Source organism: Phyllobates terribilis, unplaced genomic scaffold (genome assembly GCF_046119375.1).
Source record: "Phyllobates terribilis strain yellow unplaced genomic scaffold, ASM4611937v1 Scaffold_291__1_contigs__length_2406647, whole genome shotgun sequence".
Classification (NCBI taxonomy): Eukaryota; Metazoa; Chordata; class Amphibia; order Anura; family Dendrobatidae; genus Phyllobates; species Phyllobates terribilis.
The window spans coordinates 1,853,993-1,921,339 of NW_027363051.1; the positions used below are offsets into that span (position 1 = coordinate 1,853,993).

General features: G+C 48.0%; 2 protein-coding genes across 2 annotated transcripts; both read right to left on the bottom strand.

The window, feature by feature from the left end:
- Positions 1–22,481: 22,481 nt before the first annotated feature.
- Positions 22,482–26,800, bottom strand: LOC141220403 (uncharacterized). Its single transcript, XM_073666329.1, has 2 exons — positions 26,719–26,800; positions 22,482–23,869 (listed from the first exon to the last, which is right to left on the bottom strand). Exons 1-2 carry the CDS (start codon positions 26,798–26,800, stop codon positions 22,497–22,499), a joined length of 1,455 nt encoding a protein of 484 aa, XP_073522430.1. The 3' UTR covers positions 22,482–22,496.
- Positions 26,801–38,225: 11,425 nt separating this feature from the next.
- On the bottom strand, positions 38,226–51,256 carry LOC141220404 (oocyte zinc finger protein XlCOF29-like). Its single transcript, XM_073666330.1, has 2 exons — positions 51,084–51,256; positions 38,226–38,456 (listed from the first exon to the last, which is right to left on the bottom strand). The coding sequence occupies exons 1-2, from the start codon at positions 51,165–51,167 to the stop codon at positions 38,226–38,228; spliced, it is 315 nt and encodes a 104-aa protein (XP_073522431.1). The 5' UTR covers positions 51,168–51,256.
- Positions 51,257–67,347: the final 16,091 nt, after the last annotated feature.

A 67,347-nucleotide genomic window follows, 5' to 3' on the forward strand; every position in this document is an offset into this window, starting at 1 on the left:
CCCCCTAGTGTTAGGGTTAGGATAGGAGCCCCTGATCCCTGGTCACCTGACAGCTGTGTCGTGACATGGATTCTTTAACTAAGGCTCTTATCACATCGATAAAATGACACCAACCACGACCGATGGATCCTGTAACTAAGGCTCCGATCACATCTACAAGACATCACCAACCACGACCGATGGATCCTGTAACTAAGGCTCTGATCACATCTACAAGACGTCACCGACCACGAGCGATGGATCCTGTAACTAAGGCTCCGATCACATCTACAAGACGTCACCGACCACGAGCGATGGATCCTGTAACTAAGGCTCCGATCACATCTACAAGACGTCACCGGCCACGACCGATGGATCCTGTAACTAAGGCTCCGATCACATCTACAAGACATCACCAACCACGACCGATGGATCATGTAACTAAGGCTCCGATCACATCTACAAGACGTCACCGACCACGAGCGATGGATCCTGTAACAAAGGCTCCGATCACATCTACAAGACGTCACCGGCCACGACCGATGGATCCTGTAACTAAGGCTCTGATCACATCTACAAGACGTCACCGGCCACGACCGATGGATCCTGTAACTAAGGCTCCAATCACATCTACAAGACGTCACCGACCACGACCGATGGATCCTGTAACTAAGGCTCCGATCACATCTACAAGACGTCACCGACCACGACCGATGGATCCTGTAACTAAGGCTCCGATCACATCTACAAGACGTCACCGATCACGACCGATGGGCCTGTAACTAAGGCTCCGATCACATCTACAAGACGTCACCGGCCACGACCGATGGATCCTGTAACTAAGGCTCTGATCACATCTACAAGACGTCACAGGCCGCGACCGATGGATCCTGTAACTAAGGCTCCGATCACATCTACAAGACGTCACCGACCACGACCGATGGATCCTGTAACTAAGGCTCCGATCACATCTACAAGACGTCACCGACCACGACCGATGGATCCTGTAACTAAGGCTCCGATCACATCTACAAGACGTCACCGATCACGACCGATGGGCCTGTAACTAAGGCTCCGATCACATCTACAAGATGGCACCAATCACGACCGATGGATCCTGTAACGAAGACTCTGATCACATCTACTAGACATCATAAAATCACTAGTTTATAAAGGATTACACCTCGGAAGTGACATCATATGTAAAACAAAAAAACGCCTACCCAATAAAATTCATTATGCATAAATCTCGTATAACATAATTTAAAAAATACATAAAACAAAACTATATATTTTTTATATTATTCACAGCTACATAGACATTATTGCATTAAATACAACTAATCAAAGCTATATTGATGAATCATATACTACTATACAGAAAGTTTTTTTCCTTAGAATATAATAGTGCATCAAATCTATTCTATTAGTTCTTTTAAAAATTAATCCTCCTCTATTAGATAAAATTTCATATAATGCCATAAGTCCCCACAGTCCCTCTTCATATCTACTCAACTCTCTTCCTCCAAAACCAGCTTCTCCGCCATCACAGAAGATCAACTTTCCTCTCCAAGTAACATCTCACCACCTGTGAACTTGACCCAATCCCGTTCCACCTCATCCCAAACCTGCAGTCTTCATCCCAACCCTAACCCACCTCTTCAACCTGTCACTAGCAACTGGTGTCTTCCCCTCATGCTCCAAACATGCCTCGATCACACCCATCCTCAAAAATCCATCCCTTGACCCACCCTCTCTGTCTAGCTATCGCCCCATATCACTTCTCCCCTATGCCTCAAAACTACTGGAACAACACGTCCATCTTGAGGTGTCCTCCCACCTCTCCTCCTGCTCCCTCTTTCACCGCCTCCAATCTGGCTTCCGACAGCACCATTCTACTGAAACTGCCCTGACTAAAGTCACCAACGACCTACTGACCACTAAATCCAAGCGACACTACTCTGCCCTTCTCTTTCTGGACCTGTCATCTGCCTTTGACACAGTAGACCATTCCCTCCTACCAGGGGTGGATTAAGAGTAGTCAGGGCCCCGGGCAGTTTAGAAGGCGTGGGCCCCCCCTGGGCACCTGATGTATCACGTGACATGTCACATGATCCCTTTTGATAGATCATGTGATAGGTCATGTGAGTAACACACAGATGCTTTGATCACATCTGTAGACGGAAAATTACGGAATTTTTTTCCATTATGTACAGCACTATACATAACATAGCGCTATACATAATAGAGCAGCGGTGGTAGATTATTTTTCCCAAGGGGCCACAAGAGAGACCATGACTGTTGTGGAAGCCGAACCAATAGGCTGAAATTAATTCTGCTCCATATTAATAATATTAATAAAATAATAAAAAATAATATTAATTGTATGACATAATATTGAGCAGTTTTAAGTATGCTGACATCCCCCTATATACTGTATGAGCCCCCATATAGCTTCCTAGATACAGTATGAGCCCCTACACAGCCGTATACATACATTTTGAGCCAACACACAGCCCCCTACACACAGTATGAGCCCCCGTACTGCCACCTACATACAGTATGAGCCCCCACATAGCCTCCTAGATACAGTAAGAGCCCGCACATAGCTCCCTATATACAATAGGAGCCCGCACATAGCTCCCTATATACAGTATGAGCCCCCACATAGCCCTCTATATACAGTAAGAGCCCGCACATAGCTCCCTATGTACAATAGGAGCCTGCACATAGCTCCCTTTATACAGTATGAGCCCCCACATAGCTCCCTATATACAGTAAGAGCCCGCACATAGTTCCCTATATACAATAGGAGCCCGCACATAGCTCCCTATATACAATAAGTGCCCGCACATAGCTCCCTTTATACAGTATGAGCTCCCACATAGCTCCCTATATACAGTAAGAGCCCGTACATAGCTCCCTATATACAGTAAGAGCCCACACATAGCTCCCTATATACAGTAAGTGCCCGCACATAGCTCCCTTTATACAGTATGAGCCCCCACATAGCTCCCTATATACAGTAAGAGCCCATACATAGCTCCCTATATACAGTAAGGGCCCGCACATAGCTCCCTATATACAATAAGAGCCTGCACATAGCTCCCTATATACAATAAGTACCCGCACATAGCTCCCTATATACAGTAAGAGCCCGTACATAGCTCCCTATATACAGTAAGAGCCCGCACATAGCTCCCTATATACAGTAAGTGCCCGCACATAGCTCCCTTTATACAGTATGAGCCCCCACATAGCTCCCTATATACAGTGAGAGCCCATACATAGCTCCCTTTATACAGTATGAGCCCCCACATAGCTCCCTATATACAGTAAGAGCCCATACATAGCTCCCTATATACAATAAGTGCCCGCACATAGCTCCCTATATACAATAAGTGCCCGCACATAGCTCCCTATATACAGTAAGAGCCCATACATAGCTCCCTATATACAATAAGTGCCCGCACATAGCTCCCTATATACAATAAGTGCCCGCACATAGCTCCCTATATACAATAAGTGCCCGCACATAGCTCCCTTTATACAGTATGAGCCCCCACATAGCTCCCTATATACAGTATGAGCCCGCACATAGCTCCCTATATACAGTAAGAGCCCGCACATAGCTCCCTATATACAGTAAGATCCCGCACATAGCTCCCTATATACAGTAAGAGCCCATACATAGCTCCCTATATACAGTAAGAGCCCGCACATAGCTCCCTATATACAGTAAGTGCCCGCACATAGCTCCCTTTATACAGTATGAGCCCCCACATAGCTCCCTATATACAGTAAGAGCCCGTACATAGCTCCCTATATACAGTAAGAGCCCATACATAGCTCCCTATATACAGTAAGAGCCCGCACATAGCTCCCTATATACAATAAGTGCCCGCACATAGCTCCCTTTATACAGTATGAGCCCCCACATAGCTCCCTATATACAGTATGAGCCCGTACATAGCTCCCTATATACAGTAAGAGCCCATACATAGCTCCCTATATACAGTAAGAGCCCGCACATAGCTCCCTATATACAATAAGTGCCCACACATAGCTCCCTATATACAATAAGTGCCCGCACATAGCTCCCTATATACAATAAGTGCCCGCACATAGCTCCCTATATACAATAAGTGCCCGCACATAGCTCCCTACATACAATAAGTGCCCGCACATAGCTCCCTATATACAGTAAGAGCCCGTACATAACTCCCTATATACAGTATGAGCCCCCACATAGCTCCCTACATACAATAAGTGCCCGCACATAGCTCCCTTTATACAGTATGAGCCCCCACATAGCTCCCTATATACAGTAAGAGCCCATACATAGCTCCCTATATACAGTAAGAGCCCGCACATAGCTCCCTATATACAATAAGTGCCCACACATAGCTCCCTATATACAATAAGTGCCCGCACATAGCTCCCTATATACAATAAGTGCCCGCACATAGCTCCCTATATACAATAAGTGCCCGCACATAGCTCCCTATATACAATAAGTGCCCGCACATAGCTCCCTTTATACAGTATGAGCCCCCACATAGCTCCCTATATACAGTATGAGCCCGTACATAGCTCCCTACTCTGATCGACTGTCAGTTCCACAGCCAGCTCAGAGAATGGTCGAATGCAAAATGCAGCTGCCTGGGAGACACCTCTGACCATCGCATGAGGTGGCCCGAAGGCGCCCCCCTGACGAATGTACCCAGGTCACGTGCCCCCCCCGATTCCCCTAGGTATGGCCCTGTACAGTCTATATGACAATACATGACTGGTATCTATAGTACAATCAGGGAAGTTTCCTTCTGTCAGAAGCCTCTATAGACTGCGCCAGTGCAATACCTGCACAGTCCGGCCGCAGACAGAAAGACGCATCCACATCCCAGACAGGGAAGAGGAGTGCGGAGCCAGAGATCGCGGTGTGCATAAGCACTGAGCGCATACCGCGATCTCCAGCACCATAAACACATACTTGTTCGGTCCGGTCATCTCTGGAGAGGCCGGGGGAAGAGTGTGGCGCCAAAATCGGTGCCTGCACATAGCGCGATTTTTGGCGGCATTTTAGTGAAGACAAATATGCACAGTGTCTTCAACAAAATGGACAGCGTGGCATGCGCATGCGCGTAGTCTGGCGGCATTTTGTTGAATACACTCTGCACAATTGTATTCATTAAAATTAAAACGGATATCGCGCTATGAGTGGGCGCCGATTCCGGTGCAATTGTTATTGAAATAGCGCAGGCGATGCGCTGCAGTGGAGAGGTGGAAAAGCAAGTAGGAGCCTTTTTTTTTTTTCATTTATTTATGGATGGGGGAGTACATATCAGGATGGGTGACTAGGATGGGGGAGCATATACCAGGATGAAGGGGGGGCATGGACCCGAATGGGGGAGCATATACCAGGATGAGGAAGCATACACTAGAATGGAGGAGTATATACCAGGATGGGGGAGCAGGCTTGGGGAGCATATACCAGGATGGGGAACCAGGATAAGGGGGGGGCCATGGACCAGGATGGGGTAGTATATACCAGGATAAAGGAGTATATACCAGGATGGGGAGGGGGGCATAGACCAGGATGGGGTAGTATACACTGTGTTCCAAATTATTATGCAAATAATATTTTCTCAGATTTTCCCAAATTACCTATATGAATTGTAGTCATTGTAATTTTCCAGTCAAATAACTATTAGAGTACAATTGAAAGGTTTTTGTACAAACTGCCTATGAGAACAGTATATTTTTAAAAAATAAAAAACTCAAACTGCACTCAAAATGCATGTTCCAAATTATTATGCACAGCAGAGTTTTCAACCTTTTCATTTTAATAAAAAACAAAAAAATGGTCATTTTTGAAATTATAAGCATTAGCAGGTTATTAGAAACTGAAATCAAACAGTTTTCAACTCAAAACTTTATTCTAGGTGATGTTACATTTGCACATAGGACCGCTTGTTCGAAAGGAGCTTCTGAACTCTCTCGTCCATTGAATTTGTCAGGTTTTGGATGGTTTCTGCTTTAATTGTTTTGCATGAGGACAGAATACCCTCCCAGAGATGTTGCTTAGATGTGAACTGCCTCCCGCCATCATAGACACTCCTTTTGATGATGCTCCAGAGGTTCTCAATGGGGTTGAGGTCAGGGGAGCATGGGTGCCACACCATAAGTTTGTCCCCTTTTATGCCCATAGCAGCCAGAGATGCAGATGTGTTATGCGCAGCATGAGACGGGGCATTGTCTCCCTGATGCGGCCGGTTTCTAAGGCACAGTGCGGTCCCCCGCTGCTGAAAACATTATGAGGGCAAATTGGCCATGGGCCCCCTGGAGGCCCGGGCCCCGGGTGGTAGCCCAGATTGCCCTTATTATAATCCACCTATGCCTCCTACTACAGACTCTCTCATCTCTTGGCATCACAAACTTGGCCCTATCTTGTATCTCCTTATACCTAACAGACTGGACATTCAGCGTCTCCCACTCCCACACCACCTCCTCACCTCGCCCCCTATCTGTCAGTGTTCCCCAAGGCTCAGTTCTAAGACCCCTGCTTTTTTCCATCTACACCTTCAGCCTGGGACAGCTCATAAAGTCTCACGGCTTTCAGTATCACCTCTATGCCGATGACACACAGATCTACCTTTCTGGACCTGATATCACCTACTTACTAACCAGAATCCCCAAATGTGTGTCTGCTATTTCATCTTTCTTCTCTAGATTTCTAAAACTTAATATGGATAAAACTGAATTCATCATCTTTCCACCATCTCACTCAACCCCCCATCTATCAAAGTCAATGGCTGCCCACTCTCCCCAGTCCCGCAAGCTCGCTGCCTCGGGGTAACCCTTGACTCTGATCTCTCCTTCAAATCTCATATCCAAGCCCTTTCCACTTCCTGCTGACTCCAACTCAAAAATATTTCCCAGATCCGCACATTCCTGAACCACGAATCTGCAAAAACACAAGTGCATGCCCTCATCATCTCCCGCCTCGACTACTGCAACCTCCTGCTCTGTAGCCTCCCTTCTGCCACTCTAATCTATCCTAAACTCTGCTGCCCGACTAATCCACCTGTCCCCTCGCTATTCCCCGGCCTCTCCTCTCTGTCAATCCCTTCACTGGCTCCCCATTGCCCAGAGACTCCAGTTCAAAACCCTAACCATGGCATAAAAAGCCATCCACAACCTGTCTCCTCCATGCATCTGTGACCTAGTCTCCCGGTACATACCTGCACGCAACCTCTGATCCTCACATGATCTCCTTCTCTACTCCCCTCTTATGTCCTCTTCCCACAATCGCATCGTGGAAATCTTCAAAAGGAGCCTGAAGACCTACCTGTTCCGAAAAGACTACAATCTGCAGTAACCCTTGCTCCACCACACTGCTGCACGATCAGCTCTACCCTCACCTACTGTATCCTCACCCATCCCTTGTAGATTGTGAGCCCTCGCGTGCAGGGTCCTCTCTCCTCCTGTACCAGTCGCTGACTTGTTTTTGTTCCAATTATTGTACTTGTTGTTTGCTATGTATACCCCTTTTAAACATGTAAAGCGCCATGGAATTAATGGTGCTATAATAATAAATAATAATAATAATGCGACTTATCTAATTTAATATAAACTAGTGATTGTATGATGAGTGCATTGTTGAAAAAAGCCTGGGACAGGCTGAAACATCCTTTGGAATTGGCAATGAAATAAAAGAGCAATTATTCACTGAACACGTGAGTGCTGGGAATTACTTCCTTTCTGCATATTCTACTCCACGTGCACCACCACCACCGATCCACCATCCCTGTATTCATATTGGGATACGAGCACACATTTTTCACCATCGCTGCAACAAGTCGGATTTTCAATTAGGAAGAAGCTGCTAGAATTATGGCGCAATCCACAATATCAACAGATTTCCTGAAAATCCCAACAAGTGAGTTCAAAAGATGGGACTTTGAGAGGGGAAACTAAGAGGTTGATTTCATACGAGTTGCATGCTGAAACACTTGTAGAATATTATCGAGAAAAGAAAATACAGCAGGACTTAAGGGTTTAACCTACGCTCGACGCTGTTTTCAGAAGATAATATATTCTGCGATGATTTTGAGCAAGTGCTTAATAAATGCTCTATGGATTTGATGTTACTAACTATTGACAGATTGCATAAAGCCATCGCTGACCTTAAAGTTCAGAGTGCTAATATTGAAGAGCAATTAACCTCCTGTTTGAAATCTGATGAACTTTCCATTATGAAGGAATCTTTGTAATTCTGTTCTGGATATTCATTGAAAGGATTTACAAGAGAGAAAAAGAAGGAAATTTACTCGTGACACTGAAGACTATCTTTCTAATAAAGTTTATAGATGGCGAGAGCAAACTTTCAATAGGATTAGAAATCCCAGACAATGTTTTAGGAATGATTTTTATTCATCTGATTCTAGCAGCGAGTTCTCAGGATCCTGGAGGAATCCACGTCCTTTTTCCGCGAGAACAAAGAAGCAGAACATCACAAGAAGAGGAGGAGAGCAGGTCGCCATCACCGACACAGCAACACCTGCGATGCAAACAAGATCTCAGGTCCCTTGTTATAAACATTTCATCAAAAACTTTTTTGCAATTCAGATGCAAGTATTGCAGAAAGGACTTTCATTTGTTGTTATGTTCAAACTTAATACATTTCAACTTGATTTGGACATTAAGTTTCTCCATAATGTCAGATTAAAACGTATTTTTCAAATGTGATTACACCTGCACGCACTTTACCTGTATTACAGGTGAAATGCTTTACTGCATCTGAACTGGGATTAAGACAAAGAAGCTTTTTCTCTCCACCCAAAATTCACGTATGCAGATAGACAAAGTGGTCCTTATCCAAGAATGAATTTGGGTTTTAGAGAGAGACAAGCATTGACTTCTTTAACGCATGACGATTCGATCGAAATTAAACCGGCAGCCAAGGGTGGTTCAGTGGTGGTAATGGATCGTTACCAATATAATAAAAAGAAATCTTGCGACAATTGTCAGATCAGACGACCTATGTACCACTGAGCCATGATCCCTTGCCCAAAATTCAGAGAAAAATTTCCAACATGATAAATATAAAAACCTGGGTATTATTGATGATAAATTAGCGGAGTTTTTGGTGAAGACGGATCCCGTTACACCTGTATTTTATACACTGCCAAAGGTGCATACAACCTTAATTGATCCTCCGGGCAAGGCCAATTGTGGCATCAACTAACTCGGTATTATCCCTGTTATCAATCATGTTGGTAGGATCCTCCTCACACTTTTAATAAAAAAAAAACAAACAAAAGCATTTCTTCTGGATACTAAAGATTTTTTTTTAAAAAATTGAAATGATTGATGATACTGGAGATGATACTATATTAGTTACCATTGATGGAGCTAATTTATACACTTCTAGAGAACATCACAAGGGACTTGAGGCGATCCATTGGATTTTGAATTGAAATGAATTTACACACTTCCAAATTGATTGCATTATCGGGTTTTTTTTTATTCTAGTCCTCAATGAGAACTATTTCCTCTTTCAGGACACTTTCTATTGTCAACGGAGGGGTTTGGCGATGGGTGCTAATGTGGCCCCCCCATATGCAAATGCATATATGGCATTCTTTGAAGAACGATTTATATACAAACATACTTTATTTCAAACACACGTGAAAACGTGGTATAGATATATTGACGATGTCATTTGCATATGGGAGGGGCCACACTAGAGGCAATGCAAGATTTTGAAAAATATCTGAATAATATTTGGGATGAATTAAAATTTACCACGACACACGATTTGGGAAGAATAAATTTTTTTAGATACATCAATTATTAAAAATGGTAATAGTCTGGATACAGATTTATATAGAAAAAAAATACAGACAAAAATAGTGTTTTATACTTTGAAAGTGCGCACTCTTATTCTCTTAAGAGGGCTATCCCTAAATCACAGTTACAAAGGATACGCAGAATTGTGTCCGAACCATCTCTTTGTGAACAGAGACTTACTGAAATGCGACATGATTTTATGGCGAGAGGTTATCCACGCCACCTGTTAGAGAAAGTTAAAGAGGATTCTCTGTCTAATAAAAGATCTAGAAGTGCATTATCACACAGGATACCTTTTGTCAGGGATTATCATCCAATCAATTTAAAAGTTGATCATATTGTTAAAAAACATCGGCATATCTGACATCATGCGTATCCTCAGATATCACAGTTTGAGAATCTCCCATTGATTTGTAACAAAAAGTTGACTAATATTAAAGATAAATTAGTGCGTGCGGACCTAGGCAGTGAAAAGAGAGAATCTAAACAAACCTTTATTTCTAGTAGGAAAAAACGGTACATATCCATGTTTGGGATGTTTCCAATGTAATAATGTTGCTAAAGGAGAATTTTTTTTTTTTATGACTCTCAAACCGGAAAACCACGAAAAAGAAAAGTTTTTTTTTACTTACCTCTCCAATAACGTGATTTATATGATAAAATGTCCCTGTGGTTTAGCTTATAGTGGAGAAACCACACAATCAGTTGGTACAAAGATTAATAAGCACAAATCCACAATAAGGTGCGGAGATATTACCTTTATTGGTATTGCCATTACCTCTTCCAGCACATTTTCAGGAAAAAAAAACACACATACTATCGCACAATTAAAATACCAAGAGCTGGAACAGGTGATAATTCCTAGAATTCCTAGGAGGGGTGGTAATATAAAGACAATGCTCCTCCGAAGTGAGGCGTATTGGATACATAATGTAAAAACGTAATCCCCGAATGTATTAATAAAGGTTATGAAATGAGTCGCAATATATGAAATTTTATCTTTTATTTTTACCTTAAATTTGTTTGTGATTAAAAAATATACCGTATTTTTTCGGACTATAAGACGCACTTTTTTCCTCCAAAATTTTGGAGGAAAGTGGGGGTGTTGACGCGCCCCCTGGGACATATTCCTTTTTGAGGGGAATACCCGGCACCGGATCAGATGGGGGGTTGTAGTCTCCGAGCGGCTGTGACCCGGTCCCGTGCCCAGGGCGTCAAGCTCAGTGTGATGTGGCAGTTCTACAGATGTTACTAAAGTTCTTTTGTGTCGACTACGCCACCCATTGTGATGCGGTCACTGTGGCCGCCGCTGCAGCAGGGTCCGCTGAGGCTGATGGTGTAGGTGCAGCTTTTGATGGTATAACCCCCAACGGGTGGGGTATAGCCTCAGGGGGTCAGGTGCAGAGGATGGGGGTTGTGGTGGTGCAGCATAGATGTTAAAGGAAGACAGAGTCGGGTTGTGCAGTTTAGGGTATTTACTCACTGCTGATGTTCCGGTCACTCCAGCTGCTAGTGACCACCCGAGCCGTGCTGCGTCCACCAGGTCCTGGATCCAGCCAACCCCCAAACAAGTCCGGAGCGTGGCCCTGAGCTCTCCCTCTGTCCTTTCTTCAGCCGTCCCCACCAGTGATTCACCTAGGTCCAGCTCCCTCGGGCCTTCTGTTGGGACACCCTTGGCCCTGGGTTCCCTGACCCTTCATGTGGTGTGCCTTCGGGGTGAATGTGGTGGGTGACCGTGACAGACACTGCCCACGGTCTCCGGTCTCTGGCTGGGGATTGTTTTCTGCCCCCACCAGCTTGGGTTCCGGTACCCTGTTGCTGACTCCTCACCCGGTGCTCTAATTTGGGTTCTTGGGTCCCTTCAGTCTTCCCCCTCTGGGTCTTTCTCTTTCTTTCTCCTCTCTCTCTCTCTAGGGCTCTGCTCTGCTCCTCTTCCTGACTCTGACAGACTGACCGTCCTCTCACAGACTGACCCTGATCTCTGATGGTGCCCACCTTATATACACCCTCTATGTGTGAGCTCAGGTGACCAGCACCCAATGAGCTCCTAACACTACCCAGACTGCTCCCCCTATCTGCCCCTACACTACATGGGATGTACCACCCCCCTCCCACTCCAGCCAGGAACAGGCTCGGTTGTACCTGCACATTTCTAAGTGGGAGTACCGTCGGCCTGCTCCTCTGAAATGGGATGTATGTAGTGCATGCAGTCTATCTGAGCCCAGTTCCACACTCCATCCTTACCCGGGAGTGGAATATCACACCTCTGGGTTGAGGTGCAATACCCCTGTAGCAGCCGAATCCTCAGGGTGCTACATTCCCCCCTGGTAAATCACAGCACGTCCTCGGGCTGTAAGACATAAAACACCAAAAACATACATTTTTTTTTTTCATAAACATAATAAAACATATAAAACATTATATATATATAAAACTTTTCATATAAACATTCTCGTCGTCTCTTGTTTCAGGTTCCTCCTCCGGACACTGTGCAACGTGTGTCCGGGAAAAGTGCGACAGTCTCTTAGAAAAACTGGTTTTCTATAAAACCGGTAGGGGGCGCTTTAGGACGCGCAACTATATACAGGGGAAGTTGGCCTCTCTCAGTCCTCGGCCAAGTAGAGGGAAGGGAATGGCTGCTCACAGTCCTCAGCCTGTAGGATGAAGGGGTTAACGGGTAAACAGTTCACTGGTCCCAACGGGGACTATTTTAGCAGCAACGGTTCACTGTGCCCCGACGGGCAACTATATACAGTCTCTACTCCCGTCCTCAACGACGGCTCCCTCCTGCTTTTTCTTGATATGGTGTTGCTTCAGACCCGTCCGGGTCCTCTGGCTCCTCCTCCCCGTACCGCAACTCCTCCTCCGTCAAGCGGTGTACGTGGAGGGCGTAAGGTCCTTTGGCACACTTGTGCCGGGTGAAAGTGACTTCGTCTCCGACGTAGAGGTCACGGCCTTTGTGACCTTCCGGCAGGTGGGACTCGACGTCTCTGCGGGTCACAAAAACGTCACCGCGGTTGTTACGGTCCCGAATAAAGCCCCACCCATGCTGCGGGTTGAACTTTATCACTGTCCCGATGGTGCGGGGACAATGCGCTGCACGGGGGTTCCTCCTAGTCCGGCTCTTCTGCTCCGCGCTCCGGATTTGGGCCTGTTGTTCTCTGACCCGCCTCTCCTCCCGTTCTCTCTTAAACTCTGCTAGCTGCTGACGACAACACTCAGTACGCTCAGCGGCGACTGCCCGAGTTTCTCCGGTGAACCCCATCAAATCTTCTGCCGTGGGGTCCCACACGAATTGGGCTTCTTCTAAAGGAGGCGAGACCCGAGTCACGGGCTTCGGAGCCGGGATCAGGGGCTCACACAAGGGCCCTAGTCTTTGTTGCCGCTCCAGCTCATGGTATCCTTCGGGCCAGATGAAGGGTCGCCCGTCCGGCCATGTGAGCTGGCTGAAGAGGTCCTCCCCCAGGTGTGGCACCCTTGGTATTGCGGGCGCGGTGGTGGTGGCGCCCGGGTTGCCCAGGCCTTGCGGCCAGGCCTGGGGCACCTGGAAGGTGAAGGGCACCGTTAGGACGGCGGCGCCCTGGGCTACCTGGCCTTGCGACCAGGCCGGAGGCTCCGCGGAGGTAGGGGGCGCTGTTGGTGGTGCGGCGCCCGGGGGTACTAGGCCTTGCGACCAGGCTGGTGGTAATTCCTGCTTTGTCACGCTCCGGGTCGAGGCGCGTGACGTCACAGGGGTCGCTGCGGCGGCTTCCGGTCGGGGCCTAGTCCATAGCGGTGACATGGCGGCTACGGGCACAGCAGGGGGACTTTCGGGCTCTGCGACGGGGAGCTGGGGCAGGTAAGCGGTGTCACGGCTTGGGGTATAGGCGTCCCCTTTACCTGCCTCCATGCGTTCGGCTCCCTCCTCGGCGCCGTCTCCGGCCTTGGGTCCTCCCGCGCCATCCTCAGAGGCGGTCTGCTTCCTCTTCCAGGGTAGCGTGCTCCGTTGACTGGTCTCTGCTTGCTGGGCCATCTCCCGGCTCCACTCCGCCAGTATCTCACGCTGTACCCGGGCCATCCTCCTTGCGAGGCCCTCCAGGGCAGTTTGTGCACACTCCCGGTCTCGGGGGAGCTGCGCTAAGATCTCCGCTAGACCTAGCGGGGTTGTGGACTCTAGCAGGCTCCTGACCATCGGGTCGGTGCTGCTCTGCTCTGCTTCCGGCAGGCTCCTGGCCAGCGGGCCGGTGCTGCTCTGCCCTCCTTCCTCGGTCTCTAGCAGACTCCTGGCCAGCGGGCCGGTGCTGTTCTGCTTTCTCTCCATCTCCGGGTGAGCTCCTCCGCTACTCCTCGTTAGACCTCTTGTCTCCGGGTGCGCTCGCTCCAGACTGCTCCAAGCGACACCCATCTTTTCTCTTCTCTTTCGTCTCCTCCCACTTCGAGGGCGGTCCCGGGGCAACTCGGTGACTGTCAGCTCCAGGGGTAGTTCTTTCACGCTGACAGACACCTCCAGCATCACAGTCTCTGTTGGTGGGGGCGGTTTCCACTTTTGGCGCCATTTTCTGTCCCGGCCCACGATGGGAGGTGGCCTCTTGCTCTCCTTTGGCACGCCCATAATGGCGTCCGCTGCTCTTCCAAGGCGGGAAATCTGCGGTTTTGGCGGGAAGCGTCGCCCAGTGGCGGGAAACTCTGCAGATGGCGGGAACAAGTTGGAAATGGCGGACAATCGGCGGGAAACGACTGGTGATGGAGTCCGATGGCGTGGACCCTCCAGAACCGGCGGGAGACTTCTTTCTGAGGTAAACTTGCACTTTTCTTCAGGCACGCAGTACCCGGGTGTTGCGGGCACGTAATCCTGCCGACTACGCCAAAGTTGACGCGCCCCCTGGGACATATTCCTTTTTGAGGGGAATACCCGGCACCGGATCAGATGGGGGGTTGTAGTCTCCGAGCGGCTGTGACCCGGTCCCGTGCCCAGGGCGTCAAGCTCAGTGTGATGTGGCAGTTCTACAGATGTTACTAAAGTTCTTTTGTGTCGACTACGCCACCCGTTGTGATGCGGTCACTGTGGCCGCCGCTGCAGCAGGGTCCGCCGAGGCTGATGGTGTAGGTGCAGCTTTTGATGGTATAACCCCCAACGGGTGGGGTATAGCCTCAGGGGGTCAGGTGCAGAGGATGGGGGTTGTGGTGGTGCAGCATAGATGTTAAAGGAAGACAGAGTCGGGTTGTGCAGTTTAGGGTATTTACTCACTGCTGATGTTCCGGTCACTCCAGCTGCTAGTGACCACCCGAGCCGTGCTGCGTCCACCAGGTCCTGGATCCAGCCAACCCCCAAACAAGTCCGGAGCGTGGCCCTGAGCTCTCCCTCTGTCCTTTCTTCAGCCGTCCCCACCAGTGATTCACCTAGGTCCAGCTCCCTCGGGCCTTCTGTTGGGACACCCTTGGCCCTGGGTTCCCTGACCCTTCATGTGGTGTGCCTTCGGGGTGAATGTGGTGGGTGACCGTGACAGACACTGCCCACGGTCTCCGGTCTCTGGCTGGGGATTGTTTTCTGCCCCCACCAGCTTGGGTTCCGGTACCCTCTTGCTGACTCCTCACCCGGTGCTCTAATTTGGGTTCTTGGGTCCCTTCAGTCTTCCCCCTCTGGGTCTTTCTCTTTCTTTCTCCTCTCTCTCTCTCTAGGGCTCTGCTCTGCTCCTCTTCCTGACTCTGACAGACTGACCGTCCTCTCACAGACTGACCCTGATCTCTGATGGTGCCCACCTTATATACACCCTCTATGTGTGAGCTCAGGTGACCAGCACCCAATGAGCTCCTAACACTACCCAGACTGCTCCCCCTATCTGCCCCTACACTACATGGGATGTACCACCCCCCTCCCACTCCAGCCAGGAACAGGCTCGGTTGTACCTGCACATTTCTAAGTGGGAGTACCGTCGGCCTGCTCCTCTGAAATGGGATGTATGTAGTGCATGCAGTCTATCTGAGCCCAGTTCCACACTCCATCCTTACCCGGGAGTGGAATATCACACCTCTGGGTTGAGGTGCAATACCCCTGTAGCAGCCGAATCCTCAGGGTGCTACAGTGTCTTATAGTCCGAACTGTGCCCCGTACTATATATCTATGGCTGTGGGTGGTGAGGGGTGTGGGGGGAGCGGCGGCGGGGCACAAGAGGCAGGAGCCGCCTGCTGCAGCCTACACTGTGCCCGCTGCTAAAGAAAATGAATATTCACTGCTCCGCACGCCCATGGGCGTGGAGAACAATGAATATTAATTTTCCTCAAAAGCGCACACTGTAGCCGCAGTGCGGCTCCTGCTGCCTCTGTCCGGTTTGTGTTCCCGCTATTAAAGACCATGAATATTCACCAAAATCCACTCCCATGGGTTGTAGTGAATATTCATGGTCTTTAATAGTGGGCACAAAGACCGCCGTCCGCAGCAGGAGCTGTACTGCAGGTACCGTGTGAGTTAATGGTCACTGCTCCACACACACACAGTTCTGGCGCAGGGAGCAGTAACTATTCTAGAACAGCATCTCACACTGTGAGGGCACATGGCAGGGACGCCATGCACGCCTTTCATAGTGAGTGTCGACAGCAGAGTGGGACGTAGCGCTGGAGGAGAGAGGAGGTGATTATAATTGTTTATTTTTGTGTGTGCAGCGTGATGGGGATCAGGGGGTGGCCTTGTATACTAGGATGAGGGGTGCCATGCATACCAGGATGAGGGGTGCCATGCATACTGTTACGGATCCGGATGGTGGAACCTCTGTGCTGCGGAACAAGGAGGGACCCAGAGGGGCGTAACTAAGTATCAACTCGGACCGACCAAGGTCGTACGGCGGCTAACGACTCCGTGACCAGGGAGGGACCGAGCAGAGGGACCAGGTGCTACTCTGGGGACGACCTTGTAAGAGAGCAGGTGACTCCAACGCGTCAGATGGCTGAGACCGACCGATACTGCAGATGGGCACAGCAGGCAGGCTGATGAGAGATCCGGGTAGATGAAGTGGCAGAGACAGCAGGCGACAGGCGGGAGCCTCCAGGTAGGCTGTCAGGTGGTCACGGCAAGTGAGAGGCAGGAGCCTCTAGGTAGGCTGTCAGGTGGTCACGGCAAGTGACAGGCGGAAGCCTCTAGGTAGGCTGTCAGGTGGTCATGGCAAGTGACGGGCAGGAGCCTCCAGGTAGGCAGACAGGTGGTCACGGCAAGTGACGGGCAGGAGCCTCCAGGTAGGCTGACAGGTAACAGGCAGGTGCTTCCAGGTAAGCAGGTGGGCAAAGCCCATAGACAGACTGGCGGACTGGACGGAAGACAGACTGTCGGGCTGGAGAGTAGTCAGGCTGGCGGACTGGACTGATAGTCGGGCTGGCGGGCAGGACTAGTAGTCAGGCTAGCAGCGGGACCTGAGGGCTGAAGCAGAGGTAAGTACACTGTGCATCAATTATTGCTCGGGCACCTCCATTTTGGAGGAGGTGCTTTATATATGGGAGGACCTCCGGCAATTGGCCGGGGACTCCTTAGGGCGGCGCTCGCGGCCCCTTTAAGAGGGGGGGAGCACGCGCGCCCTAAGCACAGTGCCCGGGAAGCTGCGCACGCCGGCAGAAGCAGGAAGAGGAGCGCTGGAGGACGCCGGGCAGGGAGCGCGGCGGTGAGAGGGACGGCGTCTCTGCCTGGCAGGGAGCAGAGACGCCGATGCTACACATACCAGGATGAGGGGTGTCATGCATACCAGGAAGAGGGATGAGGGGTGCCATGCATACCAAGATGAGGGGGACCATGCATAACAGGATGAGGGGTGCCATGCCTACCAGGATGAGGGATGCCTAGCATATCAGGATGGGGATCAAGGGGTGCCATGCATACCAGGATAGGAGATTGGGGTGCCATGCATACAAAGATGGGGGATTGGGGTGCCATGCAGACCAGGATGGGGATGAGGGGTGCCACGCATATCAGGATGGGGTTGAGGGGTGCCATGCATATCCGGATGGTGATGAGGGCCACGTATAACAGGAAGGAGGGGGCCATACAGACCAAGATGGGGAATATTAACAAAATTGGGGGACATTACCCCTATAACAGTGTCAGCAGCCGACCCCCTCCCCCTTAACAGGCCATCATGACCACATTTTTTGCTTACATTTTTTTTTCTATTTTCTTCCTCTAAAACCTAGGTGCATCTTATAGTCCGAAAAATACGGTATTTCTTTGTTTTAGACAACATTGTTGCGCTGATTAAATATTGATGAATCCCTACTTGATGTAATTTCAATGATGATACTCGACACAGTCCAAGTGGAAGTTATTTTCATAAGATAATTTACGTATGATATAATAATAATAATAATAATATAATGAGATAATCATGTTTCAACTTCATATTAGTAAATTGAATAGAAATAAATCTAATAGAGGATTAATTTAAAAATAACTAATAGAATAGATTTGATACACTATAATGTTCTAAGGAATAAACTTTCTGTATAGCATATGATTCATCAATATAGCTTTGATTAATTATATTTAATGTAATAACGTCTACGTAGCCGTGAATAATATAATAATTCAAAAAATACATAAAATAAAAAATAAATTATGTTATACGGGATTCATGCATAAAGAATTATATCGGGTAGGTGGTTTTTTGTTTTACATCTGATGTCACTTCTGAGGTGTAATCCTTTATAAACTAGTGATTGTATGATGACTGCATTGCTGAAAAAAGCCTGGGACGGGCTGAAATGTCCACTGGAATTGGCAATGAAATAAAAGATGTGACAAAGTCACTGGTAAAGTGCTGGAGGGGAGATATGTTTTCCTGAGGCCATTAGCTTTAGTGAAATAAAGCCGTTAAGTTTCCTTCAGCATGTTATTTGCTGAGAAGGGTTAAGTCGCCACTTGTAAAATGTATGTCTTTATAAGAACAACCATAGAGCGGGGGGAGGTTGTTCTCCATATCTCCACCTGAAGGTGCGGTCTGGGGTCTAAATACAAGGTCTGCTGAGGCATTACTTGTTCAGTTAGTCTGGGGAGGCAAACTCCAGACATGTTTGTGTTGAGCTGACCTGAACCTTGTGCAGTTGCTAGACTCTGAGCAGGTGGACCCCTGCTAACACAAGGACTGTGTTTTGCGTGACCATTTTATTTTTTTGTTTTCCCGTTTTGCCCAAAGGGCTGTTTTATTTTCATTGACTCAATGTTGGTTTATGCCACATTCTAATAAACCAACAAGAGATTTAAAGAAAGCGTACCTGTGTCTACCTCCGTGTGCAGCTGAGTGAGCGATCTAGTGAGCAATTATTCACTGAATACGTGAGTGCCGGGAATTACTTCCTTTCTGCATATTCTACTCCACGTGCACCACGCTAACGGAGTGCCGATCCACCATCCCTGTATGCAGGGTTCTAGTGATCTGCCTACCGTCAGGAAATAGTCTAAGTATGGAATTATTATGGTGTTCTGTTCACAAAGATTCGCTGTCATCTCCACTATGATCTTTGTAAATACTCTCGGAGCCATGGACAGACCAAAAGGCCGGGGCCCTGAACTGAAAATGTCTGATTCTCTAGTTTATGGATAAGGCCACTCTCAGGAATTTTTCAGCTTCTGCATGGATTGAAACATGGTAGTATGCATCTTTTCTCATTAAGACATACCACAGAAGAGTCCGCATAATCACGCAGCTAATACACCACCACAACGGGGAGACTAATGGACGATTAACGAGAGGGCATCGCAAAAACAACTGAGAAAAATGACCAAGGAAAAAATAGCGACATAAAGCCCATAAACATTACTTAGATGTAAAAAATATATAAATCTCTATTGAATATATCTTAGCTAAAAGTCAATTAGATTACATAAGGAGTAGTAAACACCAATGACCATGTACAGAAAAGAGAACAGACATATCACACAGCCAGCCCTTATGGCCCGACAATATTATCGATGATTAAATAAATATGCTCCAATCCATAACACTGCTCTAATATTCCCATCCATCTACGGTAGTTTATAAGTCATGATTCCGTATGAAGATAAAATATATAGCTACCTTGGATACAGGAAGCCAGGAGCGTACCAACGGCCGGGTAGTGTACATCCACCCCAACGCGCGTTTCGGCGAACCTTCGTCAGGGAGTATGTGTCAGTGTCAATGTGATCCCTTTTAAATGTGCCCACGCCAATCACCACGTGTGTAAAAAACCGGATGTCCATAGTCTGATCGATAGGTTTGAGGACCTTTGATGATGCATACCGCGTCATGATAGGCGGGGCGGCCCGCAGCGTCGGCATCACGTGGCACCCGCGTCACAGTCAGCTATAGTTCTGAAAGTGCCATCCAGATTCTTTATCAAGAAAGGGGGGGAATATAATCCCTTTCCTTATTCTTCTATGGGTACCACCAAGAGGACCAAAAACTCTGCCTCCAGGACTAACTATTGCTTGGAAGACCTTCAGAGATCGTGTCACCATGAAGGTTCGCAGGGGTGGAAGGATAGTCTGGAATTCCAATTTTAGGTCTGCTTCCACTATCCCTAGAATCCAGACATGGGATGAATTTTATTCGTACGCATGGAGGAAGAGGGAAAGCATTCCTCCTTCCGGGGGAATGACATCACTGGGAAGACTTCCTTCCCCCTGAAGGCGACCCCCCAAACATGAAACCTTTTTTTTAGTCTTCTGACTTCCTATTTTCCCTGATTCCCTAGGAGGTATTTTCCGGCTGTATCTTCTATTCCAAAAGGAACTCATGTATTCTGGGATAGACAAACTTGGGAATCCTTTCTTTTTATCTCCAGCTTTGTCCAAGATGTCATCCAGAACTTGACCAAAAAGAAAGCCCCCATCACATGGGATTGAACACAGTTTGGTCTTTGACTGGACATCCCCAGGCCAACTTTTTACCCATAGCGCCCTACGAGTGGCAATAAAGAGGCCCGCTAACCTGGCTGCCAGCCTCACTGAGTCTGTTGAGGCATCTGCAATAAAAGCTGCTGCTCCCTGCATCAGCCAGGATCTTTTCCCTTGGGACATTATCCTTCGGTTGACCTTCTAGTTGTTGCAACCAGATAATCATAGATCTGGCTGTACAGGTCGTAGAGACCGCTGGCTTCAGGGCACCCACCGAGGACTCCCAGGTGTGTCTTAAGTAACCATCTGCTTTTCTATCCAGATGGTCTTTCAGAATACCCACATCCTCAAAAGGCAAGGTAGATTTTCTGGATGAATTGGCCACTGCTACGTCTATCTTTGGGATCTTATTCCACGAGTCTTGTTTTGGCATCTTCTCTTAGAAGATGATGGTAGTGAACCCTTTCTCTTCATTTTTTCCTCTTAATGAGAGCCTGAATCTTTTCATTAATTAGAAATATGCGCCTCTTTTTTTTGCTCTAATCCACAAAACATGAACTCTTGTATGGATTTGGGGGTCTTAGGATCTGAGATGCCCATGGTAGCTCTCACAGCCTTAATCAACCTATCTGCGACTTTTATAGGAAAGCATGGCCTACCCCCTGTATCGCCATTAAAGAATGAAAAGGAACAAGAATCCAATCCACATTCACCTTCCGACTTTATAGATTCATCTAAATCAGGTGATAGTTTTTTGGACCCCTTCCTTCCCTTTCTATTCCTTTTTTTATGAATAAGGGTCTCAAGGGAATCCTTAACTTGTGCCCTGATCACGGATCTCAAATCCATGAAGTTAGTGGATTCTTCACATGCGGTTTTCTGTATACAATCTGCACAGTCTTTTCTGCCACAAGTCAGGTAACTTATCCCTACAAAGGGTTCACTCCTTATTCTTTTGTGCCACATTTCTTAAGCCGTTCCTAGTAATTAGTGACAAGAAAAAGGGACTTAATTACCATGGTGAAATTTCACAAAGATCAGTCAGCATTCTGGAGTTTAATAAGGGTACCAGATTCAGAGGCTGGATCAAATCACACCATTATTCGTGGTAGGTTGTACTGTCACTTCTGCAACTCATGAGACTGCCATTGCTGCGTGAACTCTGATCCTGGCACTGACGTTCCTCCATATCACGTGGGGAAGGAGATCCAGAGCAAACCCACTCTTTTGGCAGTCAGGCGTGATTTTAAAAGAGGGACCAGCCACAGCAACTCCCCCACCCCCTTGTGCATGCCTTCTCCAGACCCCCTGGAAGTGAAATCCAACACTTCAGGTCAGAAGTCTCTGGCATGCTCTTCATCAGGGCGCACCAATCCCAGGGCGTCCTGCACATGCGCAAGCCTGGGACTTTGTTGGGGCCAGCAGGCATCCAAAAGGACTTCGGCGCTCGCATCTACATGAGCCCTCAAGTGACCAGCGGTGGCGCTTCCAGGACCCGACACCAGCACTATATACAAGGAGCCTTTCTTCCAGGCAAGGCCTGGGTAAGTTTCTCCTTTAACTTTCCTCTCCTGATTCTTCAGCTTCAGGTTCCCTCATGGACAGGAAACAAAAATGATGCGGGGTAGAGGTGCAGCCCTCTTATTCAGTACGCTTCCTGTCCTTATTGGGTGAATTCCCTCTCTCGTGTGGCACTGGTCATGGGGGAAAGGAAAATTTTAGAAATTGTTCTGGTATTCAGTGAGATATTAATGACAATCTTATTTATCAAAGGAAGTGTACTCATTATTCTGAGCAATTTTATTAAAAATTTTAAAACACACAGTGTACATGATTACAGTTTCTTTCCTGTATGACTTCCCTCATGTCTAACAAGATACGATTTATTTACAAAAGATTTCCCACATAGTGAACATGAATACGGCTTCTCCCCAGTGTGACTTCTCTCGTGCATCACAAGACTTTTTTTACTTGTGAAGGCCTTCCCACATTCCAAACATGAAAATGGCTTTATTCCTGTGTGAATTCTCTCATGTCTAACACATTTTGATTTCTCTGTAAAGCATTTTCCACATTCTGAACATGAATACGGCTTCTCTCCTGTGTGAATTCTCTGATGTTTTATAAGACTCCCTTTATCTGTGAAGGACTTCCCACATTCTGAACATGAATATGGCTTCTCACCTGTGTGAATTCTCTGATGTGTAATAAGACTCCCTTTATCTGTGAAGGACTTCTCACATTCCGAACATGAAAATGGCTTTTCTCCCATGTGAATTCTCTCATGTGTAACACATTTTGATTTATCTGTAAAGCATTTCCCACATTCTGAACATGAAAATGGCTTTTCTCCTGTGTGAATTCTCTCATGTCTAACACATTTTGATTTATCTGTAAAGCATTTCCCACATTCTGAACATGAAAATGGCTTCTCTCCTGTGTGAATTCTCTGATGTATAATAAATCTTGACTTAGCTGGAAAGCATTTCCCACATTCTGAACATGAATACGGCTTCTCTCCTGTGTGAAATGTCTGATGTCTAATAAGACTCCCTTTATATCCAAAGCATTTCCCACATTCTGAACATGAATATGGCTTCTCTCCTGTGTGAGTTTTCTGATGTCTAATAAGAGTCCTTTTATCATTAAAGCATTTCCCACATACTGAACATGAAAATGGTTTTTCTCCTGTGTGAATTCTCTGATGTATAATGAATCTTGATTTATCTGTAAAGCATTTCCCACATTCTGAACATGAATACGGCTTCTTCCCAGTGTGACTTCTCTTGTGCAACACAAGACTTAATTTACTTGTGAAGGCCTTCCCACATTCTGAACATGAAAATGGCTTCTCTCCTGTGTGACTTCTCTGATGTATAACAAGTTTTGTTTTATATGTAAAGCATTTCCCACATTCTGAACAGGAGTATGGCTTTTCTCCTTTGTGTTTTCTTTGTGTCTGAGCTGAGCTTTTAGTAAGTTGCTTGTCACACTGAAATCTTGTATCCACTGTGTCACCTGGACTTTTGGTAATAATGTGAGATTGCTCAGGAGATGATTCCTCATGATCAGGAGGATTATAAGAAAGTGAAGTGCTGTGAAGTCCAGGAGGTGCAGGAAGGGTGATGAGGTTTTCTCCATTAGAGTGCTTCCTGATATCTTCTTTTTTACAATTTAGTGATAAACCTTTATTCTCACAAGTATTTCCTATAAGAATGAAAGATAGATTTGTGTTGTTAAAAAAATCATATCCAAAGAGATTTACACATTTATTTTCTGGATCTCACAATGAAGACCCTCGTCAGTGAAAGTACCGGTAATAAGGAGGACAACTACATGTCATAACATTAACACAATGACAGGTAAAGTGAATAACACTTATAATCTGGTGATATTGGCACAAGTCAGGGGTGGCAGAGATTAGACGGCAAATAAACAGTTCTTAAAGGGAACCTGTCATCAGGATTTAACCCCTTAATGTACCACCAGTGCCATTTCACTCTCTCAAGCTTCCCATCATGCTCTTAGTGTAGAAAAGTGTCCACACAATTAAAAATTGATTTTAATCTTACATTACCGCATGCAAATGAGATCGACTAATCATAAAGGTGGGCCTCATAAAGGTGGCCGCCGTAATCATGTCCACAGTATGCCTAAGGACTAGTGTTGAGCGAGTATGTTCTATCAACCCTTTCGCCGAGTATTCTCGGGCCGAGCACCGAGTATTTATAGCTGCTCGGTGATATGGTTGAATCCCTCCCGTGTGCATGATTTGCGACTGTTTGACAGCTTTATTACATGGGAGAAATGTCTATTTCTTACACATTCCTCACATGTAATAAAACTGTCAAACAGTTGCAAATCATGCACCCGGGAGCGATCTAACCTGATCACCGAGCAGCTGTAAATACTCGGAGCTCGGCCCGAGCATACTTGGACAGAACATACTCGCTCAACCCTACTAAGGACATGATAAGAACCCTTATAAGAATGAAATAGCACCGAAGTCATATTACAGGGTTAAATCCTAATTACCGGACCCAGGGGAGTCCTTCTTCCAATGTCTGAGAAGAAAAATCTACAGTGGTAGAAAGCGGAACGATTCCAGTATGTGAGCAACCTGTAGTGCAAATGGGCCTCCATGTCTCCTCTGGAGCCTCCTTATTCCATTAACCACCCTACACCACGGAGCCTCTTATCCCCTGGAGCCTCCCTACACCACGGATCCTCCTTACCACCTGGAGCCCCTACACCACGGATCCTCATCATCCCCTGGAGCCTCCCTACACCACGGATCCTCCTTATCCCCTGGAGCCTCCCTACACCACGGATCCTCCTTATCCCCTGGAGCCTCCCTACACCACGGATCCTCCTTATCCCCTGGAGACTCCCTACACCATGGATCCTCCTTACCCCCTGGAGCCTCCATACACCACGGATCCTCCTCATCCCCCGGAGCCTTCCTACACCACAGAGCCTGCTTATCCCCTGGAGCCTCCCTACACCACAGAGCCTACTTATCCCCTGGAGTCTCCCTACACCACGGATCCTCCTTATCCCCTGGAGTCTCCCTACACCACGGATCCTCCTTATCCCCTGGAGCCTCCCTACACCACGGATCCTCCTTATCCCCTGGAGCCTCCCTACACCACGGATCCTCCTTATCCCCTGGAGCCTCCCTACACCACCGATCCTCATCATCCCCTGGAGCCTCCCTACACCACGGATCCTCCTTATCCCCTGGAGCCTCCCTACACCATGGATCCTCCTTATCCCCTGGAGCCTCCCTACACCACGGATCCTCATCATCCCCTGGAGCCTCCCTACACCATGGATCCTCCTTATCCCCTGGAGCCTCCCTACACCACGGATCCTCCTTATCCCCTGGAGCCTCCCTACACCACGGATCCGCCTTATCCCCTGGAGCCTCCCTACACCATGGCTCCTCCTTATCCCCTGGAGCCTCCCTACACCATGGATCCTCCTTATCCCCTGGAGCCTCCCTACACCACGGATCCTCCTTATCCCCTGGAGCCTCCCTACACCACGGATCCTCCTTATCCCCTGGAGCCTCCCTACACCACAGAGCCTGCTTATCCCCTGGAGCCTCCCTACACCACAGAGCCTGCTTATCCCCTGGAGCCTCCTTACACCACAGAGCCTGCTTATCCCCTGGAGCCTCCCTACACCACGGATCCTCCTTATCCCCTGGAGCCTCCCTACACCACGGATCCTCCTCATCCCCTGGAGCCTCCCTACACCACAGAGCCTCCTTATCCCCTGGAGCCCCCCTACACCACAGAGCCTCCTTATCCCCTGGAGCCTGCCTACACCACGGATCCTCCTTATCCCCTGGAGCCTCCCTACACCATGGATCCTCCTTATCCCCTGGAGCCTCCCTACACCACGGATCCTCCTTATCCCCTGGTGCCTCCCTACACCATGGATCATCCTTACCCCCTGGAGCCTCCCTACATTACTTGGTCTATATGCAGCTGAACCTACTGCACATGTGATACATCCGCCCCTGCCCAAAACACTAAATATATGTCCTTAAAAATTATGTTTAAAGGGAAACTGTCCGTTCCCTGTGCCCCCAGAACCCGCAGCAGCTGTGTCTGCAGATATAAACTCTCCGTCTAACATCTCTATTACATTAAACACACAAACAGATCTTTAGAAAAAGTTTTCTATTTCTAAAGTTTATGATATGTAAATGAGGCCTTTGACTTGTCGATGAGGCGTTCGTGACCCCAGAGTAGTCGCCCCACTTAGCATGTCATCACGGCTTTGGGGGCTTGAGAACATGACAAACCTACCGCATGCGCGCGGCTTCTCCTCCTCACTGCATTGAGCCTCTGACGCCGGGTGTACGCGTCCCATTACTGAGATAGGAGAGGACAGTCACTACTGGTCAGAGTCCATGTAGATGGGAGGAGCTCGGCCTCTAGCCCCGCCCTCCTCTCCCCTCCCCCTACACAGAATCTTATCAGGAGCGGCCGTCACCTCCGATCTCAGTGATGGAACAATGTTTCCTAACTGAATAGAGATTTTACCCCGGAACCGAGAATCCTGAGACGGAAGAAGAAATACGCAGATTTCTGTGGAGACTCCGGGGAGAAAGTTTCCTATTTCCATCTCGTCTATTCTTACAATTCATGAAGTTTATTCCTCTTATTCTTGTGTAATAAAGACTGATCAGGACGTTGTGTATATTATATGGGAACAATGAGGAATACTGTCACCATGTAACAATACATCGCTTATGGTTTATGGCCGCCAGGATTTGGTAACACAAAAATGTCTGACAAGAAACAAAGTATTTATTGTAGAAAAGTCCTAAAAGAAAATGAAATAAATATATTGTTATTGGCTTGGATTAGTTGTATTACCGCAGTTACAGCGACCCTCCACCCCGGGACTGAACACTACACATTTCCCTGTACAGTCCCCTATGGGGTCCTCTGCCCTCCTCTGGCCCCTCAGATCGGTGGTCTCTTCCCCCGGCTTCCAGGACGGCCAGTGCAGTGGTATGGGGAGGGCAGTACTACGTCTACCCCACCCTCCCCTGCCTTCCTGTGCTGTGACCTATGGGGCAGCGCCACATCCTATTAATCTCCCAGCAGTCTGCGGGGCGTCACCAGTTACAGATGTATTCTGCACCTGGGTTCATTGCTCCTGTTTGTCTTTGGTAACCTTGTCTGGCTTCCATAATACCCCGGGATGACTTAGGTCTCCATCTACAGGACCATTCTTACTCGGCTTCCTGATTCTGACCTCGTCCCGCTTCTTGATTGTCTAGCACCTGCCATCTTTGGGTCAGATCTGACATGTCGACCTTCTTCTGCCAGCTCGCTCTACCAGCCAGCACTACTATGTGGAGCCGCCCCGGTGTCTGTGCTGTAAGTCCAGATCACTGTACAGTGGTAAAAAGATGGAAGCCGGGAAACCTCTGGGACCGGCTGTATGGAGACTGTCTGTAAGCGCCTTATTATTAGGACCTGCCAGGTTTCCTCCTTCGGTTCACCGTTACAGGAGGCAGATGGAGGACACAAGGAAGGGAGTCTATATATGATAACCGTATAGTCACTTCTCAGTCTCAGGGCGGACGGTCGTTTTATCACTCAACTTGTGCAGCTCATGAAGAGAGAAAAATTCTAAAAAATAACAGCAGAATAAAGATGATAAAGTAACAAGATGAGAAATACAACTCATCCCCCACAAAAAAGCTCCTCATACAGCGAGGTCAGTAATGAGAAATAAACGATCAAGAATGGAAGAAACAATCCAACAGAGGCCGGACAGACATCTGTCTGAGATGGTGAGTCCTGCATTTATTGGTAAAAAACAAAAACAAAAAAACTTAAAACTTTCGGAACCTGGATGAGGACGTCTTCTTACCTTCTTTTGGTAATTTATGTATTTTACTGTTGGAAAGAGAATTATTTATTCACGTTAGAGGCTCAGATGGGGGGACGATTCCTAGACGACATCTTGTTTGTCTGGAGAGACCGAGAGTGAAGATTCTTCTAAAGGGACGTTCCCAAAATCACAATGTGCTCTTATAATAAAGTACACCCTGGTTATTGTGAATATAACCCCTGTATAACATCTGGCCTGTCCTGCACATATCACCCCCTGAGTATGCCCCCCAGGATCTATATACCCAGCAGTTGAAATTGTAACCAATACATACCGAGGAGCCACATGTTATATACTGGGGGGTGGGACAGGGCTGGATGTTATACACCGGGGGGACAACAGGGCCTGAAGGAGAAGCCTGAATGCAGTGATTAATGCGGATGGCCCAATACTATTCTCCATATAGTGAATCTCTCCATATTACAAGATTCACCATAAATGAGACGCTGACAGGGGATATAATCCGTGCATGGTAAAGGGCGCCCCCTCTGGGCAGTATTTAGTCTCCATGTTTATACGTTGGTTGAACCAGAACTCAAAAACCGACATGATGTAAGATAACGACAACTCTAGATGCGGCCATCGCAGCTGTTTGTAGATACGAGCTCCTAATCCCTTTTATGATGAAGCAATTCTCCACCCGGCACAGAGGACTAAACATCTGTCATGTACTGTCACCTACCTGGTGGCCTCCGCTTGCCTCTGACTGAGACCGGTGTTCTGGTCCTCCTACATCCAAGATGGCCTCCATAGTGGCAGAGGGACGACAGCAGTATGTCTGACCCACACCTCCATAGCACGGCACTTACTGACTTACCATAGGGGTCTTCATGCCACCGGGCGGCCGGCCTGGATGAGGAGGGACCAGAAAGCCGGCCTCAATGTCGGAGGCAGTGGGAGGCAAACAGAGGCGACAGGTAGGACGACTCTACATGTGACATGTGTCGTCACTCGTCAGCACCAGGCAGAGGCTGCTACATCCCCGAGATCCATAGGACGGGAAGATTCATCACCTGGAGCACAAGCTCAGTCATTTATATGGCAGCAGGGACTTGTGGAAGAAAAATATGGACGTAAAGGATGGAAAGAATATTATAGAAGGTAAAGGAAAACTAATATGTGATTCCTAAATCATAAAGAATAGGTGTGAAGGCGGCCCCGTTATTCATCGGTGCACAGCCGGACTCTACAGGAGCAGCCGCGCCATCACCGGACGCTTCTGCTGTGATGAGGACAGCGGATAAAGCTTTACTGCACCGGAGACTCCACACGATATCACACACCGGTCATCATCATCATCACACGCCGGTCATCATCATCATCATACGCCGGTCATTATTACATACCTGTGGAAACATCTACCGGAATCTCCTCCTTCCCGTCACTCACACACGGCTGATCCCCCCTCGTCATCGCTTCTTCTTCTGTCTCGTCCTTCACTTTATTCTTAGTTGGATCTTCCTCCTGATATATCAGATGTAACAATCAGCACAATACAAGAAACCACCAAAATCTGTGACATCTATGACCTCAATCAGAAATGTCCCCCCATATACAGATCCGGTACAGGGCTCAGCGCCGTCTACCTGATGACTCTCTGGGACATTGTGATTCTCCTCTGGACAGTCCTGGGGATACAGAGGACGGGGACATCTCTCTGGTGGATTTCTCCTCCTGAATCCATCTGTAGGAAACACAGAGTAACAGAATAGATTGTGTCATGTGTGGCAAAGTCACTGGTAAAGTGATAGAGGGAAGATATATTTCATGGAGGCTATTAGCTTCTGTGAATTGAAACCATGAAATTTGCTCCAACATGTTACTTGCTTAAAGAGGTTAAACTTCCATGTTAAAAGGGAGTGTTTTTTGTGAATGATCATTGTGAAGGGTGGGAGGTCATTCATCATATCTCCATCTCAGAGTGTGGTCTTTGATTTAAATACAAGTCCTACTGAGGCATTCAGTGTTCAGTGTCTGGAGAAGCTAGCTCCAGAGAGGATCTTGTGTTTGTTTTTCCTGAACCATGTGGAGTTGCTGAACTCTCAGCAGGTTGATCCCTGCTATCACAAAGACTGTGCTTTTGTGTTACCATTTTGCTTTGTTTCCTGTTTTGGCCAAAGGGCCGTGATTTCTTTTATGGACTCAGTGTTGGTTTATGCTGCACTTTAATAAACCAACGAGAACTTTTTGGCCAAAGGGCCGTGATTTCTTTTATGGACTCAGTGTTGGTTTATGCTGCATCTTAATAAACCAACGAGAAGTTTTTAAAGAAACAGTGTACCTGTGTCTACCTCCGTGTGAGCGATCTACCACACATGTTATGATGAAATTACGGGAGTAGTAGTAGGTGACCACAGAACAGACATGACAGTCTCCCCTCCTCACCCTGCTGATCGGCCCATATTGCGATCGCCTCTTGTGCTCCTTGTATAACCTCAACCTTAATATCAACCAGATCTTCACCCTAAAAATAAAAATGTAAGATGAGCTCAGGTCCCATCACTTCATGGTCAGATGTTGTGGGGACTTCAGTGTCATCTACCTGATGATCCTCCGGGATGTTGTGATTCTCCTCTGGACAGTCCTGGGGATACAGAGGACGGGGACATCTCTCTGGTGAATTTCTCCTCCTGGATCCATCTGTGGAGACATAGAGACTGAATACATGACCTGCCGTGTATCTGTCTATATATGAGACTCGTCTCTCAGAACCAGTAATTCTATGTTTATGTATCAGGGAATAAATTACATTGTTGTGATCCTCACCACCGGTACCGAGGTCCCAGCACATTGTGGGCCTCAAGTATGAAGTGATAATCAGCGAGGCCAAAGCCTAATGCTCTCTGCTCTGCACTCGGAGGATGAGGACCCTGAGGAGAGGGACAGAGAAGACCCTCGTCAGTCAGATGGAGGAGCCGTACTAAGAAACACAACTTCTCCAAGTTTCGTCTCCAGGGATGGAACCACAGAGGAGCTGGAGCAAGCTCCACATTTCTATCCATCGGTTTCTTCTCTCCTAATTCACCATTATGGAGATTGGGGGAAGGACGGTGACCATTTACCAGTGATTGTTTTTTGAGAGCTCATGATGTCATCATGAGGACACGGCCTCCCTCCTGGACAGGATCCTCTGGGATCACTCTAAGAGGAGAGAGCCTTCCGTTCTATTAAAAGATGAGTTACCGCTTTCTTATTCTTCTTTAAATAGAGATAAATCTCCACATCCGCCTCCATAAAAACACTAAAATAGGCAGCAAGCGCTGAAAAGTTCTTCGTTTGTCTCTGAAGGAGGAAAAAAGGGCACATGTAAGGCTGACGGATGAAGTCACAGAACCCGGAAGGACGGTGTTGTGGGGAGCACCCGGTACGCAGCGGTCAGTACCTATCAATGTGTAGAAAGGACAACTAGAGAGCCGGCACCGGGGTCATGGGCGCTTACTGATGCACACGGGGAGCCAAGGAGAGATTGTCTGGTCAGACTCCACAGAAAAGCTCCATAATACATATTCTTCTGACAAACATCCCTTTAACCCCGTCACTCTCGCGTCTGTTTTCACCTTCCTGACCGGGCCAATTTTTTACAGTTCTGACCTCTGTCACTTTATGGAGGTAATAACTCTGGAGCTTCAACGGATCCCGCTGATTCTGAAACTGTTTTTTCGTGACACATTGTGCTTCATGTTAGTGGTAAATTTAGGATTTGGCCTTTTTTTTTGCCTTTATTTATGAAAATATCGAAAATTTTACAAAAAAAATGTTGGACTTTTAATTTTTATGCCTTTTAACCAGATATGTATTAACTATTTTGTATGGTATAACTAACATTTACCACATGTCTACTTCACATCAGATTTATTATTTTTGGTAAAAGTTTAATCAGCAATTTCTTATTTTTCAAACAAAATTTACAAAACCAATTTTAAGTTTCCTCCTCTCTCCCCCTTTTGCATTTTAAGTCTGCAGTCCTGCTCCCCAATACTTATATCTATGGTCAGTTTGACGTCAATCAGCCGTTAGTAACATGTCGCATTTAAGGGATCGCACTCATCGGGTGAAATAAAATTGGTCGGATCTTCCTGAACAGTAGGATGATTGTCTTGCGAGTACGATGCGACTTCTCTCACCTGTCTCGCATCTGTATGACATCCGCATCAAACGCGTTTATAACATCAGCTTTTACAGACGGTCATTCTCTGACATTTCAGGGTAATTTTCTAACTAATAAAACATTTTTTATAGATCTAGAAAGATAGAAATGAGTCAGTGAGATATATCATCAGTGCAGGGCGTGTGGAGCTGCTGTACATGGATTTAGCTAATAATTAAAGAATTTAAAGTAAAAAAAGCAAAGGGGGAAAGCGGACAGCTGATGCTTATAGTCTGGGAAGCGGGTAATAAACATTAATTAACAAAGATCTTCCCAGGGGATTAATATTAACATCTGCGTAGCCTTTACTGGTTATTAACAAGGGGTGACCCCCTCCCAAAAAATGATGTGGGGGCCCCTTCTATTTTTAATAACCAGAAAAGGCTAGGCAGACAGCTGCAGGCTGGTATTAATAGCCTAGGAAGGGGCCATGCATATTGTACCCCCTCCCAAACTAATAACATCAGCCTGCAGCCGCCCAAAAAATGGCGCATCCATTAGCCTCGGCTCTTCCCACTTTCCCTGGTGCAGTGGCAAATGGGGTAATAATATTGGGGTTGATGTCAGCTTTGTAATGTCAGCTGATCTCAAGCCCAAGGTTAGTAATGGAGAGGCGTCTACAAGACACCCACATTACTAACCCCCATCATTTTAAGTAAAAAACACACACACAGAGCAAAGTCCTTTATTTGAACAAAACACTTCCCGACCCTTTTACCCATTTAATAATATCCAAAGAAAAATTTTAAAAAATCAAAGTCATCCTCAACTGTCGGCAGATAATCCATACTGATGATGTCCCGTGACGAAGTCCAGCTCTGCTACATCTGTATGGTGTGTTGAGCGATGGCTCAGCACGCCAGCCAGGACACACTGGTCAGTGCAGCGAGCAGTGACGTCAGTAAGGTGACCAGAGCTCATCGGCTATGAACTCCGGTGACCTTAGTCAGAGCAGCGCTAGACACTGCAGGAGCATTCTCACGCTACTGGCTTGCTGAGCGGTCACATCAAACAATCCAGATGTAGCACGGCTGGGGATTTTTGTTGGACAGCATCACATAAGGATTATCTGCGGACAGGTGAGGATTATTTTGTATTTTAATTTGATCTTTATAAAGGGTAAAAGAGGGTCTGGGAGTGTTCATTTCAATTAAAGGACTTTGCTTTGTGTGTGTGCTTTTTTAACTAAACTTACGGGGTTAGTAATGGGGGTGTCTTATAGACGCCTCTCCATTACTAACCCCTGGGCTCGATGTCAGCAAACATTACAAAGCTAACATCAACCCCAATAGTATTACCCCACTCGCCACCGCACCAGGGCAAGTGGAAAGAGCCGAGACTAGGCGCCAGAAATGGTGCATCTTATGGATGCACCAATTCTTGGGCAGCTGAGTGCTGATGTTCTTGCACTGGGAGGGGGACAATATCCAATTCCCAGGCTATTAATATCAGCCGGCAGCTGTCTGTTTAGCCTTTGCTGGTTGGGTCCCTGGTTTCCTGCACTGCTGGTAACATTACCATTATGTCTATCTATTGTGTCCTATTGCACTTGGTCTGTTGATGCTTATTTGTATCACCTTTGCCCAGCATACTGACTGAACCTATCACTTTATATGGTTATTACTATATCCTTTATGTCTATGAGGTATAATGCTTACTTGTGATAGTGTTTCTCTAGTCAGAAACTTTTTCATTCTAATGATATAAATAACTGATATTATATATTACTTATGTGATGTATGCTATGGACCTTTACGCATTAGTATACTCTCTAACATATAATTGGACCCATATTTAGTATATACTTAATAGGATAATTTCACCTTTGGTCGGGGCCTTAGATGTAGCAGTGCAGTACACCAAGTGTTATATCCAGGTATACCACCATTGTTCTTCCTGAACTTGTACCTCACTTTTTGTATATATTGTATTTGTATATGAATACATATGGTATTCCTCTATATGTTTTTTTTTTTATTTGTTAATAATAAAGATATATTTTTAGCCCTTTGAAGAAAACGCTTCATCTCTTTAGTGACAGTAATTAACAGAGGCTGAAGTTACAGTTCTATCCAAAGGCTTAACCTTCTCCCCGACAATTGAGTTTGACGTTCATAGAACTTTATTAGATGTGAATAAGTTTGTGAGAACTTTCACTTTGCGTTGTCATTTCATGGTCAATGAACAGAATGAGAACATGGAGAACTCGTTACAAGAAGTTTCTCATGATGATGTTCCCAATAGAACTGGAACTTTTGATGAAGAGTTCACTTCTTGATCATAAAACTCCAGCGATTCACCACAACGGACAGTTACTTTCAATCGTTTGTTATAAAAAAATCTCCATTACTATCCGGTCAAGTCTCGTCCACCAGTCTTGGATGTTTTCTAGGAAATGATTGAAGATGAACTACTTACATTAAAAAGGAACACAAAATTTCAAGGACAGAAATATCATAATCTAATGATATCAGAGCAACGAGCTCTGAAAGAACTTAACGAGAACTCTGACCTCCTCATAAGGAAAGCAAAGGACGATCCGCTGTTATATTGAATGTGGGACTTTATGAAAAATTCCATTGGGAAATCTGCAGACAAAATGTGACCGATGCTCTAAGGAAGGAGAAAGATTCTGAAAGAAGCCGCCGAGGACGAAGACTCAAGACTGATGAAGACGACAGCGGAGAAACCGCGACTCACAGATCAGAAGAGAAGAATCAGGGAATGAAAGCTGTGAGAAAATGTAGAGAAAACCAGAGCAAGTCTGGAGAAAAATCATCTATTATAGGACGAGGCCGAGAGACGCCATCACATCCACCGGAGCCAACAAGAGTCTCCTCTCACCTGGTGATGTCAGAGGCCGGAGCTCCTCCATCATCACCTCCTGGTACCGATCCTGGTGTCCTTCTAGATACTCCCACTCCTCCATGGAGAGATAGACAGCGACGTCCTGACACCTTATAGGAACCTGACAACAACGACACCGTCATCACCCAGAATCCTCCAGTGCTGTCCTGTATAATGTCCCAGCAGTCACCTCTCCGCTCATCACCCAGAATCCTCCAGTGCTGTCCTGTATAATGTCCCAGCAGTCACCTCCAGTCATCACCCAGAATCCTCCAGTGCTGTCCTGTATAATGTCCCAGCAGTCACCTCCAGTCATCACCCAGAATCCTCCAGTGCTCTCCTGTATAATGTCCCAGCAGTCCCCTCTAAGCTCATCACCCAGAATCCTCCAGTGCTGTCCTGTATAATGTCCCAGCAGTCACCTATAAGGTCACCACCCAGAATCCTCCAGTGTCGTCCTGTAAAATGTCCCAGCAGTCACCTCTCCGATCATCAACCAGAATCCTCCAGTGCCGTCCTGTATAATGTCCCAGCAGTCACCTCTCCTTTCATCACCCAGAATCCTCCAGTGCCGTCTTGCATAATGTCCCAGCAGTCACCTCTACGGTCATCACCCAGAATCCTCCAGTGCTGCCCTGTATAATGTCCCAGCAGTCACCTCTCCGCTCATCACCCAGAATCCTCCAGTGCTGTCCTGTATAATGTCCCAGCAGTCACCTCTCCGCTCATAACCTAGAATCCTCCAGTGCTGTCCTGTATAATGTCCCAGCAGTCACCTCTCCGGTCATCACCCAGAATCCTCCGGTGCTGTCCTGTATAATGTCCCAGCAGTCACCTCTCCGCTCATCACCCAGAATCCTCAAGTGCTGTCCTGTATAATGTCCCAGCAGTCACCTCTCCGGTCATCACCCAGAATCCTCCAGTGCTGTCCTGTATAATGTCCCAGCAGTCACCTATAAGGTCACCACCCAGAATCCTCCAGTGCCGTCCTGTAAAATGTCCCAGCAGTCACCTCTCCGATCATCAACCAGAATCCTCCAGTGCCGTCCTGTATAATGTCCCAGCAGTCACCTCTCCTTTCATCACCCAGAATCCTTCAGTGCCGTCTTGCATAATGTCCCAGCAGTCACCTCTACGGTCATCACCCAGAATCCTCCAGTGCTGCCCTGTATAATGTCCCAGCAGTCACCTCTCCGCTCATCACCCAGAATCCTCCAGTGCTGTCCTGTATAATGTCCCAGCAGTCACCTCTCCGCTCATCGCCCAGAATCCTCCAGTGCTGCCCTGTATAATGTCCCAGCAGTCACCTCTCCGCCCATCACCCAGAATCCTCCAGTGCTGTCCTGTATAATGTCCCAGCAGTCACCTCTCCGGTCATCACCCAGAATCCTCCAGTGCCGTCCTGTATAATGTCCCAGCAGTCACCACTCCGCTCACCACCCAGAATCCTCCAGTGCCGTCCTTTATAATGTCCCAGCAGTCACCTCTCCGCTCATCACCCTGAATCCTCAAGAGCTGTCCAGTATAATGTCCCAGCAGTCACCTATCTGCTCATCACCCAGAATCCTCCAGTGCTGTACTGTATAATGTCTCAGCAGTCACCTCTCCGCTCATCACCCAGAATCCTCCAGTGCTGTCCTGTATAATGTCCCAGCAGTCACCTCTCCGCTCATCACCCAGAATCCTCCAGTGCTGTCCTGTATAATGTCCCAGCAGTCACCGCTCCGCTCATCACCCAGAATCCTCCAGTGCTGTCCTGTATAATGTCCCAGCAGTCACCTCTGCGCTCATCACCCAGAATCCTCCAGTGCTGTCCTGTATAATGTCCCAGCAGTCACCTCTCCGGTCATCACCCAGAATCCTCCAGTGCCGTCCTGTATAATGTCCCAGCAGTCACCTCTCCGCTCATCCCCCAGAATCCTCCAGTGCCGTCCTGTATAATATCCCAGCAGTCACCTCTCCTGTCATCCCCCAGAATCCTCCAGTGCTGTCCTGTATAATGTCCCAGCAGTCACCTCTCCTGTCATCCCCCAGAATCCTACAGTGCTGTCCTGTATAATGTCCCAGCAGTCACCTCTCCTGTCATCCCCCAGAATCCTCCAGTGCTGTCCTGTATAATGTCCCAGCAGTCACCTCTCCTGTCATCCCCCAGAATCCTCCAGTGCTGTCCTGTATAATTTCCCAGCAGTCACCTCTCCGCTCATCACCCAGAATCCTCCAGTGCTGTCCTGTATATTGTCCCAGCAGTCACCTATCCGCTCATCACCCAGAATCCTCCAGTGCTGTACTGTATAATGTCCCAGCAGTCACCTCTCCGCTCATCACCCAGAATCCTCCAGTGCCGTACTGTATAATGTTCCAGCATTCACCTCTCCGGTCATCACCCAGAATCCTCCAGTGCTGTCCTGTATAATGTCCCAGCAGTCACCTCTCCGCTCATCACCCAGAATCCTCCAGTGCTGTCCTGTATAATGTCCCAGCAGTCACCTCTCCGCTCATCACCCAGAATCCTCCAGTGCTGTCCTGTATAATGTCCCAGCAGTCACCTATCTGCTCATCACCCAGAATCCTCCAGTGCTGTCCTGTATAATGTCCCAGCAGTCACCTCTCCGGTCATCACCCAGAATCCTCCAGTGCTGTCCTGTATAATGTCCCAGCAGTCACCTCTCCGGTCATCACCCAGAATCCTCCAGTGCTGTCCTGTATAATGTCCCAGCAGTCACCTCTCTGCTCATCACCCAGAATCCTAAAGTGCTGTCCTGTATAATGTCCCAGCAGTCACCTCTCCGGTCATCACCCAGAATCCTCCAGTGCTGTCCTGTATAATGTCCCAGCAGTCACCTCTCCAGTCATCACCCAGTATCCTCCAGTGCTGTCCTGTATAATGTCCCAGCAGTCACCTCTCCGCTCACCACCCAGAATCCTCCAGTGCTGTCCTGTATAATGTCCCAGCAGTCACCTCTCCGCTCACCACCCAGAATCCTCCAGTGCTGTCCTGTATAATGTCCCAGCAGTCACCGCTCCGCTCATCACCCAGAATCCTCCAGTGCCGTCCTGTATAATGTCCCAGCAGTCACCTCTCCGCTCATCACCCAGAATCCTCCAGTGCTGTCCTGTATAATGTCCCAGCAGTCACCGCTCCGCTCATCACCCAGAATCCTCCAGTGCTGTCCTGTATAATGTCCCAGCAGTCACCTCTCCGCTCAGCAGCTCAATCATCTTGTTGCTGAGCTCTAGGATCTTCTTCTTCTTCCTCTCATGTATCGGGGGGTGCGGGGGAGGCTCTGTGATGGGGCCCGGGCTCCGCCCTCCTGACTCCTGGAGATGGATGATGGGAGTCACACCCTCCCCCGGTGTCTTCCTCACTATTGTGTAATCCTGTGTATGGAGAAAAAGTGGTAAAACACTAAACCCCAGAGACATAATGAAATAGTTGTGGTTTTCTAACCCAAAACCTAATTACAGGTTCCTATTAACACTTTCACCCACGAGACTGTTTTCACCTTTCTGATTAGGCCAATTTTTTCAATTCTTATTAGTTTGACTTTAATTTTGATCAAAATTACTCAGTGACCCTATTTGGGCCATGTGTGAACACGCTCTTGCGTGCTGCATGTACTCATTTATATTCCAGTTCATTTCTTTAGTTTTTTTTCAGTTAAAGGGGTCCTCCCATCTCCAAGATCCCATCCCAATATGTAGTAGGTGTAATAATAATAATAATATTAGCAAATACCTTCAATTAGAAATGTAGTATAGTATTTTTGGTTCGCTAGCTCTCTTACCCCATGTGCAGAGTATCGCAGGACCTCAGGTATCCATGGTTACGACCACTAGCAGCTAGCCAACTAACTGTGATTTTATCAGTGGACGTAACCATGGATACCTAAGGTCCTGCGATGCTCTGCACATGAGGTAAGTGGCGAATCAAAAATACTATACTACATTCCTAATTAGAGGCATTTGCTAATATTACTATTATTACACCTACTACATATTGGGATAGGATCTTGGAGATGGGAGTACCCCTTTAAGTGTGCACAAGTGTGGTAATCTCATGTGGTGTATGGCAGGGGGCTGCACTCCTCGCAGTATACAATGTATCTCGCTGTGGACAGTTTTCTGTCAGGAGAAGAGTCCTCTCGTCTCAAATTAAACTCCACAATATAATATTTTTCCAGTAAATGCCTCCAGGTAGAGGGTGATGATGGTGGTAGTAGTCTGTGTGACGCGCCCCCTGGGACATATTCCTTTTTGAGGGGAATACCCGGCACCGGATCAGATGGGGGGGGTTGTAGTCTCCGAGCGGCTGTGACCCGGCCCGTGCCCAGGGCGTCAAACTCAGTGTTATGTGGCAGTCCTACAGATGTTATTAAGAGTTCTTTTGTGTCGACTACGCCACCCGTTGTGATGCGGTCACTGTGGCCGCCGCTGCAGCAGGGTCCGCTGAGGCTGATGGTGGGTGCGCAGCTTGGTGGGATAACCCCCAACGGGAGGGGTATAGCCTCAGAGGGGACAGGTGCAGAGGATGGGGGTTGTGGTGGTGCAGTGCAGACGGCAGTGAAGACAGAGTCGGGTTGTGCAGTTAAGGGTGTTTACTTACTGCAGATGTTGTACTGGTCACTCCAGCTTCGAGTGACCACCCGAGCCGTGCTTCGTCCACCAGGTCCTGGATCCAGCCAACCCCCAAACAAGTCCGGAGCGTGGCCCTGAGCTCTCCTTCTGTCCCGTTCTCTGGCCGTCCCCACCAGTGATCCACCTAGGTCCAGCTCCCTCGGGCCTTCTGTTGGGACACCCTTGGCCCTGGGTTCCCTGACCCTTCATGTGGTGTGCTTTCGGGGTGGATGTGGTGGGTGACCGTGGCAAACGCTGCCCACGGTCTCCGGTCTCTGGCTGGGGAATGTTTTTACCCCCACCAGCTTGGGTTCCGGTACCCTGATGCCGACTCTTCACCCGGGGATTTTAGTTGGGATCTTGGAGTCCTTTCTGCTTTCCCCTCTGGGTACTCCTTCTCTGCTCCTCTCTCACTCAGGGTCTCTCTTCTCCTCTGCTCCTGACTTGTTCTCTGCATCTGACTGACCCTGTTCTTAGTTGGTGCCCACCTTATATACACCCTCTATGTGTGAGCTCAGGTGACCAGCACCCAATGAGCTCCTAACTTTACCCAGGCTGCTCCCCCTATCTGCCCCTACACTACTTGGGATGTACCACCCCCCTCCCACTCCAGCCAGGAACAGACTCGGTCGTACCTGCACATTTCTAAGTGGGAGTACCGTCGGCCTGTTCCTCGGGAATGGGATGTGTGTAGTGCATGCAGCCTACCGAGCTCAGATCCACACTCCTTCCTTACCCGAGAGTGGAATATCACACCTCTGGCTTGAGGTGCAATACCCCTGTAGCAGCCGAATCCTCAGGGTGCTACATTCCCCCCTGGTAAATCACAGCACGTCCTCGGGCTGTAAAGACAAAAACACCAAAACATACAATTTTTTTTTTTCATATAAACATAATAAAACATATAAAACATTATATATATATAAAACTTTTCATATAAACATTCTCGTCGTCTCTTGTTTCAGGTTCCTCCTCCGGACACTGTGCAACGTGTGTCCAGGAAAAGTGCGACAGTCTCTTAGAAAAACTGGTTTTCCTATAAAACCGGTAGGGGCGCTTTAGGACGCGCAACTATATACAGGGATATGGCCGCTCTCAGTCCTCGGCCAGGTATTGGGGAGGAATGACCGCTCTCAGTCCTCGGTCAGTGGGAATTATGGGAAAAACGGGTAAACAGTTCACACATGCTGGTCCCAACGGGGACTATATTAGCAACAACAGTTTCAGTTTCAGTTTACGGTTTCAGTTTCAGTTTCAGTTTACTGTGCCCCGACGGGCAACTATATACAGCTTCTGCTTCGCTGTCCTTAGCGACGGCGTCCTCCTGCTCTTGCTTTTTGGTTACCTTTGGCTCTAGTTTCAGACCCGTCCGGGTCCTCTTGTTCTTCCTCCTCACACCGCAGCTCTTCCTCCGTCAGGCGATGCACATGGAGGGCGTAGGGACCTTTGGCACACTTGTGCCGGGTGAAGGTGACCTCGTCCCCGATGTAAAGGTCACGACCTCTGTGTCCCTCCGGTAGGTGGGACTCAACGTCTCTCCTGGTCACAAAGACGTCGCCTAGGGTGTGGTGGTCTCGGATGAAGCCCCACCCATGCTGCAGGTTAAACTTTATCACAGTCCCGGTGGTGCGGGGACTATGCGCTGCACGGGGGTCTCTCCTGGCCCGGCTCTTCTGCTCCGCGCTCTTTACTTGAGCCTGTTGTTCCCGGACCCGCCTCTCTCTCCGCTCCCTCGCAAACTCTTCGAGCTGCTGTCGGCAACACTCAGCACGCTCTGCTGCAGCTGCCCTGGTTTCCTGAGTGAACCCCATTAGGTCTTCTCCGGTGGGGTCCCACTCAAACTGCGCTTCCGCTAGCGGGGGCGAGATCCTTATTACGGGCTTCGGAGCCGGAATCAGGGGTGCACACATGGCCCCAACCCTCCTCTGGTGCTCCAGTTCGTAATACTTCTGGGGCCAGATGAAAGGCTGCCCGTCCGGCCACGTGTGCTGGGCAAACAAGTCCTCTCCCAGACGCGGCACCCTTGCTTTTACGGGTGCGGGCGCGGTGGTGGTGGCGCCCGGGTTGCCCAGGCCTTGCGGCCAGGCCTGGGGCACCTGGAAGGTGAAGGGCACCGTTAATACGGCGGCGCCCTGGGCTACCTGGCCTTGCGACCAGGCCGGAGGCTCCGCGGAGGTAGGGGGCGCTGTTGGTGATGCGACGCCCGGGAATTCTAGGCCCTGCGACCAGGCTGGTGGTACTTCCTGCTTGGTCACGCTCGGGGTCGAGGCGTGTGACGTCACAGGGGTCGCGGCGGCGGCTTCCGGTTGGGGCCTAGTCTGCGTCGGTGACATGGCGTTTTCGGGCACAGCAGGGGGACTTTCGGGCTCTGCGACGGGGAGCTGGGGCAGGTAAGCGGTGTCACGGCTTGGGGTATAGACGTCCCCTTTACCTGCCTCCATGCGTTCGGCTCCCTCCTCGGCGCCGTCTCCGGCCTTGGGTCCTCCCGCGCCATCCTCAGAGGCGGTCTGCTTCCTCATCTCGGCTGGCGTGCTCCGGGTCTTGGTTTGCTGGGCCATCTCACGGCTCCACTCCGCCAATGTCTCTCGCTGTACCCGGGCCATCCTCCGTGCGAGGCCCTCCAGGGCAGTCTGTGCACACTCCCGGTCTCGGGGGAGCTGTGCAAGGACCTCCACTAGGCCTAGTGGGGTCGTGGTGTCCAGCAGGCTCCTGACCAACGGGTCGGTGCTGCTCTGCTCTTCTTCCAGCAGGCTCCTGGCCAGCGGGCCGGTGCTGCTCTGCTCTCTGGACATCTCCGGGTGAGCTTCTCTGCTACTCCTTGTTAGACTTCTTGCCTCCGGGTGCGCTCGCTCCAGACTGCTCCAGGCGGCACCCATCTTCGTTCTTTTCTTTCGTCTCCTCCCACTTCGAGGGCGGTCCCGGGGCAACTCGGTGACTGTCAGCTCCAGGGGTTGTTCTTTCACGCTGACAGACACCTCCAGCATCACAGTCTCTGTTGGTGGGGGCGGTTTCCACTTTTGGCGCCATTTTCTGTCCTGGCCCACGATGGGAGGCGGCCTCTTGCCCTCCTTTGGCACGCCCATAATGGCGTCCGCTGCTCTTCTAAGGCGGGAAATCTTCGGATTTGGCGGGAAGCGTCGCCCAGTGGCGGGAAACTCTGCAGATGGCGGGAACAAGCTGGAAATGGCGGACAATCGGCGGGAAACGACCTGTGATGGGGTCCGATGGCGTGGACCCTCCGGAACCGGCGGGAGACTTCTTTCTGAGGTAAACTTGCACTTTTCTTCAGGCACGCAGTACCCGGGTGTTGCGGGCACGTAATCCTGCCGACTACGCCAAAGTTGACGCGCCCCCTGGGACATATTCCTTTTTGAGGGGAATACCCGGCACCGGATCAGATGGGGGGGGTTGTAGTCTCCGAGCGGCTGTGACCCGGCCCGTGCCCAGGGCGTCAAACTCAGTGTTATGTGGCAGTCCTACAGATGTTATTAAGAGTTCTTTTGTGTCGACTACGCCACCCGTTGTGATGCGGTCACTGTGGCCGCCGCTGCAGCAGGGTCCGCTGAGGCTGATGGTGGGTGCGCAGCTTGGTGGGATAACCCCCAACGGGAGGGGTATAGCCTCAGAGGGGACAGGTGCAGAGGATGGGGGTTGTGGTGGTGCAGTGCAGACGGCAGTGAAGACAGAGTCGGGTTGTGCAGTTAAGGGTGTTTACTTACTGCAGATGTTGTACTGGTCACTCCAGCTTCGAGTGACCACCCGAGCCGTGCTGCGTCCACCAGGTCCTGGATCCAGCCAACCCCCAAACAAGTCCGGAGCGTGGCCCTGAGCTCTCCTTCTGTCCCGTTCTCTGGCCGTCCCCACCAGTGATCCACCTAGGTCCAGCTCCCTCGGGCCTTCTGTTGGGACACCCTTGGCCCTGGGTTCCCTGACCCTTCATGTGGTGTGCTTTCGGGGTGGATGTGGTGGGTGACCGTGGCAAACGCTGCCCACGGTCTCCGGTCTCTGGCTGGGGAATGTTTTTACCCCCACCAGCTTGGGTTCCGGTACCCTGATGCCGACTCTTCACCCGGGGATTTTAGTTGGGATCTTGGAGTCCTTTCTGCTTTCCCCTCTGGGTACTCCTTCTCTGCTCCTCTCTCACTCAGGGTCTCTCTTCTCCTCTGCTCCTGACTTGTTCTCTGCATCTGACTGACCCTGTTCTTAGTTGGTGCCCACCTTATATACACCCTCTATGTGTGAGCTCAGGTGACCAGCACCCAATGAGCTCCTAACTTTACCCAGGCTGCTCCCCCTATCTGCCCCTACACTACTTGGGATGTACCACCCCCCCTCCCACTCCAGCCAGGAACAGACTCGGTCGTACCTGCACATTTCTAAGTGGGAGTACCGTCGGCCTGTTCCTCGGGAATGGGATGTGTGTAGTGCATGCAGCCTACCGAGCTCAGATCCACACTCCTTCCTTACCCGAGAGTGGAATATCACACCTCTGGCTTGAGGTTCAATACCCCTGTAGTAGCCGAATCCTCAGGGTGCTACATGTGCACCCGAGCCCCAGTCATAAAGAAGCCTAAAGAACTTAAACAGAAGTCCCTTTACTGGGGATAATGGGTCAAATTCTTAGGCTGTGTGCCCACGATGCGTTTTTGAAGCGTTTCTGCAGCAGCAAAAACGCTGCAGAAACGCTTCAAAAACGCTTGGTAGAAGGTCCGCCATGTCCCCCAATGATAATCCGCGTGTGCTCTGCACATGCTGCTCTAATTTCCACTTCCGTTTTTTCATGGTGAAAAAAACGCAGCACCACCAATTATTTTGCAGAAGCGCTGCGTTTTCGCCGCCATTGACTTGCATTGAAACGCTTCAAATCTGCAAATATGTAAAACTACTTGCAGAATTAAAGTGCATTTGCTGCGATTTTGGAACACAAGACTGCAGCAAATGGGAAGTGACCTCATGCGGGGGCGTTCCAGCCATCCCATAAATCCAGGAAGACGAGAATCCCATACCATTCCTGTCTTCCTGGATCATGGCTGAGCACCTGGGGTGGTACAAGATGGACCTGAATGTCCCGGTCATGATTGGTGTCTGCGCTGGAAACCTGCGCGGTGTCAGCATGGGCTCTGTGCGGTGTCTGCTGTTGTCAGCGGGTGTCTGCGTGCAGGCAGACATAGGTCTATGTGACACTACAACTCCCTTCGGCCTATGTCTGTCCCCCGTCCACTAGTGGCAGCAGGATCAGCTCGATGGGAGCAGTAGTTCCCATCAGCCTGATCCTGCTGTTAAAATTGCCCTAATGTGTCCGTAAAACTGCCCCATATGTTATTTTTGGCCCCCATAGGTTTATATTTTTGCCCCTATACATTTTTTATTTTTTGTATGCCCCCATTTTTTTTTTTTTTGGCAACCTATTTTGTTTTATTAATTTAAAGTCCCCATTTTTTTTTGTTTGGTCCCCAATTAATTTTAAAAATACATTTCATTGGTGGCCAGTGGTTGCCTAAAGAAATTTAGTTTATACATTACCTGTTCCCGCCGATCGCCACCTAAAATAAAGTAAAAAATAAAAAAAATACACCTATACTCACCTATACACCTAATTCCCCGAAGCCCTCAATCTCCTGTAATAAAATATAAAATAAAAAAACACAATTTTATCCTTACCCCTCCGTAGTAATCCACGAGTGTCCCATGAAGATCTCCAGTTTAGAGCAGCCACATAAAATGTGACCGCTCTAAACCGCTGCCACCGCTACAATGACGGGGCCGTAAAGCAGCCCCGTCATTGCATAAGTGAGTTCACTGGATTTCAGGCAGCGCTGCTCTGGTGAGCTCCTTTACGGCCCCGCTGACCGTGAGAAATTCCCACGGTACAGCAGGGCCGTAAGGGGGGTCACCGGAGCTGCGCTGACTGAATGCACTCTGGTGACCTCAGTCAGTGCCTCACACTGCCGGGAGCGGACGTGTTCCCAGCAGTGTGAGCTTACAGCAGCCATGACAGCTGTCACATCTCCAGATGTGACAGCTGTGCATTGGAGATCATCGCAGGAGCGTGGACAGGTAATTATTTTTTTTTAGTAAATTAATAATTAAATAAAATTGTGTGTTTTATTTCAAATAAATAATTCTTTTCTGGGTGTAGTGTGTGTTTTTTCTTTTTAACTCTTTGTAGGTTAGTAATGGGGGTGTCTTATAGACGCCCCTCATTACTAACCTGGGCTTTATGGCAGCTGGTGCTGACATGAACCCCACTACTATTACCCCCTGCCACCGCACCAGGGCAGCGTGGAAGAGCGAGGCTAAGCGTCAGATTTGGCGCAAAAATATGATGCGCAAAATCTGGGGCTGCTGAGGGCTGGTATTATAGCCTGGGAGGGGGCCTATAACCTTGGCCCCTTTCTAGGCTATTAATATCAGGTCACAGCTGTCCGCAGAGCCTTTGCTGGCTCCAATTTATAGGGGAACACTATGTCATTTTTTTTTTTTGGGTCCCCCTGTAGAATGGACAGTAAAGGCTAAGCTAACTGCTGCGGCCTGATATTAATAGCAAGGGAAGGGGCCATGATCCCTGGCTACTTCCCAGACTATATCAGCCCTCAGCCGTCTGCTTTCCCTCTGCTGGTTATTAAAAATACACGTGAACCCACCCATTTTTTTTTTTAAATACATTGAAATGTAAGATTATTGTACAGCGTATGCGTGACCAAGCATACATTGAAATGGGTCTGTGTGTGTTTCCGGTATGTGTGGAAAAAGTCATCACCATTCGTACCGGAGATTCTGACGTGTGAAAGAGCCGTAATTGGATACTGGGTGAGGAGTGTGTGTGTGGGGGGGGGGGTTTGTGCCCATGTATACACACGCGTACATATCTGCATTGAGTATGTATGTGTATATATATTTTTTATATTAATTACAGGGGCTGCAGTTCTTGTGGCATCCTGAATACTTCCAAAATGATGAATAGGGGTTTGACTAGGAAATTACATTATTGGCCTTTTTTTTTTCCACTAACTTTATTTGGCTTCAAAAACGCTTAAAAAACGTTTACAAAACGCATCAAAAAAGCGTCAAAAACGCATCAAAAACGCACATAGAATCTGCATGAATTTTTCTGGCAAGGAGATGCAGAAATGGTCAGGAAAATTTCTGCTTCATTTCTGCATCGTGGGCACAATGCCTTATTCACAAACGGTAGGGAGCTGAGGTACAGGATGATACTCAGGCTGAGTTCACACGATGCGTTTTTAATGCGTTTAAGCTGCGTTTTTGCAGCTGCATAAACGTTGCGGAAACGCATTAAAAACGCATGGTAGAAGGGCAGCAATGTTCCCCAATTGAAATCCGCATGTGCTGTGCCCATGATGCGGATTTTTCCGCAGCGTAAACGCTGCGCTCAAAAATCCGCAGCATGTCCATTAATTTTGCGGAAACGCTGCGTTTTCGCCGCCATTGACTTGCATTAGAACGCGCCAATTCCGCAAGACTGCATCTGTACTTGCGTAATTGGCGCGTTCTAATGTGCGGATGGTACCCGGGTGTGGAGGAGAGGAGAGTCTCATCAGCACCCAGGTACCATTAAAAAATCTGTAAAAAAAAGGATAAAATAAAAAATAAATGTATATTTACCTTCTGTCGGCCCGCGCACCGCTCCTGCTTGGTTCTCGGCACTTTGCAGTGAGTTGAAGGACCTGCGCTGACGTCAGAGTCATGTGACGGGTCACGTGACGCTGATGTCGGCAGGTCTTTCAATTCAAAGTGGCCGGCGAGGGAGAACGGAATGAGCGGGACACCGAGGGCCATCAGAGGGTAAAGTATACATTTATTTTTTATTTTTACCACTCTCTCGGTTCACACTATATAAATCCATGCCGGTTGCATGGATTTATATAGAGTGACCTAGTTGTCAAGCACTTTCCAAGTGATGCTAAAATCGCCTGGAAAGCGCTTGTCAATCCACATGCAGAAACGCATGGGGGAACGCATGTGAATCCGCATGTATTCTGCAGGAAAAACGCATGCACAATCCGCATGCATTTTTCTGGCAAGGAGATGCAGAAATGGTCAGGAAAATTTTTGCTTCATTTCTGCATCGTGGGCACATAGCCTTATTCACAAGCGGTAGGGAGCTGAGGTACAGGATGACACTCATGGTTGAATATTGTTGTGCACCTGCAGACAGGCAGATCCTGGAAACCTCTGGTTTCATCAAATCTGAATATTTCTTCCTCAGCGCTGTGCTCTGTTTATGCCCTGAGGTAATTCTTCCTAATATGAAGACTATCAGCTCCCCTTATTGTGTCTGTCCCCTTTTTAAGCGCAGCAGTCAGGGAGAAGGTAGGTAACTCCTTCACCTACAAAATGGCTTCCTCTTCTCAAAATGTCTGACCACCAACTGCCTCTTCAATCCTTAACTACCTCACAGGATTTAACTCCTCCCACTCTCATGTGACTGTTAGAGCTGCAGTCATTGGCTGACTGCCCAAAGGTGTTTTTCCAGAAGCTTCTGCATATTAAACAGAGCTGGGTCACATGATCAAGCCTGTTAGAGGAAGATTAACCCTTTTTGTGCTGCCTGTCAGCAGGTCTTACCATTTATATAAAATGCACAGTTTACACAAAAAAACACAGCATTTATATGAAACACACTATATATCCGGTATCCCATAGGGATAGGATCTTGGAGATGGGAATACCCCTTTAATTCTTCTGAATATTAAGTTATATCATTAATATTAACCCCCTTTTACCCCCGAGGGTGGTTTGCACGTTAATGACCAGGCCAATTTTTTCAATTCTGACCACTGTCACTTTATGAGGTAATTACTCTGGAACGCTTCAACGGATTCCCCTGATTCTGAGACTGTTTTTTCGTGACACATTGTTCTTCATGATTGTGGTAAAATTTCTTCGATATCACTTGCGTTTATTTGTGAAAAAAATGGAAATTTGGCGAAAATTTGGAAAATTTTGCAATTTTCAAAATTTGAATTTTTATGCCCTTAAATCAGAGAGATATGTCACACAAAATAGTTAATAAATAACATTTCCCACATGTCTACTTTACATCAGCACAATTTTGGAACCAAAATTTTTTTGTTAGGGAGCTATAAGGGTTAAAAGTTGACCAGCGATTTCTCATTTTTACAACAAAATTTATAAAACCATTTTTTTAGGGACCACATCACATTTGAAGTGACTTTGAGGGGCCTTTATGACAGAAAATACCCAAAAAGAGACACCATTCTAAAAACTGCACCCCTCAAGGTGCTCAAAACCACATTCAAGAACTTTATTAACCCTTCAGGTGCTTCACAGGAATTTTTGGAATGTGGAAGAAAAAAATTAACATTTAACTTTTTTAACAAAAATGTTACTTTAGACCTAATTTATTTTTTTTTCGCAGGGGTAACAGGAAAAAATGGACCCCAAAATTTGTTGTGCAATTTCCCCTGAGCACGCAGATACCCCATATGTGAGGAAAAACCACTGTTTGGGCGCACTGCAGGGCTCGGAAGGGAAGGAGCGCCATTTGACTTTTTGAATGTAAAATTTGCTTGAATAATTAGCGGACGCCATGTTGCGTTTGGAAAGCCCCTGATGTGCCTAAACAGTGGAAACCCCCCACAAGTGACCCCATTTTGGAAACTAGACCCCTCAAGGATTTTATTAAGGGGTATAGTGAACATTTTGAACCCAGAGGTACGACACAGAATTTGATAATATTAGGTCATCATATTGAATAAGTTGTCATTAGTGCTCGCTACATGATTTTGCATCAGGTACTCGGGTATGCACCATGTATCGCGAGTGCTCGAGTCCCCGCTCGCATGTTTCATGGTTATTAGACACCCAAAAAAAACCATGCGGGGATCGCTCGTGCATGGCAGGCAATCCCCGTGAGGTTTTTTTGGCCACAATGCATATGGGGCGGAGACTCGAGCACCCGCTATACTCGGTGCATACCGGAGCACCCGATGCAAACTCAGGTAGCAAGCACTTGCGCTCGACATTAGTCGCCATATCGTCATCTTTTTTTTTTTTACTTTTGAAAAAAATCCCAACCCCATCACAACCCTAACCCCAAACCCAGCCCTAACCCCATCACAACCCTAACCCTAGAGTTTATTTTTTACGCTGTCCCTCATGCGGTATAAGTGATTAGACGACTTTATTCTTCGGGTCGGTGCGATTACAGTGATACCAGAATGATATCGGGTTTTTATGATTGACAGCTGTCACACACTAAAAGACGTATTTTTTTTTTTAAATCTAGTTTTTGCATCGCCATATTTTGAGAGCTATAATTTTTCCATATTTTGGCCGACAGAGTCATGTGACAGCTTGTTTTTTGCGGGACGAGTTGACGTTTTTATTGGTGCCATTTTCAGGCACGTGACATTTTTTGATCACTTTCTATTCCAATTTTTGGGAGGCAGAATAAACAAAAAACAGAACTTCCAGAATTTTTTTTTATGTTTTTTTTTTTATTGTGTTCCGCGTGTGGTAAAATTGATAAGGCAGCTTTATTCTTCGGGTCAGTACGTTTACAGCGGTACCACATTAATATCATTTTTCTATGTTTTGGCGCTTTTACACAATAAAAGCAATTTTATAGAAAACAATTTTTTTTTGCATCGCTTTATTCTGAGAGCTATAACTTTTTTATTTTTCGGCTGATGGAGCTGTATCGCGGCTTGTGTTTTTGCGGGACAAGATGGTGTTTTCAGCGGTACCATTTTTATTTACATTCGCCTTTTTGATCGCGTGTTATTACCTTTTTTGCTTGGCGCTATGGTGATAAAGCATTGTTTTTTGCTTCGTTTTTTTTTTTTTTTTTTTACCGTGTTCACTGAAGGGGTTAACTAGTGGGACAGTTTTATAGATCGGGTCGTTCCGGACACAGCGATACCAAAAGTGTACTTTATTTATTTTTATGTAAATATGTGTATTTAATTAATAATTTTTCCTTTCTTTGTTGTTGTTTACCTTGTCTCTGGACGGGACATCAACTTTTCCTGCCCGGATCGCTGATCTAATACTCTGGATTGCTTGCATCAGGTGCTGTATGTACGGTGAATGTCATGAAGAGGTTAAATGGAATCTGTCACCAAGTTATTGCCACTGACTGGCAGCTTTCTGCCTATGCACAGTGTACAGAGAGCGGCCAATCAGGGCTGTGGGTGGAGCTATACAGAGCTCAGAGCACTACTAGAGCTACAGCAGAAAAAACAGGGATTTCATCAGAACTGCAGAGAGCAGCCCAGTAAGCGACCGATCACTGGAATCAGGGTCTCTGCCCCCACATCATGCTGCTCTCAGATCAGATAGCAAAACCTGATGTCGGACTTGTTACATAACACAATAAAGCTGATAGAAATGTAGAGGAGTTACCTCTCCGCTCAGCAGGGAGATGATCTCCAGGGTGAAGTGTAATAATCTTCTGGTGGTCTCGTCCTCGTCCATCCTCGGGGTCATTCAGGAGAAGGAGGGATGAACACTGGATCAGCTGGAGGGATCTCGTCCTGCCGGCTGATAACAGAGAGCAAGAGCTGCACACAACTAGGACGGAGATCTGCACTGAGAGCTAGAGGACCTGTGGTGACATCACTGCCATGTGATCAGGGGGCGGGGCTCAGGAGAGAAGTGAAGGACCTGTGATAATGATGATGTCACCACAGCTCCTCCCCCTCAGTGCAGCAGACGCTTCATACTTATTCTGCATCTCTGTTCTCTCTGTTATCAGCCATTATACAGAGACCTGCGCCCAGGAGACATTATATACAGAGCAGAGAACATTCCCCGCAGATTATATTCCTGGAGACAGAACAGGATCTGTGTGACGTCAGCACTGAGGGGATTCCAGGAGGAGACCAGAGGCCGAGAGACCGGATCCATCAGTGATCGGAGCCTTAGTTACAGGATCCATCGGTCGTGGTCGGTGACGTCTTGTAGATGTGATCGGAGCCTTAGTTACAGGATCCATCGGTCGTGGTTGGTGACGTCTTGTAGATGTGATCGGAGCCTTAGTTACAGGATCCATAGGTCGTGGTCGGTGACGTCTTGTAGATGTGATCGGAGCCTTAGTTACAGGATCCATCGGTCATGGTCGGTGACGTCTTGTAGATGTGATCGGAGCCTTAGTTACAGGATCCATCGGTCGTGGTCAGTGACGTCTTGTAGATGTGATCGGAGCCTTAGTTACAGGATCCATCGGTCGTGGTCGGTGACGTCTTGTAGATGTGATCGGAGCCTTAGTTACAGGATCCATCGGTCGTGGTCGGTGACGTCTTGTAGATGTGATCGGAGCCTTAGTTACAGGATCCATCGGTCGTGGTCGGTGATGTCTTGTAGATGTGATCGGAGCCTTAGTTACAGGATCCATCGGTCGTGGTCGGTGACGTCTTGAAGATGTGATCGGAGCCTTAGTTACAGGATCCATCGGTCGTGGTCGGTGATGTCTTGTAGATGTGATCGGAGCCTTTGTTACAGGATCCATCGGTCATGGTCGGTGATGTCTTGTAGATGTGATCGGAGCCTTAGTTACAGGATCCATCGGTCGTGGTCGGTGACGTCTTGTAGATGTGATCGGAGCCTTTGTTACAGGATCCATCGGTCGTGGTTGGTGACGTCTTGTAGATGTGATCGAACCGACCACGACCGATGCTGAAATCACATGTCCTCTCTATATTAAAAGCAGCCATTTTCTCTCAGTGCCATTTTATGCATGTCACTCATGATAAACATTACTCCTGCACCCAGCTCCTGTTTAATGGGAGATATTCGCAAGATAGATGGAAGCTTGTTTGGAAGTCAGATAGTGTAGTGTCTGCTTTATACCTGTGAAATCAATCTTGCAGCACATTTTTCTTTTTTTTTGTGCAATTGCTGAGATTCAGACAGAAACAGCAGGGCCCATGGCATAGAACTGTGTTGTGCACTGCTTGTATTGTGCTGTATGCACCCGTATGCCTTAAATCTATTTTTTCACTTGCTAATATGATCAAGCAAGCCCTTGTAGCCCACCTTTTGATTTTGTGGGGTTGAAATTCTGCTGTATGCAGACTCTGCAGAGCTTCTCAGTGCAGAGCACAAAAACCTCTTTTTTTTTCATTTGCCAATGTGATAGTGCAAGCTGTGTTAACCTACTTTGACATTTTTTGGTGAGTGAAATTCAGCTGTATGCACAGTAAAAAATATATATTTTTTGTGTTGCTAGGCAGAGTCCACAAAAAAAAATTTTGTGTCGGAAACGTGATACACTTTGCTAAAAGCCACCTACTATTTTTTTGGCGTTGAACTTCAGCTGTTTTCAGAGTAAAAATAATGGATTTTTTGTCTTGCTAGGCAGAATACAAAAAATATTTTTTTCTCTGACAAACATGATACACTCTGCTATAAGCCAGCTATTAATTTAAAGGCAGGGGACTTGAGCTGTTTTCAGAGTAAAAAAAAATATTTTCTCTGTTGCTAGCCAGACTACAAAAAGTAATTTTATCTGTCGCAAACATGATACACTCTTCTAAAAGCCACCTACTACTTTAGTGACATTGAGCTTCAGCTGCTTTCAGAGTAAAAATAATAGATTTTTTCTGTTGCTAGCCAGGGAACACAAAATAGTTTGTTCTCTCGCAAATGTGTTATACTCTGCTATAAGCCACCTAGTCCTTTATTGGCAGAGAAATTCAGCTGTATGCAGAGTAAAAAAAAACTATTTTTTGCTGTTCCTAACGTGATACAGCAGGCTAGATCCGAGTTTGAAATATCTTGGCGCATATATTCTATGTTATACAGGCCTCATCCACAGTAAAAAAAAATATTTTCTTCTGTTCCTAACGTGATGCAGCAAGGGACATCTCAGTTTGAAATTGTTTGGAGAATATCTCATATGTTATACAGGCCTCATCGACACTAAAAAAAATACTTTGTTTGGTTCCTAACTTTATACAGCAGGGGACATCTCAGCTTGAAATTGTTTGGAGAATATCTTGTACGTTATACAGGACTCATCGACACTAAAAAAATACTTTGTTTGGTTACTAACATTATACAGCAGGAGACATCTCAGCTTGAAATAGTTTGGAGAATATCTCATATGTTATACATGCCTCATCGACACTAAAAAATACTTTCTTCTGTTAGTAACGTTCTACAGCAAGCCATATCTTACCTTGTCATTTAGTGCCGCTGAAATTCAGGTGTGTGCAGAGCTGTTGCAAAGGAAAAAAATCTAATTTTGTTTTGCTAATAGCGTGCTCCTACCACAGTATCTGAACAACATTAGTGGGAAAAAGAGAGGTCGTGGTGGAAGGGGGAATAGGCTTGGTGTTAAGGGGACGGTTACAAACAACTTTATTAAATATTGGAACGCAACCGAACCCGGAGTCCGTAATGCAGCCTGGAGGACTGCGGCCGAACACCTTCCGGGTAGAAGGAAAAAACAACCAACTAATATATATCAGTCCCTCTCGTGTTACAGCACACCGGGACGGGAATAGGGATTCGCACTATCTCCGTTAACAGCACGAGAGATGTGCGACAGGTAATGTAGCTGTAGCCCTGTTAACTGCACAGGGGTTACGCAGTAGGGGCTACGCAGTAGGCGCTAGGATGCGTGTGTGATACACGCCGGCGTATACGTGCTCCCAGCCGGCGTGCTACCGGACTGAGGAGTAACTCTCCACGTGGCTTACAGGCGCTTCCGGGGATACGGCGTCTGCAGACGGCTCGGGGTGTATGGCGACCCCTTTGTCGGAGCCAGACTGCCAGACGAAGCTACCTGCCTCCCTCCATCTAAGGCTGCCTATTCCCCGCTAAACCTGCCTAACCGAAGCTAAGGCACACTTGGAGCCCAAACGACCAAGCATCCACACAACAACACCATCACAGCTCAATGATCAGAGCACGCCACCATGTTTGTGGGCCGGCTATTTAAAGATTAAGCCCTGCCCACCATCGCACTATTGGAGACGTCACCCGCAACCAATCAGGCGGTGCCAGGTCACCGGATCAGCTGACTCCCAAACTACCAATCACGGTCCGCCATGTCACGGGCATGCTCAGTGCAGTGAATCCTGGACTTAGGCTGTAACAGCCCTGTTTCCCTCCGCAACCTTCACTTCATGTTGCTAGGAACAAAGACCCAGAAGACAACTTGTCCATCTCGTGCACCAGCTAGGTGTTAGGACTGATGACGATGCTGAGCAGCATCAGCCCTGGCTGGACCAGAATGAGAAACCACAAAATCCACTGATGGTTCTGAACCCATTTCGAATCCAGCAAACGCCCGACGCCTAAGACTTGGTGTGCAAGGTATATGTGGGGTTGGTGGTAATGTTATTGAAAGCACTAGTGAACCAACACCATCATGTCCTATCCAAAGACAACTGACAACTCCTGTTACTGGATGGCCTACTCCACTTGAAAGTAGGGAGGGACTGTTTGAATGCGATGAAGTGCTCATTGGAGTAGGACCTTTTCTGTCTACGCTCAGCAACCCTGGAGGCCTGTCACAGTTCCTTGGTTAGGCTGGTGTGCCAGGGTTGCCTGTTCATTGTGCAAGCTTTGGTATGTGTGAGGGGGGTGACTGAATTGAGAGCTGCAGCTGTTGTGGTGTTATATAATGCGGCAGCAACATCTTCATCATGTAAGGAACTGATGTCTGTAAGAGGGAGGAGAGTGAGTGTAGGTCAAGGTGTTTGAGGTTTCTGTGAGGGTATGCTAGTTTGTGGAGTGGGGATTGTTGCCCTGGAGAGGAGATGGTAGAGAATGTAAGTAGGTTGTGGTCAGAAAGAGGGAGGGGTGAGTTAGAGAGGTTAGACAGGGAACAGAGATGGGTGAAGATGAGTTCCAGAGTGTGGCCATCTTTGTGAGTGGCTGTGGAAGACCACTGAGTAAGGCTGAAGGAGGAAGTGAGGGATAGGAGCTTAGAGGCACCTGAGAGAGAAGTGTTAATGGGGATGTTGAAGTTGCCCATGATGATAGTGGAGATGTCAGCAGAAAGGAAATGAAGTAGCCAGGTGGTGAAATGGTCTAGGAAGGTGGTGGCTGGTCCTGGGGGGTAGTAAATGACAGCCAGTTGGAGGTTGGTGGGGGAGTAGATGCGCACACAGTGCACTTCAAAAGAGGGGAGAGTAATAGAGGGTGGCAGTGGGATTAGGGTGAAGGAGCAGTTATCTGGCAGGAGAAAGCCAACTCCTCCACCATGCTTGCCAACGGGGCAGGGGTGTATGGGAAAGGTGGAATCCACCATATGAAAGTGCAGCTGGAGAGGCTGTGTCCGAGGGGGTGAGCCAGGTTTCGGTGATGCCGAGGAAGGATAATTTGCTAGTTATGAAGTTATCATGGATGTAGGAAAGTTTTTTGCAGAAGGAGCGAGCGTTCCAGAGAGCTCCTGTTAGTGGGATTGGGGAAGTGGGGGCTGGGCGGATGTGTATGAAGTTAGAAGGGTTGTGAGAGTTTGTGATAGATCGTGGATAGGAGGTAGAAGTGACTGTGGGGATGTGGTGAGGAGGGCAAGGATTTGGGAGATTGCCAGCAGTGAGCAGGAGCAGAGAAAGTGTTAGTAGGTGGGAGCAGGAGGGAGCATCAGGTGGCTGTCTGTGCTTAGAGACACAGAATTGAAATGTTGAGGAATAGTTCAGAGGAAGAGGTGAAATGAATAGGGAGGATGGAGGGAGAGATGAAGAGTTCATTACTAGGTGTAGGGATTAGTGGTGGTTGTAAGAAGTGAAGGATTAAGGGGGTGAGAGAGAAGACAAACACAAACATTGTTTACAGTGTCCAAGTATCCAGTTACCTTCAGTTCCTTTCAGGTTCAATTCAGGTATAATTCATATCTCACACTTAAGCAATACACTTAAGGCAATGCACTGCAGACACGTCTATGGCAGACTCCTTGTCTATGTGCTATAGAATGCAGTCAGGTGTGAACCAGAGTGGAGTGTTCTGTGCTCATTTTGATCAGCTGATTAAGACTAAGCCAGATGCAGGGTATTCAAGGGCCAAGGAAATATAGTCATAAATAAGAGTGGTGTGTAGTAGTTAGTTGACAAACATACCATGTGTATATAGAAGCAGAGGAAGGGAGAAGTCAGGATGGGAAAGCTGGGTCATGTACCATGTGTATATAGAAGCAGAGGAAGGGAGAAGTCAGGATGGGAAAGATGGGTCACGTACCTGTAGGAGGAATGGATAAACAGAGATGCTAATTAGTGTGCTAATCAAATGCTTGAAATGTTGCCTTTTAGGCTCGTGTAGATGGAATCTTTCCGCAACCTGATGGTGGTGGCCATCCCTTGGTATTCGGTCCCCAGCTGCCACTATTTCTCCCGGTGTGCCGTTCCCGCATTACACAAGTATGTGTCCCAGAAGATTACCCGTGCCCTCAACAACGCAGTTACTGGGAAGATCCGCCTAACCATGGACACGTGGACAAGTGCTTATGGGCAGGGACTGTACATCTCACTGACGGCACACTGGGTTAATATAGTGGAAGCCGGGACCCAGTCAGACCTTGGGACTGACCACGTCCTCCCGCCGCCGAGGATTGCGGACCCTGGGTCAATCAGGGTTGCCCTCACATTCTACAGCTCCTGCACCTCCTCAGCCTCCACATGACCACATCAGTCGGAAGCTTGAATCACTGCACCACTGCCTCGACCAAGTGGCAACAGGCCAAGCGTCAACGGTTTCTCAAAACCTACCCGGATATGCCTGAGCTGCTTGTCAAACTACACGGTGTGTGTGCCCATTTTCGAAAGTCACCTACAGCTTACGCCGCCGTCGCCGTGTTTCAGCAGCATTTGCAGCTTTCAGCTTACCAACTGGTATGCGATGTCACCATGTGTTGGAACTCGACGTTGCATTTGTTGGGAAGGATTTGTGAGCAGCAGAGGGCAGTTTTTGAGTACCAGCTTCAACACGCCCATCGTTATTCAGGTCAGCATCATAAGAGCTGATGAGTGGGCATGGATGTCAGACATCTGTGCCATCCTCCAAAACTTTGAGGACCCCACAAAGATGGTGAGTGGCAAAGACCCCATAATTAGCGTCACCATCCTGCTTCTCTGTCTACTGAAACGCTTGCTGCTCACAATTAAAGAGGATGCATTGCAGGCGGAGCACGATGAGATGGAGAAGGAACCATACAGGGTGATGCCACACAGCCCAGTCTCATCTCGTCCCAATGTGGATTGGGTGATAATGAGGAAGAGGAGGAGGAACAGGAGTTGCTTTCCTGCGCTATAGACGGTACTACACACACGACATTCATACCGTCTGTTCAGCATGGATGGTCTGAGGAGAGGGAGAACGAGGAGGAGGAGAGCATGTGACGTGCCCCCAGGGCCGTGTGTGCACGTGTGTGGGTTACCCGGAGCCGGGTCTCTGGGGTTTGTAGTCTCCGTGGCGGCGACCCGGTCCCGTGGCTCAGGGTGGTCAAACAGTGGCAGTCTTTTATAGGGGTTTTAAGGTTTAATGTCCGACTACGCCACCCGTGGATTGCGGTCAGGGTGTACCGCCGCTGCGAGGCAGACCGCTGAGGCTGGTGTGGTGTGCGCAGCAAAGGAAGGGATAACTCCCCACGGGAGGAATATAGCCTCAGGGCAGAGAGTGTGGATGATGGGAGTGATGGTGCACGGGTGAAGCAGGAACGACTCAGAGTCTTCGCAATGCAGTTTAGGGTCTTTACTGATGATAATAAGGCAGACCCTCCCGGGAGTACTGGCTAGCATAAGGGGCCTGGTCAGTCTGTGAACAAGCAGGAGCTCCCCTGGCCAGGTGGAGTTGTAGGCCTCCCCGTCTGACTGCACTCTTCCTGGCTACCTTGCTGTAAGCGAGTGGAAGTAGCCCAAGTCCCTGAATATACCGTGTGGTGCTCACCCGTATGGGTGGTGACTTGGGGCCTCCTGATAGCCTCTGCTCCTCGATGCCGGTGCTGGTCCCTTGCTCGTGACTGAGCCTCCGGGCTTCTATGGCCAGAGGACCTGAAATCCCCTGCCGTCGGGTTTCTGTTGCTGGGTATATATAAGTCCCCACAGCCTCGGACTCCTGTGTCCGGATCTTGGCGTCTTCTGCCAGGATGAACTCCGCTTAGCTCAAGTCCATGGTCTTCAGCTCCTGCTCCTACAGAGCTCCTCGCTGTTACTCTCCCTGTGTCTGGAACAAACTCCAGGCTCTGACTCCCTAACCCCGCCCCCGATCCAGTTTATATAGGGCAGGTTCCTCCCCTATCTGGTCTGGGACAGAAGGTGTTGCATGTTTAAGGGCTCCTGACCAGGGAACCTCCCACTTGCTCTCAGACGTGATATTTCTATCACTGTGGCAACCAGACCCCTGGAGTGCCACACATGGACAGTCATTCTCTTGTTCGCAGTCTGGCACACATGGCTGACTTTATGTTCCTTTGTCTTTCCTGTGGCCCTCACGTTATACACATTTTGGCTGACAGTAATTACTGGTTGGTCACACTTCTAGACCCACGCTACAAGGAGAACTTTATATCTCTCCTTCCAGTGGCGGAGAGGTCTAATAAAATTTTGCAGTACCAGAAGGCCCTTTTTGTGGAATTATTAAAAAAATTCCCATCTGAAAATGCTGGCGGCAGAGGTCACAGTTCTTGGACAACCAAGGAGTATGGGGATGGAGACAAATGCGATGCAGCAGAGGCAGGGGAACACTGTTAAAGGAGTGGAACAGTTTTCTCAGACCCTCCCTGCGCCCAGGCCCTGATGCGCTGGGCACTCTGACAAGGAGGGAAAAGTTTTGGAAGATGCTGAAGGACTACCTTGCCGACCGTACCAATGTCCTCTGTGATTCCTCTGTGCCTTATAACTATTAGGTATCCAACTGGACATGTGGCATGAACTGGCTCTCTACGCCTTGGAGGTCCTGGCTTGCCCTGCCGTTAGAGTTTTGTCAGAGTGGGTTTTTAGTGCCGCCGGTGGCATTATAACTGATATGTGCATCCGCCTGTCAACTGAAAATGCTGACAGGCTGACTCTTATAAAAATGAACAAGGGCCGGATGGGGCCAGACTTCTTAACACCACTGAATGATAGCAGCGGAACATAAAGTCAAATCCAGTGGCTTTTTTGGGAGGTCTATTCCCATGCACCTCTTCACACCCAGACATGGATATACGCTTCCCGATTTTGTCTATTTTCTGTTGTCCTCCTCCTTCTCATCCTCCGCCACCATATCACCAGGATGACCGTGATGCAACACCCACATCATTTTTTTTAAGGGTGTTTCTTTATGATGCTTGCAGGAAATTTTTTTAGTGGCCTACCTCTAACATTCTGTATGTCACACAGTATGTTCATGTAAATGTTTTTCAGCCCATGCATTACCACTATAAGAGACCCACTCCTTTATAATGGGAACATTTTTTTTACTAAGGCTTTCCTTTCTCTTCAAAGGGTTATTGGGGTGCGTCCAAATTTTTGGCAGCCCTTGCAGTCACTGTATATGCAATAACAGTATAGGAGACCCATTCCTTTATAATGGGAACATTTTTTTAAACTGAGAACCTCCTCTATGTCTCTGCAAAGGTGTATTGTTTTTTTTCTCAAAATTTTGGGCAGGCCTTGCAGTCACTGCATACGCAATAACAGTATAGGGAACACGCTCCTTAATAATGGGAACAACAAAGCACAGCCAGCTAATGGCCCTCTAACAATAGTGAGGGCTGACTGCTGGCCCTTTAACAATGCTAAGGGCCGCCAAATGGCCCTATAAAAATAGGCTTTGTGACTTTCAGAGTCCCTCCTTCATAAATGAAACAGGATGTGTCTGATCATGTCTCACATACAACATGGGCAGATAAGTTAGTAAAATGTTAAAATGATATTTACCGGTGAATGTATTTTTCACCATGGAAAGCGATGCAAAAGTACAAAAATGCATGTGAATATAGCCCAAGGTATGGAGGAGCACTTTTTTGTGTGGTTTTTTTTGCCTTGTATGCAAGCCATTACCCTAGAAAGAATGTCCTTAACGTTTTTTTTCCGGGAAAATCCATTTTGGCTTTGTTTTTGTATGTTTTATTGTGAGTCCGTAAAAGTGGCGTAATACTCTGACAACATTGTTCACAGCAGTGACCTGGGATTCAGAGATGCTTCCAGGGGTTTTCCCATGTAATTTGAGCACTGTTCCCATCGATTTGGGCAATTTTTAGGCCCCCTGCAGACCTCCGAGTTGGGGGCCGCCAGAAGAATGCTCGAGGTTCCCATTGACTTAGATTGGGCTCATTGCTCTAGTCGAGCACCCGAGCATTACGATTTACTCGACCCGAGCAATGAGCACTTCCAGCATTTTAGAGCTTGCTCATCACTAGTAACAAGCTAATTTAGTAATAGAGAGCAAACTCTCCTAAATATTCAGACAGAGCTTTGGGGAAGGATTTATGCAGGGGCGGGGAGCATTTATGTACATTTTGTCCAAGTGCCATTTTTTCAAAATGCCTGGCCATTTAACATAGCAGAAATCGTAGGAGACAGGTAAGACATTCACAGAAACCTACTTCCAGATCATTTGCACTGCAACAAGTACTCACCATATTTACTTGTATAATTTCTATTCTGGCAACTGCACTCACATCCACAGTCCTTGCACACACTATTTGCACTCCATCCATATCAGCCCTTCTCTCCCTTCCTATGTACTGTACTCACACTCTTTTCACAATTCTAAACTGCACAAATACATTTACTCCCACCATACAACACAAGAGACATTCTCACAAATCACTTAACCATCTGCTCACTTTCTTTATCCTGCTTCTCCTTGTCTCCTGGCCCTTCTTGTAGTAGTAAGTTGAACCCCTCCCCACTACATTCAAACACCCTGCAAATCTCATTAATATTGTTTGAATGCCTTCTGTCTCTTTTAACTGTACCCTCTGGAATTCACAGTCTTCGTGTAATAAGCTCTCCTACATCCATAACTTTTTCCTTTTAAATTCCCTTAACCTTCTGGCTCTTGCTGAAGCATGGATCCAGCAGTCGGAAACCACCGCCGCTGCTACTTCCTCGTATGGTGGCCTACATTTTTCACATACCTACAGACCTGAGAGCAGGCAAGGTGCAGGTGTTGATCTGCTCCTATCAGTCAAATATACTTTTCAGCTTATCCCCCCAGCACCCTCACTTATGTTCCCTTCTTTGGAGGTCCACACTGTAAGACTCTACAGACCCTGGTTGTACATTGATTCAACGTGTTTTAAGTTATACCGGCGTGGTGGCTCAAACTTAAACATTAAGTCATTACATATTCATGTGAACTAACAAAGAGGGATAATAAATAAAAAACAAGAAAAGAAGTTAAAACTAAAAAGGGTAAGGGTAACATCAGAGAGGCTCCTGAAATATAGACTTAGCTCTCCACTATAAGGTCAAGGTAATCAGCGGAAGATTTAAACTCTAGCCAGTAGTACCATGTTTTATAAAATTCATTATGGGACTTATTGATCGTGGAGGTGAGCTCCTCTCAAAATGATAATAATAATCTTTATTTTTATATAGCGCTAACATATTCCGCAGCTCTTTACATACATTATCATCGCTGGCCACATTGGGGCTCACAATCTAAATTCCCTATCAGTATGTCTTTAGAGTGTGGGAGGAAACCGGAGAACCTGGAGGAAACCCACGCAAACACGGGGAGAACATACAAACTCCTTGCAGATGTTGTCCTTGGTGGGATTTGAACCCAGGAGCCCAGCGCTGCAATGCTGCAGTGCTAACCTCTGAGCCGTCGTGCTCATTTATTTTGGAGAATCATAGTGAGATTGTTGGGATAGTGTTATTTTTCTATAGCAAGGTAATACATGCTCTAGCAGATGTGATCAAATATCTCAGTATCGAGTTTTTATATGTTTTTAAAGTAATGTCACTGTGATGGAGAAGGACGAGAGCTGGGTCAAAGTCTGAAATAAGATCAGTAAATTCATGAATCACTAGTTGTACTTTTCCCCAAAAAGGAGAAAGGAGTTTACAGGTCCAGAAAATATGTAGTAGGTCACCCTCCTCCTCCACACATCTCCAACACATTGGACTAGCATCTGGAAATATAGCGTGTAGGGGAGTTGGGGCGAGGTGCACATCGCTGGAGCCATGATCAGGCTCTAATGTCCCTGCTGAGGGCATACTGGTCGTGACTTAAAAGCAATACATCAACTTTATCACACAATACACTTTATCACACAATACAGTTGCGATACATTGTCTTGCTGTGGTCACATTATGTAAACCCAGAAGAAGAAAGCTACTCAGTGATATAGTAATTGTCGCTTGATGTTTCTTATGTATGAATTCTGCCCATTGCCTTCCATTATGTTCCACGCTAACCTTGAACGAGATGACAAGGCTTTACACTCCGATTCTCTATTATTAGTTGTATTATATTACAAACTGAGTAGATGTATCCATGATTATACACCGATAATAATATGTTTCTACATAACTTGTTCTTATAATTTCTGATTGGTGGCCAATTGCGGAGTGGTGTTCGTGATCGGCCACATCAACGTGACGTTTTCCCAAATTACCTTTGTGGTTATAAAGGAAGCCGTCTATTTTGGTTAAACTTTCTTATACTTATGACATTTGTCCGAGTGCTTATGTCGTCTTCACTGGACAGAGTGTAATAGGTCTGGGAGGTGGAACCTCTGAGCTACTATACAAAGGGCAGTCCTTGTAAGGAAGCGGGTGGCTCCCAGGGAAGGCGGGTAGGTAGACACGGCAAGTGACAAGGACAGTCTCAGGGTAGAAGGGCAGGGCGGTCACAGCAAGTGACGGGGACAGTCTCTTGACAGGCGGGTGGTCACGGCAAGTGACAACAGGGTAAGAGTCTCTAGGCAGGCAGGGGGTCACGGCAAGTGACGGCAGAGCCTCCAGGTAGGCTAGCAGACAGGTAGCAGGTGAGCGCTCCCAGGTGAGCGAGTAAGAGTCTCTGGACAGGCAGGTGGTCACAGCAAGTGACGGCTAAGCCTCCAGGTAGGCTAGTAGGTGGGTAGCAGGTATCAGGCAGGTATCTGGCAGGTACTTCCTGGTCCGCAGGCGGACTGATCCATAGACAGACTGGCAGGTGCTGGTAGGCAGACTATCGGACCACAGGATTGCAAGCAGGTAGACAGAAATCAGGCAGGTATCAGGCAGGTATCAGGCAACGGGACCTGAGGGCTGAAGCAGAGTTGAAAAGCTTTGCAACAACATTGCTCGGGCACCTCCATTTTGGAGGAGGTGCCTTATATATAGTGAGGTACTCCGGCCATTGGCCGGGGACTCCTTAGGACGGCGGCCCCTTTAAGAGAGAGGGAGCAACACTTTCCTGGCTCCAGACCAGCAAGGGGAGTTTCTCCCCTTGGCAACTGGGATCTGGAGGCGGGGTTAGTTAGTCTTAGTGTGAGGAGTTGAAGTCAGGACGTCGAGGAGAGAGGAGCTGGGGACTAGAGCTGCGCAGCAGCTCACCCCAGAAGAACCAGCACAGAGGAACTGGACACCGGAGTCCGAGGCTGTGGTGGCACCGAAGGCCCAGCAGCAGAAACCGGAGGGCAGGAGACTGCAGGTCTCCTAGCCCCATCAGACGCCCGGAAGCTCAGCAGCACCGCAGGGCCCAGCGCCGCCACGTGGGAGCGACGCATCAGCAAGGTCCGAGCTGCCTGCCATACGGGTGAGCACAAAGACGCGGGGACGAGGGCCACCGCACAGCTACAAGCAGCAGGGTCAAATAGTTTAGTGGAAAGGGAAGGCCTCCAACTTCACCTGGCAACGAGGATTCTTTACTTGCTTCCAGGCTGCCCGGACTTCCACTTCTAGCCAGTACCCTAGTCCCGGCTTGTGTAATCACCACCAGTAAAGCTATGAGGAAACCGCCATTAAGTTGTAGACTGATTATTGCTGCGCCATCAACCCCTGCACTACAACGCCCAGCATAACCCATAACATCTACACTGCCCTGGAGCTAAGCTCTACCTGTGGAGAGCCACACCATCCCTGCTGCAGTAACATCAGCTCCAGAGGACCTGCTCCGCAGCGGCGGCTCCCTTAGCCGCATACCACAGGTTGCATCACGAACTTTATACAATCACTATAAATCCCCTATCAATAACCCCTTTTTATTGACCGCCCTGGGTCACGGACTGGGTCACCACCACTGTGACATCCCCCCAGCATCTACCGGCCTGGCACCAGGTACCCCAGGGCCCAGGGGGCGCGTCAACTTGGCGTCACAAACAGGATTCACGAAGCCCGGTATAACCAGGTCCTGTGTGCCATAGACTTTATTGAACTGTATTATCACATGGTTTGCCGCCCGCCGAGGGCAAACAAGAGGCCCCGATCCGGAACCGCCGGGTAAGAGATCCTTCCGCCTGCAGAGCAGCATACTGGTGCGTGAGGAGATGCCCAGGACCTGGCTAAGGTTCACTAGGGGGGAGGAAGATGCCCAACATGGAGGATTCAGCCGCAGGCGCGGCCGCCGCCACTGTAATACCGTTATCAGTGCCGTACATACCGGGGGCGGCGTGGTTGCCCCAGTACTCAGGGGAGTCGCACACCCTGAACGACTTTGAGGAGAGACTGCGCAGTTTGTTTAAAGTGTACCCCCTGTCTGAGGAGCAAAAAGTCAGCATCCTCATAGGACAGCTAATCGGTGCAGCCCAGAGAGAGGTGAAGTCCTGGCCAGGCAGAGACAAAGGCACTGTAAAAGAAATACTGGCCGGATTGAAGGATACCTTTGACACCCGCACCGCAGCAGAAATTAAAATGAAGTTCTACGTGTGAAAACAAAGGGTGCAGGACAGTGTACGGGACTATGCTCTAAACTTGCAGGAGGCGCTGCAGGCCATCAAACAGGTAGACCCTGACAGTGTGCAAGATGAGGACAGATTGCTAACTGAGCAGTTTGTTGAGGGGCTCCTGTCCAGCGCTCACAGGACACAGCTGCGCATTATGGCTCTGCAAAACCCTGATCTGGACTTTGCACAATTTAAAGACAGAGACATCCGGGTACTGCGAGAATCAACCCCAGGCGGCACTGCATCCCTCCGGCGCCCAGCTATCACATACCACCAGGAGGTGGCGTCCTTTCCCCCAGCACCTGTGGAGGCTGACGCGCAGACCCTAGATAATGATCCATCTGCAGACCTACGCCTTCAGGTCCAGGAGCTGACCAAAAGTGTGGCTACACTAACTAAAACCGTGCAAGCCATGCAAGTGTCTCTAAAGGAAATGATCCAGCTGGCTTCCAGTCCAGATGACGTCCCGTGGCGACGACAGAGAAGAATTCCACCGACCAGAGGGAGGAACAGCGATCGCTACGACCAGGACGGACATCCCATCTGCCGCCGCTGTCAAAAGGCGGGGCACTACTGCAATTTAAACGAGCAACACCTGGGGCAGAGGGTCAACCCCCAGGAGTAAGACGACCAGGCCCACAAAGTTGGCGAGACAAGTATGTGGGAGGACGCTCGGTCCTACCTGTCGTGCTTGATGGCATCCCAATGAACGCACTGCTGGACACTGGGTCCCAGGTGACCACGATGCCATATATCCTTTATAAGCAATACTGGACTGATTCAGACATTACCCACAGTCCAGATGAACATCTTAACATCTGTGCCAGCAATGGTCAGCCCTTGCCTCAGGTGGGGTATAAAGAGGTGACCATAAAAGTTGGCAAAGTAGAACTGCCATCACAAGGAATGATTATTGTTGATATTGATCGCCGAGAAAGTTATCCCATGATAACCTTAGGCACTAATGTGATAGAAAATTGTCTTGGAGAAATTATTGTTTTGTTGCAACAGGTCGCAGAGACTGCCAGTTCCAGTCAGCAGCGGGTTCTGCAAAAGGAGATCAGAGCCCTGATGAAAAGACAACAGGTAGAGCTGTCTGGAGGGGAAATTGGCAGTGTAAGGATGAGTGATCCGTTCCCCATTGCAATGCCCCCTAGGAGTGAAATGTTGATATGGTGTCGAGCAGCAATTGGTCTCAGTGGTCAAGATTATCAGGCCCTGGTAGAACCCGTGTACTCTGACAGTAGGCCCACCATCTTGACAGCCAGGGGGGTGGTCGATGTCCTCAAGGGGAGAGTACCGATACGCATCCTGAATTGTGGGGAGAAAGAGGTCCATTTACCCAGGTATGCTACCATTGCTAAGCTGTTCACTGTCAGTAACAACTCAATAAAGACAGTGGAACCCTTGCCTCCATCCAAACCGGCGGAGGATAATGGTTCCAAGGGACAGATGGAGGATTGGTGTCAGAAGTTACAAGTGGGCACTGACTCCACCCCTTTGCACCAAAAGCATGGAGTATACCGGGTGGTCCAAGAGTATGAGTGGGTCTTCAGTAAACACCCATTAGACTTTGGGCAGGTAAAAGGGGTCCAACATCATATCCCCACAGGAGATCATCCACCCATTAAAGAGAGGTACCGGCCTGTACCCCCAGCTCACTATCAATGTGCCAAAGGAATGTTACGGGAGATGAAGGAGGCTGGGGTGATAAGAGATAGTTGTAGCCCCTGGGCAGCTCCATTAGTTCTCGTTAGAAAGAAGGATAGTACAATGAGGATGGGTGTTGATTACAGGCAAATTAACAGCATTACACATAAGGATGCCTACCCATTACCCAGGATTGAGGAGTCATTAGCT

Bases quoted from the DNA above. Each gene is read 5' to 3' on its own strand.
- LOC141220403 (XM_073666329.1), bottom strand. From the start codon at position 26,800: ATGGAAATAGGAAACTTTCTCCCCGGAGTCTCCACAGAAATCTGCGTA. The intron at 23,870-26,718 runs GTAAAATCTCTA...TCATTCTTATAG, and splicing joins TCAGGATTCTCGGTTCCGGG to GAAATACTTGTGAGAATAAA.
- LOC141220404 (XM_073666330.1), bottom strand. From the start codon at position 51,167: ATGACCCCGAGGATGGACGAGGACGAGACCACCAGAAGATTATTACAC. The intron at 38,457-51,083 runs GTAACTCCTCTA...CTCCATACACAG, and splicing joins TCTCCCTGCTGAGCGGAGAG to GATTACACAATAGTGAGGAA.